This window comes from Vicia villosa, linkage group LG2 (genome assembly GCF_029867415.1).
Source record: "Vicia villosa cultivar HV-30 ecotype Madison, WI linkage group LG2, Vvil1.0, whole genome shotgun sequence".
NCBI lineage: Eukaryota > Viridiplantae > Streptophyta > Magnoliopsida > Fabales > Fabaceae > Vicia > Vicia villosa.
The window spans coordinates 156,276,577-156,348,665 of record NC_081181.1 but is presented as its reverse complement, the minus strand read 5'-3'; the positions used below and the strand labels follow the sequence as shown (position 1 = coordinate 156,348,665).

Genomic DNA, 72,089 nt, shown 5'->3' with positions numbered 1-72,089 from the left:
AAACCGGATAGCGTTTCAAATATCAAGCAAGTTTACAATGAACGACACAATCTTAAAGTCTTGAAAATGGGCCCTCGGTCGGAAATGCAACAACTTTTGAAACTATTAGGCGATAACCAATACGTGTCAAGCTTCCGAACGTTATTGGAAGAAGCTTCGTTTTGATGATTTTGACCCGCCGAAAGAAAATGATTCCAAAATCACCATCTCCGACGAGTTGGAAGTGATAATGGATATGTCTGCTAAAGCGGATGACAGAATGAAAATGCACATAAAAGAACAATTACAAAAAATTGCATTTCCGGAGACCTCCGATTTGAAACCGTCATCTCAATCAGTTAAAACGAAAGGTGCTCCGAAAAAGTCGAAAAATACACAAGAAGACACATCAACAAAACGATCTCCTTCCTACTTTGAACATGTTGATGCATTGTTCCCGGATTCACCGACACCAAAGTCAAAGTGTAGTGGTAACAAAGGAGCCCGTATTTCGAAGCCGCACACCGCCGATCAAAAAATCACCCATGATCTACATTGATGAGATGCCACTTTTTATGCACAAATATATCGATAACATAGTTGATGTTGGAGGCGACGACAATTGTGGATATCGGGCCTTTGCGGGTTTGCTCAGAAAAGGGGAAGAAAATCACACTTTAATTCGACGGGAACTTCTTTCGAAGTTGACTTCGCATCGGGACATCTACGCCCGAATCTATGAAAATCAAGAAAACTTTGAGAAACTTCATGATTCACTTGTTCCATCACTTAGCGGTATCGCCCCGGTTTCGAAGTGGATGTCATTCCCCGATATGGGTCATCTAATAGCAAGTGCATACGATCGAGTGTGTGTCGATTTGACGAGATTTGGACTATGTGAGACATTCTTTCCACTTCATAGTCGAACGCCATTGGACGCGTCGAGCCGCATCATATGTATCGGGTATCTAAGATCGCGCCACTTCGTGCAAGTTTTTTTGAAATCGGGGTGTCCTATACCGGCTACTTCTTGTCAATGAACGGCACATCATTCAAATGAGGCGAAGACTTGGCCGAATCCTTTCGTTTCAAGAATGGCGGATTTTGAAGAAATTATGAGCCAAGAGCGTGAGCAAAATAGAGAGCGGTCGAAGAACATACCGATTTTAGATTTAGGCGCCACCGATTGGTTCAACGAATTTAGTTTTTACCGGGCCGTTTTTTGTTTGTAATGACCGGTGCGTGTCTTTTTTTGTATGTATTATCGTTTACCATGTAAAATCGGACCGATTCAATACATATATAATATAAGTATGTTTTATGTTGTCATTGCCTATTTTATGCCTATTTTGTATGCATTTGGTATTGTTAATCCAAAACAGAATGCAATGCATAAAATTTGAAATTCACCTCTGTTTCTGCATAATTCGGAAATGAACTTCCGAATTATACTTGTTTTCAGACCAATTTCGGAAGTTCATTTCTGAAACTTCCACTGAATGCAGGATAAGGTTTGTTGGGTCATTATTACTCCAATAAGTCTATAAATACAACACACTCTTCTTCATCCTCTTCACACCACAAAACACAAATGACACAAACCTACCCCCACCTAGTATTCGTCTACTTCACCAGTGGCTACCCGATGTCGTTCCAATTCCGCTTCTCGCGCGACACGCCGTTTGCGGACTTGATAATGTCGCTCAACACGCTATTGCAATATCCGGAAAGTCGGAAGGTTGTCAAGCTTGAGTACCGCTCACCATCGCTTAACGACGACAGAGACGTTGAGTTCACACCATTCGAGGTCAAGAACGACGAAGATTTAGCGGTTTTGTGGGCAACTTTCGACCGATTTTCTTCGAAGGGTCCGATCGAGTTGGATGCGAAACTTCAAAGATCGGGGGCCGATGTTATCAAAATGTTAACTCATCCTCACCTACCCGTGTTTAACAATTTGTAACTTTAATCTTATGTAATGTGATCGATGTAATCTTCATCCGTTAAATAAATCAAATCGTTGTTGTTTGTTATTTTTCTTATGTCCCAGACCTTATTTCGGAAGTACATTTCCGAATTCTTCCAAGGGGGTGAATTCGGAGATGCACTTCCGAATTCACCTATTTTCTGGAGAAAAAAAAACATTATTTCGGATGTACATTTCCGAAATCAATGTTTTTCATAAAAAAAACACGTTTTCGGAAGTACATTTCTGAAACCACCTTTTTTCTCATAAAATAAGTGACTTCGGAAATGCATTTCCGAAACAGGGGGTATTTTGGGGATTTCACCAGGGGTGACCAAGGAAGTAAGGTGGTGGGTAAAAAAATTTCCAAAAATAATCAAGGCTATCTTACTAGCCCCATTATTCTATATAATGATGAGTGGCTTTCTATTGAGCAATAATCAACCGTTTCTGAGTGTTATCCAAACTCGTTTAACTTTGGTGAAGGTATTATGCAAGCAGTTAGCAGTCCCAAAGGATGATTGAAAGCCACAAGACTTGACACTAAAATGATATTTTCTTAGACAAAACATGTTCTTTGAACAAGAGAATATACAACCGATAGTTTAAGCTCATACATTGAGATAACATGTCAAAGTACAATATCTATATGAAGAGAAATTGTGTAAACTGATTTTGTTTCAATGTTTGATCTTGCTCATCTTTTTTCTTCAATGTTTGATTTTGCCACTCTTTTTTGCCTCATTGTTTGGTCTTACTTTCTTATTTCTAGTTTGTTCTTTACCTGTCATTGTAGTAAACTTGTAATTATGTATATCAATAATGCAATTTAATAACGCTTGTAATCCGAATTAACTCCATAGTGAGGACATTAAGGCACTTGACATTTTACCAAACACTTGGAGGGCATAATTTAGTTCTTCAAATAATCATGGTAAATAAGATGTAGAAACAATTAATTCTCCAAACAATTAACTAAATGAAAAAAAATTTACCTGTTCATGAATCTAGAGCTGGTATTTTGGATATGCATGCTGAAATTGTTACTATGTGAATCGGTGAACAACAACCTTTCAAAATAAGCACTGTCGAGATTCTTAACCATCGATTTAATTTTTCAAATTGGATCCGCAGTGATTTTATCTATATCTTGTGATTTCTTCTTGACATCATCAACGAATCAGAAAAAAGTCGAAATGGGGAGAAATCGGATTCTGACCGGTTGAGTTCGTGGTGTAGCTATCAAGATGAAATTGAAGATAATCCCATTTGAGTTCTTCTGGTTGTGCCCTTTGCTGCAAGATGCTAAGCCACTTTTTTGAAGAACTGCAAGTTGCTTATAGTGGTTGGCCTATGACGTGCTAAGATAGATGATGCTCAGCTGTTGTTTAGAAAAAAATTTGAGAGTTGCTATTTGTACACCACAAAACTTACACCTAATGTTACACCATTTAAACAACAACATGATTATGTATTTATTTGAGTCAGAAAAAATAAAATATAATTATTAAATATGATACAAAAAGCAAAACCGTATACAAATACGGTGTAAGTGTCAACATGCAGTGTAAGGCTAGCATTTCTCAAAAAATTTAGAAGCAAATTTAGACAATAGAATAATTTTTCGGTAAGTAAAGATTACTGTGTTCTTTAATTAAAAATTTAAATTTGAGTCGTTAATATTTGTAGTTCTCATTTTTCACAAAAGTTATCAGTTCTCACCCGATACGCTATATATATATATATATATATATATATATATATATATATATATATATATATATATATATATATATATATATATATATATATATATATACCACAAAACTAGGGGTGACAAAATGGGTCGTGGCCGGCCCGCGCACCCGCCAAATAATGACGGGTTGGATTGACATTTAAGGTGTGTCATCCGCCATAGTCTGTCCCGCCAAAATCCGACGTTCGCCATAGCCTGCCCCGCCAAAGTCTGCCGCCCGCAAAATCCTTCGCTCCGTCAAAATTTGCTATTTTTTAAGTTAAATCTACTTATTCTATTTTTTGATAGTTTTATTTTATACATTTATTTGTGAATATATATACAATATTTTTAAGTAAAATTTGTTAAAAAATACTTTATAAAAAATTGTTCCAAAAAACTATGTGGAAAATCTAATTAAAATGTTAAAAAATCTATTAAAAAATAAAAAAAATAAGCGGGCAAGCTTGCCGCCCGTCATCTTGGCAGGGCGGACTAGGTTTTTATGCCCATTTCAATTTGCAGGCTTGCTCGCTCCATTTTTTTTTTTTTTGCGGGCATATGGCGGGGAGGGCCGCCCGCTTTGCCACCCCTAACAAAAACATTCATGTAAAAGTAAAAGATAACTTAATATTGTGAGGGCAATGGTGTAGTTTTCATGATGTCAAAACATTGTGAATCAACTACAAATGGAGTGGAATCATAGAAATCAAGCAAATGCAACAAAGGTAAGTATTTTTGGCTACAAGACACTAATAGGTCGACTCACAGACACTATAGGTCGACCTACTGCAAGCATTTTCTGAAAAAATTCTATGTAAGGGTTGAATGCGTCGACGCATTACATGCATAGGTCGACGCATGGAACTTTGATGTAATCTCGGGTATGCGCACGCTGACTCCTCAGGTCGACGCATCAACTTTGGGTGATTCAAGTGCAAGAGCAAAATGCGTCGACGCATTGATGGAATAGGTCGATGCATAACATTTTGAGGAACTCACGGGAATGCGCACGCCGACCCTTCAGGTCGATGCAAGTGTCATACTTTGCTTATTTTCAAGTGCAATACCTTCTACAGGTCGACCTATGCAGGGGTACAGGTCGACCTGTCGCTTCTAAAACTGGTTTTTGCTGTTTTCAAATTAGCCTATGCATTGTGTGTGGTATATATATTCAAATGATCATTCTCAAGCAATTTTAACAAGAAACGTGAAAGATATACTCAAGCTTCTTCTCATCTTCAACCTTTCGCTTATTGATCGAAAATCACACATAATCATCTTTTTCGATCGGAGTAAGGAACGTGTGTTGATAAGGTTCGGCGATAGATATTTGTCTTGTTCGAGATTCGACGGTAGACATTCATCTTGTTCGAGTGAAGATTGTTGAGGGTGTTTCTTGTATAAAACCTTAGGGTTTTTCCTTCCTCATCAAAGATTTTGTTCGAAGGTTTTTGACGATCGATTTGCTTTGGAATTCAATTCAGCCGTGCATAAGGGATTGAGGGATTGAAGATTCGCTCAACAAACTTGCTACAACCGGAGGATTGAGAAAGGAACGATCGGGGTCTTAATCGGTGAAGATCATTGACATTGACTTGATTCAACTTGAATCAAGGGGATGATCAAATTGTATTCAATTTTACTGCATGTGTGTAGTTGGTGATTGACACTTTCTATCCTTGTTAAACATTTTGCAATCAAATAAAACTTTCCTAATTTCATTTGAAATTAGGGGCAGACGTACTCCTACGAGGACGATAGAGGAACTGCCTTAACAAATCTCGTGTTCCTTATCGTTTTTACTTTATCTTGTTTCTATTTGTTTTCGTTTATTTCCATTGTTGAGCAAAATCTAAGGTTTGGTAAATATCGATCACAAAGTGTTCGATAAAATTACTCAATCAAGTTTTTGTTCAAATTTTAGTGAAAACGTTCATTGCGAGTAATATATCATCTAGTGTACAATTGATACAATTGATATATCCATTAAAACGTAATTCATTACTCGACATTTTCATCCGTTCAGTTTAGTGCACGTATCCGGTCCCCGATAACGTAATCGCTCTTAGACGATTAAGTGATTCAGAGAAGTCACGTTTCAAAAGCTAAAATTTTCTTAAGTAAAAAAAGGTGGTCTATTCACCCCCTCTAGACCATTCCTATCGTCTAACAAATATTATTACCAATACTTATCAAATTTTATCTTCATCTCACAACCATTTCTTTTCTTTGATCACATCATCTTAGAAATATATCTTCATCCTCTTTAACTTTTCTTTATCACTTGAAAACACATTTATGCAATCATATCTTATCTCAAATTTTTTTCTCAAAATTTACTAAACTTTTTTTAATGAACCAGCTCGAAGCCAACTTAACCCGATCTATAAAAAACGTAGACCCGACTAACTGTCCAAAAAAATTATGATTGTGATTGGTTTACGGTCAGTTAGTTAGTGTATATCCTTCTTTTTCTTTTTTATATTGAATCATGGCCTATAAAAAAAACAATGAAAAAATTTATTTATCTTAAAATTGATTAATATCTTACTAAAAATTATAATTAAAAATTTGTATTTGATTTTAGGGATAGAAAGAAAGAGAACCTTCCACCCTTTCCCGAAGCCGTCAGTCGGAAGTTACTAGAGCAGAATGAAAATCCGATCAGTATTCGACGGCGGAGCATTGAGAACCGAATTCGAGAAAATCGGAATCGACCCAAAGTTCGTTCCAATCATATGGAAGCATCTCTTTCTCACTCTCAGAAACACTACCACTGAAATCAATTCCGATTGTAATTGGGAATGGGAGAAACTCGTTCCTTCTTTACCTACTCCCGCCTATTCCTTCCTCCGTTCCAATTTCAAAACCCCTCTCTCTTCCACTCTTCACTCCGTTTTCCACTCTTCCGATAACCTCACTTCGAAACTCCTCATCAAGCTTAATGTATGTACGCTTTACTTTTGTGATTTCTGTTTACAGTTTCCGATTCTAGGGTTTCAATTGCGTTTTGTTTTGTTAGAATGGAGAATTTGTGGAGGCTGTGATAATGAGATATGATACTCGTTTGGGTAAATATGGTGGGAAACCGCGTCTTGGTGGTCTCAGAGCTACTCTGTGTATTTCTTCTCAGGTTTGTTTGTTAGTTTTTTTCAGTTATGTTTCTATGTGCACAGATAATATGCAATGATAATGAAATGTCTCTTTTTTTTTCTTTTCAGGTGGGTTGCAAAATGGGTTGCAGATTCTGTGCAACTGGAAGTATGGGATTCAAAAGTAATCTATCCTCTGGAGAAATTGTGGAGCAATTGGTTCATGCCTCTAGTTTTGCACAAATCCGCAATGTTGTTTTCATGGTAATTACTTTTTTAAAGCTTTCAGATGACTGCTTGCACAAATTATTGGAAAATCTGGCAAGCTTATTCATTGCTTCTGTTTTTGTATATGACTGAAAATTGATAGAAAATAACGAAAAAGGAAACTGTTACTGTCTGATTAATTAGCTTCTGCGATTGCTTAAGAATTAAACTATCCTTTATCAACCAAATAACTGAATACATGTTATTGATTTCCTGTCAAATTTCTTTCGGAGTTGCTTGCATCTATGGTATCTAATAAATGTTAACAAGCTGCATCGCGGTTAAAAGTTTGCAGTGAGACCATTATGGTATGGCATAAGATTTCCTTCTTATTCTCCTCCTCGGCTCTATTTGCTGCTTTGAATATCTATTATATTATTTAAAAGTTGTTTTGAATGCTGCATCTACACTATAGTAGAAGTTAATGTCAAGTTTGGAGTGTAATCGACTATTTTTTAACAGGGAATGGGAGAGCCTCTGAACAACTATTCTGCTGTGGTAGAATCTGTTCGTATCATGACTGGGTCGCCATTTCAGTTGTCATTGAAAAGGATTACCATCTCAACGGTAAAATATGCACTATGCACTTGCATTGTTTTTTCCTATATTTTCTTATATAAGTCAACTTCCAAGAATTTGTTTTTATTCCATTAATTGGGTTTCGCACTTCATGTTAGAAACTCTAGGTTGAATTGACTAAGATATACAATATATTTCCTTTGTTTTAGAATATACCAGCCTAACCATATTTTCTTTATTAAACATAGGAATTACTATTGGAGTAAAATATGATACTAAGATATGCAGATTATGCTTATCCGTAGAGTTTATAACATTAAGCCCATTATGATACAAGTCATAAGACATTTTTAAATTTAGAAGTGGTGTTTTATTAGTTATGCTTTTAGCTTTCAACTTTTAGAAAAGCTCCAAAAAGAGCTTAGCTGGAAGCTTACTCATCAGCTTCTCTATTCTCAACCTATCTAAAAGCTTCCTTACGAGCTTATGAGCTAGTATCATCCAAACAAAAAATTAACTTATCTAGAAGACCAAACTAGCTTTTCCCATTAGAACTTATAAAGTTTTCTCCTATAAACTCTTCTAGATAAGTTTATCATAACAAATATTTGCATTGTTTGTTATTATTTTGTGAAGTAATTTCTGTTGGAAAATGATCTTGAATGGAAGAAATTTCCTGCTTATGAAGGTTATATTTGCATCTTTAATAGGTTGGCATCATTCATGCTATCAACAAGCTTCATAATGATTTGCCTGGTTTGAACTTGGCAGTCTCACTACACGCACCAGCCCAAGACATCCGTTGTCATATAATGCCCGCTGCCCGTGCTTTCCCTTTGGAAAAACTTATGAATTCACTGCAAGAGTATCAAAGGAAAAGGTAAGTATTATGTATTTATAATACTTCTGAGTATATAGCAAACTTCTATTTCTTTTTTTTTTAGCATTGTTGACAATTTCGGTGATTTTGAAATTTTCATTATTCTCAGTTTGCAGAAAATATTAATTGAATACATAATGCTTGATGGTGTGAATGATGAAGAGCAGCATGCCCACCTATTAGGAAAACTGTTGGAGACATTTGAAGTGGTAAACACTCAAACTTGGTATCATATTAGAAATTCCTGAAATCTAAATTTGAAGTAAACCTTGAATTTTGTTTGTGGAATTGTGAAGCAGACAAAATTTACTCACACATCTCTATATTTATTTGTCTTAAACATGATTGGCTTTCCCAGTTACAGTGTTATTAACCTTTTGCATATTGTTTTAATTGTTAAACAGGTAGTGAACTTAATACCTTTCAACTCCATTGGTACATTGAGTCAATTCAAACCTACTAGTGAGCAGAAAGTGTTCAACTTTCAGAAAATTTTAAGGGGTACCTATGATATTCGAACAACAGTTCGGAAGCAAATGGGTGAGGACATAAGTGGTGCGTGTGGACAGTTGGTCATTAACGCACCTGATAAGTCTCTTGGAAATGCAGATCCCCTAACGGACATAGAAGATCTTGTAATTTGATATTATGTACTCATATAGGTTCAATTTAACTCTTAGGGTGGATTTTTTTTAAATCGTTTGAAGTTTCCTTGTTTTATGTATTGTTTGAAGTTGAAATCTATAGAAATTAGAAGCAGAAGTCAAGATGCACTTGGTGAAGTGCAAGTGCACAGTGAAATCCTTGATAAAAATGATCCTTGGTCCTCCTAATTTTTATATACTGCTAGCAACTGAACTTGCTAACTTACACAATTGCTGTAATCTTGTCAACTCTTATATTATAACATTTACAATTTTGCTGTTCCAAGTCTGTATAACTGCAAAAGTGGATACTGATTGCAATTTTCCTTAGATTTATATGATTTTGTTACACAGGAAAGTTCTATACTCACTCAATTACATTTATGTTTAGATTTGTCACAACTTCACTTGATATTTGCAATGTGAACCTTTTACAACAGTATCATTTTTCATACATAAGTTTGTTATTGGCAGTTTTAAAACTTGAATTCATGTGTCAACTGTGACTAAAATGATCAATTAAATGTCGCTGAAAACCTGACTGGATGGATTATAGTTGCTGTTTTACTATATGATGTTGAGCAATTCAGAGATAAGCCAAGTATAACAGCCCCAAAAATATTACTAAAATTCAGGATTTCGACTAAAGGTGTTAACTTGGTTAGCATTCAAAGAAACAGAAGAACTACTCATTAGCTCAACGTCATTGGAGTACACAATGTTTACTAAATACAAATTTTAGACAGGAATGTACATAATATACTGAGTTCAAGGGAATAACATCCAATTCTATATTTGGTCACAACTAAGAAAAAAATTTGATTGTATACATAATCTGTTGCATAATGGTCTTTGCTCCATTGAAGCCATAAGGCAATTCTTATTTCAAATCCTGCTCACCTCAGTCAGCAGTGAGCTGGAACTAAATTCAGATAAGCTGCTGAATCTGACTGTTGCTTCATTCAACGGGATCTCTAGCATGATGATGATGGTGATAAACTTGATATATTAATGAAAAAATTCAGCAACTTCAGCTTATGCGCACAAACTAATACGAGATTAGCGGACCACATTTACATTAAGTCATGGACAAGTGGAAGAAACTAATACGAGATTAGCGGACCACATTTACACGATAGACGACAGTATGAGTTGTAACACCCCATTAAAATCTTTATTTAATTTAATTAATTTTTTTATTAAATATTGGAATTAATTGAATTATTTGAGAAATGTGGATGAAATAAGGCTAATGGGCCAGTGTTGCTAGTAGCAGTTGGGGGGTGTATCAGTTGTAAAGCCCTTTTCTAAAATAAACTTATATTTTCATAAAATAGAAAAGAGAAGTATTTTGTGAAAGGAGAGCCAAAAAGGGAGAAGAGAAGATTGAACGTGAAATTGGGAGAAGAGCAAGTGCGAAGAGAAAGAACATCCAAGAATTCGACATCGAGGTAAGGGGGGATTCTTCTCATTAACCTCTATTATGGGTATTATGAATGATTCGATTGAATTCGTATGTTAGGATTCTGAATTGGATTATGTGTCGGTGTTTGGGGTTTTGGGGTTTATAGAACTTTGGTTCAATTTATGTTGTGAATGATGATTGGTGTTGAATAATGATGTTAAAGCATGATTAGAAGTATGTGTAAATGTGTATTTTCGTGTTTGTTGGTGCTGTTTGATGTTGCAATACGTTGTGGTACGTTCTGGTATGGATTGGAATTGTTGCAGGTGCTGAAAAATGGAGTTTTGGGGTTTCTGGTACGAGGTAACGGTTACCTGGGGAGTGGTAACCGATTACCTGAGGTTACGTCACTGAGATGGCCTATTCGTTGTGAAGTAACCGGTTACTTGAGTTGGGGTAACCGGTTACCACTGTTGGAATTTGTGTTCTGTGGTTCTGCTGGGAGGCAGTAACCGGTTACTGGTTTTGAAGTAACCGGTTACCACTGTTACGAATAGACTTGTTGGTTACTCCGTAAGGTAGTAACCGGTTACTTGAATTGGAGTAACCGGTTACCACTGAAGCTTTTTGGAAAAATACTTATTTTAAAAATCTGTAACTTCTAAACCGTTAATCCTTTTTGCACGCCGTTTCGAGGGCCTGGTAGATGAATTATTTCCCTATTTAATGATGTATATTAGGGGATTATAATTTAAAAATCATTTTGTTGGTTTTGTGGATTGTGTTTGGTGAATATCAAATGGTTGTGATATTATTATGCTTGTATGTTGTGACATGAATGATTATGAATTGTTGGTGGATATTAATGATGAGCATGTCGTGGTTGATGCATGCATTTCATAATCATGTTGTGGGCTGTATCCTTTATGGTGGTGGGACAGCGGTAGCTAATTCCCATTGTGCGGAATTAGTGAGAGAAGTAGCCGAATCTTTATGGTGGTGGATCGGTGAGATGGGTTATCCCATGATTGGTACCACATGCATTAGTTGCATTGCATTAGGTTGTTGTGTATAATTGTAACATGAATGGAAGTTGTCCAATGTTGCAATTTGTGTGTATTTTGGTATGAATGACTGTATTTGATAAATGTTGCTATGCGATCTGAATATAATTGATTTGGGTGAATAATGTATGGATGAAGTTGTATTGTTTATATTCCTATAACATTTGTTAATGCGAATGAAACTCACCCTTACTGTTGTTATTTTTCAGATTGAGGAGTAGCTTGTGTACTTGGTGAGGATTAGCTCGTCAAGTAGTTCGTTAGAGTCAGTTGGGTCTGTGTCATGCTCTGGTCGTGTAACACCGGGAACGTTATTTTAGAGTTGGCTGATAAACTTCTGTTTTGTTTATGGTTTATGGTTGAATTATGAGTCTATGACTCCGGTTGTTTGATTATTCAGTCGTTAAGAATATTCCGCTGTGTTAACATGCTACCTGAATAATTTTGGTTTATCGTTCCTTATATGGCATGACATGAATGTTTATTTATTTTATTGGAGTTGTAATGCCCTTCCTCGTGTTTTACTCTGATTTTTGAAAAATTTTCCGCGGGGTTTAGAAGGGTGTTACAATAGTGGTATCAGAGCATAGTCGGTCGTTTGAGTCAGAGTCTTAGAGTCGGTTAATTCTTCGTATACGACTAGTGTAAGGTTGACACTGTCGATACTTCTTGTTCTAATGAATATTGTTTGATATTTAGCATAACAATGGCCGGAAGAGGAGGAAGAAATGACGACGCGATCGCTGAGGCTCTAGGCATGATTGCTGGTGTGTTGGGAGGGAATGCCAATGGAGCTGGTATTGGTGCTGACAGGCAGCTGAACAGTTTTCAGAGGAACAATCCTCCTTTGTTCAAAGGCACGCACGATCCCGAAGGCGCTCAGAGGTGGCTGAAGGAAATTGAAAGGATCTTCCGAGTGATCGATTGTGCTGAGAATCTGAAGGTGGGGTATGGGACTCACATGCTGTCTGAAGAAGCTGATGATTGGTGGATGGCTAGTAGAGATGAACTTGAATCTGCAGGTGTAGCGATTACTTGGGCTGTTTTCAGGCAAGAATTCCTGAGGAGGTACTTTCCTGAGGATATTCGGGGCAAGAAGGAAGTTGAGTTTTTGGAGCTGACACAGGGTAACATGACGGTACCGGAATATGCTTCAAAGTTTGTTGAGCTGGCCAAGTACTATATCCACTATAACAATGATGAAGCGAGCGAATTTTCGAAATGTATTAAGTTCGAGAATGGTCTCCGTGATGAAATTAAGCAGGGAATCAGGTACCAAAGGATTCGTCGGTTTGCTGATTTGGTAGATTGTAGTAGAATCTATGAAGAGGATAACCTGAAGCTGAAGTCATCTCACTCCCGCGAGTCAGTTGACAGGAAAGGGAAGAAGCCTAGGGACCGTGGTAAACCATATGGTAGAGGTAATTATAAAGCTGGAAGTTGGAAGAAGCCTAGTGGGGGAGACTCTAGTGCCCCTGTTAAGTGCTTTAAGTGTGGAGAACCGGGGCATCGTGTTCACGAGTGCAAAAGCGAAGAGAAGAAGTGCTACCGGTGTGGTAAAGCAGGCCACATTGCTGTTGACTGCAAAGGAAGGACCGTGACTTGTTATAACTGTGGTGAAGAGGGCCATATTAGTCCACAGTGTCCTAAGCCGAAGAAGAATCAAACTGGGGGTAAAGTTTTTGCTTTATCAGGTTCAGAGACTACTCCAGAGGATCGATTGATTAAAGGTACGTGTTTTATCCATGGCACTCCTTTAATTGCAATAATAGATACTGGAGCAACTCACTCGTTTATTTCATTGGATTGTGCTAAACGTCTGAACTTGGAAATATCTGATATTCATGGAAGTATGATCATTGACACTCCTGCGTCGGGTTCAGTGACTACTTCGTTTGCCTGTTTGAATTGTCCAATTGATATTTTTGGTAGAGAGTTCGGAATGGACTTAGTATGCATTCCGTTGGAACAACTTGATGTCATCCTGGGTATGAATTGGTTGCAATTTAATCGGGTTCATATCAACTGTTTCACGAAGACAGTTTTTTTTCCTGAAGATGTCAGTGTCGAGGATTTAGCAATGACTGCTAGACAAGTGGATGAAGCCATGAATGACGGGGCTGCCGTGTTTATGTTGATTGCATCCATGGAAGTGAAGAAGAAAGCGGTGAGTAGTGATTTACCAGTAGTATGTGAATTCCCAGAAGTTTTTCCAGAAGATGTAAGAGAGTTACCGCCAGAGAGGGAGGCAAAATTTGCTATTGAGTTAGTTCCTGGAACTAGTCCTGTGTCGATGGCGCCGTATTGTATGTCGGCATCTGAATTAGCAGAATTGAAGAGTCAACTGGAAGAGTTACTGGAAAAAGAATTCATTCGTCCTAGTGTGTCGCCGTGGGGTGCGCCGGTGTTGTTGGTAAAGAAGAAAGAAGGCTCTATGAGACTGTGTGTGGATTATAGACAGCTGAATAAAGTTACTATCAAGAATCGGTATCCATTGCCGAGGATTGATGATTTGATGGATCAACTGGTTGGTGCGAGTGTGTTTAGCAAAATTGACTTGAGGTCGGGATATCATCAGATTCGGGTGAAGACGGACGATATTCAGAAAACGGCATTTAGAACGAGGTATGGTCGTTACGAGTATACAGTGATGCCATTTGGAGTAACTAATGCGCCGGGGGTTTTCATGGAGTATATGAATAGGATCTTCCATCCTTATCTGCATCAGTTTGTGGTGGTATTTATCGATGATATTCTAATATATTCTAAGAGCGAAGAAGAACATGCAGAGCATCTGAGGGTGGTATTAGAACTATTGAAGGAAAAGAAACTTTATGTGAAACTGTCAAAGTGTGAGTTCTGGCTAAGTGAAGTAAGCTTTCTTGGGCATGTAATTTCTAAAGATGGTATTGCCGTTGACCCAACGAAAGTAGAAGCAGTGTCTCAATGGGAAGCTCCGAAGTCAGTTTCCGAAATCCGTAGTTTCCTTGGTCTTGCGGGTTACTATAGAAAGTTCATTGAAGGTTTCTCGAAGTTAGCGTTACCGTTAACTAAGTTGACTAGAAAGGGTCATGCATTCATCTGGGATTCGAAATGTGAAGAAGAATTCCAAGAATTGAAAAGGAGATTGACTAGTGCGCCGATCTTGATTTTGCCGAATCCGGCGGAATCTTTTGTTGTATATTGTGATGCTTCATTGTTGGGATTAGGAGGTGTACTAATGCAGAATCAACAGGCAGTCGCTTATGCGTCGAGGCAACTCAAGGTACATGAGAGAAACTATCCGACTCATGACTTAGAGTTGGCAGCAGTGGTATTTGTGTTGAAATTGTGGAGACACTATCTGTATGGTTCGAGGTTTGAAGTGTTTAGTGACCACAAGAGCCTGAAGTATCTCTTTGATCAAAAAGAGCTGAATATGAGGCAAAGGAGATGGTTAGAGTTCCTCAAGGATTACGATTTTGGGCTAAATTACCATCCGGGTAAAGCAAATGTGGTTGCCGATGCTTTGAGTAGGAAGTCCTTGCATATGTCTATGCTTATGGCGAGAGAATTGGATTTAATTGAACAATTCAGAGATTTCAGTTTAGTATGCGAAGGCACTCCTGTTAGTGTTAAGTTGGGCATGCTGAAGCTGACTAGTGGCATTCTGGAAGAGATCCGAGAGGGTCAGAAAGTTGATGTAGAGTTAGTGGATAAATTGACTCTAATTAACCAAGGCAAGGGAGGTGAATTCAGAATCGACGAGAATGGTATTATAAGGTTTGGTAATCGTGTTTGTGTTCCTAATGTTTCCGAATTGAGGAAGAGTATTCTCGAAGAAGGACATCGTAGTGGATTGAGCATACATCCTGGTGCAACCAAGATGTATCATGATTTGAAGAAGCTGTTTTGGTGGCCTGGAATGAAAAAGGAAATAGCTGAATTTGTCTATGCTTGTTTAACTTGTCAGAAGTCGAAGATTGAGCATCAGAAACCATATGGAGCTATGCAACCGTTATTTATTCCGGAATGGAAGTGGGATAGTATATCTATGGATTTTGTTTCTGGGTTGCCGAGGACGGTGAAGAACTATGAAGCCATTTGGGTCATAGTGGATAGGTTGACAAAGTCTGCTCATTTTATACCAATGAGAATGGATTACCCAATGGAGAAACTGACTCAATTGTACATTGAGAAGATAGTGAGTTTACATGGTATTCCTTCGAGTATCGTGTCAGATAGAGATCCAAGGTTTACATCCAAATTTTGGGAAGGGTTGCAGAAGGCTTTGGGTACTAAGTTGAGACTGAGTTCTGCTTATCATCCGCAGACGGATGGACAGACGGAAAGAACTATTCAATCGCTAGAAGATTTATTGCGTGCTTGTGTGTTGGAAAGAGGTGGTACTTGGGATAGTTATCTACCCTTGATCGAATTTACCTACAATAATAGTTTTCACTCGAGCATTGGTATGGCTCCGTTTGAAGCTTTGTATGGTCGGAGGTGTAGAACGCCTTTATGTTGGTATGAACCTGGCGAAAGTGCGGTGATTGGACCGGAGATTGTTCAAGAAACGACGGAAAAGATTAAGATGATTCAAGAGAAGATGAAGGCTTCTCAAAGTCGTCAGAAGAGTTATCATGACAAGAGGCGGAGAACACTTGAGTTTCAAGAAGGAGATCATGTGTTTATGAGAGTTACTCCTATGACTGGTACCGGACGAGCTCTAAAGTCAAGGAAGTTGACTCCGCGTTTTATCGGTCCGTTTCAGATTTCAGAAAGAGTGGGAGAGGTGGCGTATCGCATTGCGTTGCCACCGACACTTGCGAATCTGCATGATGTATTCCATGTATCGCAGTTGAGGAAATACATTTCTGATCCATCTCATGTGATCCAAGTGGATGACGTACAGGTAAAGGATAATCTGACAGTTGAAGCTTTGCCTATGAGGATTGAGGATCGGAAGGTGAAACAATTGCGTGGCAAGGAGATAGCGTTGGTCAGAGTAGCTTGGGGAGGACCAGCCGGTGGGAATGTTACATGGGAATTGGAGAGCCAGATGAAGGACTCCTACCCGGAACTCTTTGCCTAAGGTATGTTTTCGAGGACGAAAACTTTTCTAGTGGGGGAGGGTTGTAACACCCCATAAAATTCTTTATTTAATTTAATTAATTTTTTTATTAAATATTGGAATTAATTGAATTATTTGAGAAATGTGGATGAAATAAGGCTAATGGGCCAGTGTTGCTAGTAGCAGTTGGGGGGTGTATCAGTTGTAAAGCCCTTTTCTAAAATAAAGTTATATTTTCATAAAATAGAAAAGAGAAGTATTTTGTGAAAGGAGAGCCAAAAAGGGAGAAGAGAAGATTGAACGTGAAATTGGGAGAAGAGCAAGTGCGAAGAGAAAGAACGTCCAAGAATTCGACATCGAGGTAAGGGGGGATTCTTCTCATTAACCTCTATTATGGGTATTATGAATGATTCGATTGAATTCGTATGTTAGGATTCTGAATTGGATTATGTGTCGGTGTTTGGGGTTTTGGGGTTTATAGAACTTTGGTTCAATTTATGTTGTGAATGATGATTGGTGTTGAATAATGATGTTAAAGCATGATTAGAAGTATGTGTAAATGTGTATTTTCGTGTTTGTTGGTGCTGTTTGATGTTGCAATACGTTGTGGTACGTTCTGGTATGGATTGGAATTGTTGCAGGTGCTGAAAAATGGAGTTTTGGGGTTTCTGGTACGAGGTAACCGGTTACCTGGGGAGTGGTAACCGATTACCTGAGGTTACGTCACTGAGATGGCCTATTCGTTGTGAAGTAACCGGTTACTTGAGTTGGGGTAACCGGTTACCACTGTTGGAATTTGTGTTCTGTGGTTCTGCTGAGAGGCAGTAACCGGTTACTGGTTTTGAAGTAACCGGTTACCGCTGTTACGAATAGACTTGTTGGTTACTCCGTAAGGTAGTAACCGGTTACTTGAATTGGAGTAACCGGTTACCACTGAAGCTTTTTGGAAAAATACTTATTTTAAAAATCTGTAACTTCTAAACCGTTAATCCTTTTTGCACGCCGTTTCGAGGGCCTGGTAGATGAATTATTTCCCTATTTAATGATGTATATTAGGGGATTATAATTTAAAAATCATTTTGTTGGTTTTGTGGATTGTGTTTGGTGAATATCAAATGGTTGTGATATTATTATGCTTGTATGTTGTGACATGAATGATTATGAATTGTTGGTGGATATTAATGATGAGCATGTCGTGGTTGATGCATGCATTTCATAATCATGTTGTGGGTTGTATCCTTTATGGTGGTGGGACAGCGGTAGCTAATTCCCATTGTGCGGAATTAGTGAGAGAAGTAGCCGAATCTTTATGGTGGTGGATCGGTGAGATGGGTTATCCCATGATTGGTACCACATGCATTAGTTGCATTGCATTAGGTTGTTATGTATAATTGTAACATGAATGGAAGTTGTCCAATGTTGCAATTTGTGTGTATTTTGGTATGAATGATTGTATTTGATAAATGTTACTATGCGATCTGAATATAATTGATTTGGGTGAATAATGTATGGATGAAGTTGTATTGTTTATATTCCTATAACATTTGTTAATGCGAATGAAACTCACCCTTACTGTTGTTATTTTTCAGATTGAGGAGTAGCTTGTGTACTTGGTGAGGATTAGCTCGTCAAGTAGTTCGTTAGAGTCAGTTGGGTCTGTGTCATGCTCTGGTCGTGTAACACCGGGAACGTTATTTTAGAGTTGGCTGATAAACTTCTGTTTTGTTTATGGTTTATGGTTGAATTATGAGTCTATGACTCCGGTTGTTTGATTATTCAGTCGTTAAGAATATTCCGCTGTGTTAACATGCTACCTGAATAATTTTGGTTTATCGTTCCTTATATGGCATGACATGAATGTTTATTTATTTTATTGGAGTTGTAATGCCCTTCCTCATGTTTTACTCTGATTTTTGAAAAAATTTCCGCGGGGTTTAGAAGGGTGTTACATGAGTCATCTCGTTTTGGAGATTGTTCTTTCTGATAGAAATTTATCCGATCAGAATATGTCTCCATCTCATGAAGACATGAACCCATTTGTAAAGACTAAATGGACAAGTGTCCTTCAAAGATCACGGTAAATAGACAATTGTCCTTCAAAGATCACTAGCATGTTCATGAATAATAATTTTTGTCCTTTGTGCAATAAGATTACAATAATATAATCCATAAAGGATAAATGTGTCGAAATTTTGAAAAAGACATTCATATAAGATTATAAATGTCATGCTTGTAAATAGTGTTGCTTTTGTCTTATATGTATCTCCTTGTTACAAAATGAGAGCTCTTCTAACATATTTTTATTAAGCAATCACAAATAAACTCTCTTGTGTGTTTAAGAACAAACATGTTCTAAAAAAAAATTCTTCCTCCATCAAAACATTAGTTATTGTGTTCATATCATAATTACTCCATAGATAAAAGTATGCTCTACACTTGTCTCTAAACGAAGATCTTGTGTATCAGAAAACATTTGACCATTGATCCACACTACAGTCCTTGCTGTTATGAAATTTCAGTTTTAATTTTGTTAGTCTGTGTTATGCTTATGGTTGGCTATTGATGACGATACAATGTGGTATCAGAGCTTTGTACAAAAAGAAGTGATGCATATGATATAAATATAATAAAGAGAGTGAGTAAGGAGAAAATCACTTAAACATGAATAGAAATATTACAAATTGAAAGACAAATTATGTGAAAGAGTTCTTATAAAACTTTTCTTCAAATAATGATATGAGATAGTGCTACTATAAAGCAGATTGTGAACTGGTCATTGGAAATGGATACCGACCCATTTGACCAAATAATGGGTCGTTTAGGTTTTAAAAAATAGATTTTTTTAATTTAAATTATAAAAATGTTTTTAAAATATCAAAAACATAATTAAATTTATTTTTTATAAATTGAAAATTAATTTTAATATTATGTAACTTAAATATCTAAATAGGAAAAAAAGAATATGCACTGACAGTGTAAAATAGTTTTACACTGTCAACCAATGACGATCATGAATCAGGACAAGTCATACTGAAAATTTAAAAAAACTTGTATGACATGGCAAAACGTTATATTCTAATTGGATGACAGTGTAAAACTTTTTTACACTGTCAGTGCATAACCATTAAACTCATCTAAATATATATTATTGAAGAGTAAAACATGTTGAAATCATAATTTTTAAAAAAGTAAATCTCAAAAATAATTTATAAAAAAACTATTTAAAATAACTTCAAAGTGATTTCTCTTAAAATTTTGATATCCAAAAAAATTATAATAAAAAGATGAAATATCTAATGTAACATTCTAAAAATAACTATTTAAATCAATTTTTTATTTGAAGTTTATTTTAAAGAATATATAAATTATTTTAAACAAAAATATGTAATACTATGAAAGTGACTTTTAAAAAAGTTAAAACAAACAGCCATGTCATATGAATGAGACTATTTTATTCATCATATAAGATTCATATTACAACTATACATGGAGTAAAGACCTTCACCACTACTAGATCAATCCTAGAGGCTTTGAAATTATTGGTGTCACTTGCAAAATAACATACAAATTATACAATAATAACTGGCAGATGTTGAGTTTATGCTGTACATACACAACTGCAAACACAATATTACAATTAACTTAAAGCTTTGATTACTCCTTGACAAAAAAATAATCAATGGGCATATATCGGCCTTCTTTCTGCGACAACTTTTGCTTCTTGGATTTGCTTTGTCTATTGGTTCGTTGCTTTTGATCCTGACTGGAAAAACATAGACTTATTTATCACATTAAATACTTTAAACAGAAATGTGGAATCACACTGTCTAGTTCATATCCCACTATTCAGATGCAATTGTAAAAAGCACAGCAAATGGTAACTAAATAATTTATTTACCTTTGAATCGGAATAGATGTTTGGTGAATTCTAGATTCTTCCTTTTGAAGCTTTTCAGCGAAATGGAAATCAGAATGTTCTAATCTTTCCTCAACAAAACTTGGAGGAAGTTCTATTCCACATAGTGAACATTTATAGTCATTCAACCACGACATTATTGTTTCCTGACAAGAATCAAGTTTATCCTCCTCCTGAAGATTAGACCCATCATTCACATTTTTCCCCTCAAACTGCCCCTGGAATGAAGTTGATCCAAGCAGCTCTGTGCATCCACTGTGGTGAGAACTTGCAGCATCATTATCAGAAGTTTGTACCTGGTGAATATGGCAAAGATGATAAATAGTAGCATGAAAACATCAACACGCTCCTGAATCCGCCAAAACAATTATTCGATTGCGGAAACTGATCTATATCAATATATGTTAGCTGCTTCGAAAAATAGAGAGAAAAGGAGATATACCTTCTCTGCACCATCATTTTTCCGGAAAGTGCAGCTTTGGTGATTTACATCTAATGAATGATTACCATCAAAAGGATCTCGGCTATCAAGCTGGCTTGTGTGCCGAACATCAATGGAAGGATCAGTTTCAGTATCACTGATAAAGTCGTGATCTGTAACATCTGAAAAAGAATTCTTTTTCCTATTGGCTTCTCCTGAAGTAATGAAATTGGTAATAGTCTTCTGAGTAGGATCAGGTGTAGCACCACATTTTTCTCCATTAAACTGTGATACCCTAAGACCTAAGAGGAGAAGAAAAATCTTTATGCACTGACTTAGACTAGGAACTAATGTGAACTTGCTCATAGACTATATCTACAAGCAATAAGCACCACCCTCGTATATAAAAGTTCTCATTTCTCAATATAGCCAAAGTTCTCATTTAATACGTCCCATATATATATAATCGAATGGTTATTAGAGGGGGGTAAACCGAATCTCGTGAGTTCAAAATCTCAATAAAAAAACCAATGTATTTTTTTAAGTGCTTATGAAAAAATACATTGAGCGAATTAAAAGTATATATTCTAATTGTAGAAAACACTACAAAAGTCATTTTATTTAAGTATTCTGTAATTGTGTATGTTCTAAGAATTCGCTCAATGTATTTTTTTGGCCTTGAGCACCATCTCAATAATTGGTCGACAATAAAGTAAGTAAACAGAATCATAGACCTATTAATCTTACAGAAACAGGAAGTTCAGCTTTCAGCAATTTTGATGCATGCTTCAGAATATCCTCATTTGAGTTGATGTAGTTTTGTAAAGTCACAGCTCTATTCCGAACCTATAGATTAAGCATTATTTAGTACTTGCAAGAGAAATATAGTAGGATAGTAAAATGCATGGTGACCATAACACATCCTCAAAGGAGCTTGAACAAATAGAGTCAAGAAATCATAAGTACCTCAAAAGAAGCAGTTTTCAGTTTAAGAGTCAACGTTCGCCCAAGCAGACCCTCTTTTTGCATGTCTGTGGACAGCATTTCAGCAAGCTCCGCTGCACATAAGCTCACATGGCTCATTTTTTTGATGATTCAATATAAATAAACACTTATCTAGTTCAGAAACTTAGCATGTCATAGTCATTAGATAAATCCATGCATGTGTAACAAACTGCAACCTAAATTGAATGAATCTCATGACAACGGAGTTTCAACTTAAGAGGGTCTCCACAAATTCAAACTGACCAGCTACTATTATGATGACAACATTCAAAATTTGAAATCAAAATTCCATGAAAGATAAACAATAATTGACAAGACATATACCTAATTTTTTATACAACAGCACTTCATCCGCAGTGGTAGAAAATGTCCTCTCATTGCTGATACTTTTCCGGAAACTTGCTTGGGGAGAATCCGTCTTTCCCAAACCTAAACCCACCGAGTAAAAAAAATCTGCAACAAATTGATAAAATTCACATGCTAATAAAGGGTTTTACATGATTTATTTAGAATGAAATGTGTTATTATAACTAAAAAATTATCATTAATAAACCGTAAGATGAAGCTAAAATTCGAAACTTGCCAAATAATGGTTGTAGAAAGTAGAAACTAGAAAGTTTACAGAACATAGAATTTTCAAAATAGATATTAGATTTGAAAGATAAAAAATATTCAAAAAACCATGTGAACTTTAATCGAGCTGTCGCGTAAATGTAGGAAACCCTGTAGGACAGTGCACACTAGTTTTGCATGTTAAATTGTCAATAGAAAAAGACAATATAGGAACAGATAGCTAACCTGCTGTTGACTGAGAAAAAAGAGCACACAGGTAGCTACCCTTATCCAGCATCTGCTCACATGTGCTTATTCCAAAAACTTCTTTCAAAATATGTTCGGTGACCTTACCGATGCCTCCAATCTGTCAACACTATCAATTATTTTTAATCAGAAAGGCATCTCTTTCAAAGACATAAAAATAATAAAATTACAGTCATAATTAGGAACAACACCAATAATTGCAAACGAGAATACAATAACAACTGATATGAAATTAGTATACAACTAAATAAAACATACCTTTCTGATAGGAAGAGAGGATATGAAAGTCATAACTGCCAGGCGGTCATTTGGCAAAACATACTGTCCATTTGGCTTGTTTATGTCTGAGCAAACCTATAGGAGAGTAAAATGTCAAGAATATAAATTCACAGAATGAAATTTCCCCAGACCCCAGGTTATAGTCTACTACATCACTACTACTTTTGAGTTTCTGCAGAATAACAAGTGTTTGAAAGAAGTAATATTGATGCATGAGACTCTAGCTCACATATTAAAAGTAGAAACCATGGACAATGCAAAACAATGAAAACATTTATACAGAACCTTAGCAAGTAAACGATTCGGTGCCACTCCAGCACTACACGTGAGCCCAGTCTCTTCATAAACACTGTCTCTGAGTTCTTGAGCAATCTACAAATTCCAATTTTAGAAAAAATAAGAGGTTTAATATATTTGAAGTTTTTCTATTGCAATTTTAATATGACCTCAGCTTACTTCTTCACATTTGACATTCCTTTCTCTGCAAACTTCAGTTATATCGAGGTATGCTTCATGTCATACCCCAAATTTGTCCTACCCTATTCATGTGGCTTATGGTTCATGTGCATACATTACTTAGGTCATAACTCATATTCATGCATCCATATCATTGGTATTATTCAAAAAAAAAGAGCTCTATTGCAAAGAAGTTTGATCAGAGAACAAGGAAGACTGAGGTATAATCATATGGTTCTATGTTCATTGAAGTCCTTCTGGATTGGGGTGTCTCTCTGCTTCAAATCAGGGCATTGATTGAAGAGTGCAAGCTTGCGAATCATTTGGTTCGTTAAATCAGGGTTTCTTTGACCAAAGTCAACCAATTGACTTTCTGGTCAACATTTAATCAGGAATGACTTCTATGTGTGAAAGGGCTTCTCATACTGGCTATGCGGATGTGTTTGTTTGACTGGATTTGATCGGAAGAGATTTAATCGGGAATTTCATCAATAGTCGGAAAAATCGGAACAGTTGACTTTTGGGTCAAAATCGGGAAAATTATTCAAATATTGACTTTTGGTGGAAAATTAATCAAGAAAAGTCGAAGAATGGATAAAATCGGGAGTTCGGCAAAAAGTTGGAAAAAAATAGAAAAAAGACATTTCAACACTTAGAAAAATTTTTGATGTCTTAAATCTTGTTGAGCAGTCCACTTCAGCACTGAATTACACGTGGCAAACGGCATTTTTCGGAGAAATTTCCAACATCAAAGTTCTTCCTCTCATGGAGGAGAACAACTTTGTAGTTGGACACTTTTTTATTTGAAGCTTGTATGAAGAGTTGAAGTGGTGTGGAGTTTCTGAAAACTCATTTAAATCAAGGCACAATCCAGGTCACAAGGCAGGTCATGACCCGGCATTTTAACAAACACCTGGCGTGCCAAATCTCCAGCCATTTTTAGAGCTCTACAGAAGTGCTATGAATGCAAACTTGGTATCAATCTCTTCCTTGCCATCTCCTCTATCCATTGAAACAAGAATTGGGACAATTGGACAAATATTGAGTGAGATACAAGCCTTCAAAGTGGTGCCCCAACCCTGACCAAACTCTGCAGGCAGCCATGACACAGAATTCTGGGCACGCAACGCATTTCAGCAAACACGTGGCGGGCCAAATGTCAAGGCCTCTTTCTCCCTCCACAAGTCTCTATCTTAAACAAGCCCAGTTCTAAACTATTCTTTGCCATGTCCTCTATCCAATGAGACCAGTATCACTGATTTTGGACATGTATTGATCGAGATAGAGAGGCTCAAAGTACCACCCTCGCAGAGTCACAATTTGGCCATACGCACGGGACTGCATGCTGCTGGGCGTGTGCAGTGATGATTGCATGAGTTCAAGGCTATTTTTCTCATACTTCCAAGCCTTATCTTGAGATATTTTCAACACCAATCTTATTCTATCCCATGCCCTCTTTGATATGACACCATTCTTGCATCATTTGACCACCCATGGCTTGAGATATAAGTGTCTAAAGTAAGCACCATAGCATGAAGAAAAAGAGCAATTGCAACATACAACACAAGTTAGAGTCCCACATTGAAAACATGAAAAAAGGTGATGGTGCAAGTCCCACATTGGAGAAATGGAAAAGGTGTGTTGCAAACTACATTTTTCAAGTCCCACATTCAAGAATCCAAATCACAATCCAATCATTGGCAATATAAATAGAAGCACATACATTCACATAAAGAAGAAAAAAAAAAGAGAGGAACAACTTGAGTCTCCCTTGCTTAAGGGTGCCACTTGAAACGTTCAAACTCTCTCTCCCTCTCTCTCTCTCTCTCTCCCCCTTCTCTCTCTCTACTCTCTCTCTCTCCTCCCTCACCAAACTAGGTAATAAAAATAGTTTTTTTTATTCTCTTTGATTGATTAATTGTTTTTTTCTAGATAAAAAAACAACAAAAATAATTTTCCTACCAACTAGTTTTTTTTTTTAAATTTCTTTTAAGTGACTTTTAATTAGCATTTTTGTAGAATTTTAATAAATAGTTTTTCATACACAAAAAACCATAAATAGATAATAGTCTTCTTTATTAATTCAAATTAATTTCTCTATTAAATAAAAAATGAAATTGTTTGTGATTAATTTCCTTTATAGTTTGTGTGATTTTCTAATTGTTTTGTGAATATTTTCCATTGTGAAATGTCTAAAATGCCCTTGGTCCTTGATGTTGGTTTTAATCCATTTAATTGCTTTTTCCTCCCTATTTTTCTTTTAGAATATCCACAACATAGATTTAGAAATTAGAACTAGTTCCCTATTTTCATTTCTTTTTTCTTTTACAACCCTAAAACATCTAAAAATATTCAAAATAAACTCCCATAAAAAATACCAAGAAAACTCATAAAAAATGACTAATAAATACTTTGACTAATAAAAAGGGAATGGAAGCTTGTAACTTCCCTTGCTTAAGGGATGTTCGAGTGCTTGGAGCTCCCTTGCTTAAGGGTTCCATTCAGGCGTAAGTTCCCAACCTCTAAAAAACACAAACCAAAGAGTAACTCGAGTTTCCCTTGCTTAAGGGATTTCCTCGAAACACTCAAACTCTTTCTCTCTCCTCTCGCTTTCTTAAGGGCACCGTTATTTCCGCTCCATTGCATCCTAGGCTGTCCCCTTGTGCAAGAGCGCGAACGTTAACTCCGCCCAACTAAAAAACACAAAAACAAACAAAACTATGGAGCCGAACTACGGCGCTCTGATTCCTGAAAAGGATACGTAGGCATCAAGTCGCGGGGCTTGAACGAGCACACTTGTAAATAATTTCTTCTTTTCCCCGTATTTCTTTTGCATTCATTCGCATATAGACATAGACATAGTACACACCCTTTAGATAGAAACAAACATAGGTGGATACCATCGAGTACGATGGGCGTGAGGGGTGCTAATACCTTCCTCTCGCGTAACCGACTCCCGTACCTTGATTCTCTGGTCGCAAGACCCTGTTCCTTCCTTTGTTAGGTTTTCTGATATTCCTTTCCCTTATGGGATAAATATATTGGTGGCGACTCTGTCCATTTTTCGCGAGCGTGCGACAGCTGGCGACTCTGCTGGGGATGTTGCTAGACCTGTTGCTGGTCCATCCTTAGTGAGTCGATCCTAGCCTGCGTTTGTTTGTTTATTTACTGGGTGTTTACTTGTTTTTATGTCTATATCTTGTATATATGTTTGCATGTTTATTTTCTGCTTGCATATCATGTTTATTTCTGTTTGCACATCATGCATATGGATTATATTCTGTGCTCCTTGGGGTCTTCTGTTCTGTTTTGCAGGTGGGGGGTTTTTTTGAGGTAAAAGGCCCACTACCCAGGCCAAGTGACACATAGGATTAGCGTGGATGCTCATGTTGGCTACCGTAGCGCTTGCTATGGATGAGTTCAATATGGGGTACCACAACTGGGCGAGGTTCTTTCATGGAACACTGTGTCTGGCACGCTTGTTGCCTCAAACACTTTGTACCCCATGGGAACTGTAGACCCTGGTGACCATTAGGGACCACCTGTCCGTGTCTAGAATTCATACCCGTGAGATTGGGGTGGGACAGGAAACCTTGACTCCTACATACCTTTGGCTCTTCGTATTTGAGGTCGGACCTTTATTTGGTCCGTTCTCATGGTGCTTGATATTCTGGTATTCAAAAAGGCGTCGAACCTTTGATCCTGTGACACTTGGCCTGTACAGAAGTTTCACCTCAGTTATTCAGAGGATTGTGTGGTGGTTACTCAGATCATACGGACCTTGATCCCATGCTTGCATTGCATAACATCATTATTTTATCCACTTCATTTGTGAGGAATTCTAAAGTCTATTTCCAAAAAAGAAAAAGAAAAAAGAAAAAAGAAAAAATAAAAGCAAAAAAAGAAAACAAAAGATATGCTATAAAAAATAAAGCTTTGATCTCAAAAAAGATAAAAGAGAAGAATGTGTGAAAAGACTTTAGGATTCCTCGGAAATGAAACATTGCATTCACATCATATTGCATTTCATGGTTCCATATCAGAAGCTTATTGGGGTCCCTTTCAATCCAGATTTTTGCTTCATCATCAAAGTTGACTTCCCTACATCTGTAGCATACAAGGATTAATCAGGAGAATCATGGACCGTCTTGAACAGAATCAGGTTGAACTTCGTAAGGACTTGGATACTATGGGGGAGAGGATGACCCAACTCTTGGAGACTCTCAATGTTGTTGTTCAAGGGCAAGAAGAGCTCAGACAAAGTGTTGTAAAGTTGATCAATGATACTTCGACCACTGTTGCTAATGGGGGATCGAAACCTGTTCCCGTGGAAGTTCCCAACAAGGAGGACTCACATCATGAGAACGATTCTGAATTGGAAGCTTTCAAATTCCCGGTCGAGGAAAATGAGAACAAATTCCATCTCCTGGAAGAAAGATTGAAGGCTTTAGAAGGTCGAAGCTCCTCTGGTTTAAATGCTATTGATTTGTGCTTAGTTCCTGATATCAAGATTCCTGCTAAATTCAAAGTCCCCAGTTTTGAAGAATACAAGGGTACCACTTGTCCGATGAGTCACATCAAGGCATTTTGCAACAAGATGGCACCGTATGCAGAAAATGATAAGCTTCTAATGCACTTCTTTCAGGATAGCCTCAGTGGGGCATCCCTTGAGTGGTATACACGACTTGAACGAATCCATGTCCGCACATGGGATGAATTAGCAGAGGCCTTTCTCAAGCATTACAAGTACAACAGTGACATGGCTCCTACTAGACTACAACTCCAAAGTTTAACTCAGAAGGTTGATGAGTCTTTTAAAGAGTATGCACAAAGATGGAGAGAATTAGCTTCCAGAGTCCAACCTCCTCTTTTGGAACGAGAGCTTGTAGACATGTTCATGAACACCCTGAAAGATCCTTATCTGAACATGATGATTGGATGTGCTTCCTCCGAATTCTCAAGTTTGGTTGTCGTAGGAGAACGAATTGAAAATGCTTTAAAGATGGGTAAAATCCAAGATATGGTCAATGTTCCTGAATTCACTGAAGAAGAGAAAAGTGAAATAAATGCAATTTCAGAGAATGGAGAAGAGGAACTCCCTGCTTATCCTCAGGTTCATGTTCTTAACTATCACCAGAATTACCAACAACAAGGTCCACGAAGGCCGAGGAGACCACCAAGAAAGATTGACCCGATTCCTATGACTTATAGTCAACTGCTCTCCCATTTACTCAATGAATCCTTGGTCGAATTAAGGGAGTCTAAGCCCCCTCCAACACCGATTCCTCAAGGATATGACTTAAATGCAAAGTGTGAGTACCATTCTGGGACATCCGGACATTCAACTGAGGATTGTAATATTTTGAAACACAAAGTCCAAGATCTCATTGACTCCAAAGCGATATCATTCACTCCAAATGGTCTTCACATAAATTGAAAGGTTCATGGGGCTCCCGCACGAGGGATAAGCAAGACGTACTCTTATCTTGAGCATTGCATCATTCGCATTGCTCGAATCCCTTAAAGCATTACCAATTCTGGAGTGACTTCGTCAGATTCTTTTTCCATGTGGTAATCAAGAGTGTTCTACATGATGCTTCTCATTCTCAAGGTGCTTCCCCGTTTTTCGGAATTTCAATTGGTTAAGATTCGAGTATTGGGTCCTCTTCACCACAAGTAGCTATCTTGAGTTTGATGACCATATAAGATTCTTTCCATTTATGATGGCGATTACTACTCTAGCAACAATGCTTGGGGCTCCCGCACGAGGGATAAGCAAGACGTACTCTTATCTTGAGCATTGCATCGCTCGCATTGCTCGAATCCCTAAAGTAAGACAAAAATTTACAACTCTTGGGTGACTTCGTTGGAGTTTTCTTTTGAAGTAATCTGAAGTATTTGGAAAGAACTGCAAAAAGTATTCAAGATCAACAAGTCCAAACGGAGTCAAGCCTCCTCAACAATGGCAATCATCAATCATTTCTGCATTTTCATTTGTAGTTTTCCTTGTTTTGTTAAATGTTTCTTCCATGTAAAACTTGTTTGTTTTTTAATGAAAATAAAAATGCATTGCATATGCTAGTTTCGAATCAATCCATTCGTGTTCACTCATATCTTTCTGTCTATCGATATCAAACTCTGGATTAAGCAAAAATATCAAAAGGAGAATGATGAAAAAATAAAAACGCAAAATCTAAAATTGTGTGCTTTTGAATAAAACCCCGCTGAGGATGTACAGGCATTGTTTCAAATCCCCAAACACCGGAGATATAAGGGAGATAGACCCTCTTTAACCCCTTTGAGCTTTGAAGTAGGAGTTTCTTTTCTATACAAAAAAAAAAAACCCTCACATTTAACCCAGGGGCAGGGTAGCGTTCAACTAACCTGATCGAGCAATCAAAATTCATCAGGAGTATGCATCCAAGGATACAACAATGGTTATCTTTCAAAAAGATTGAGGAAAGTCAATACTACAATGGTAATCCCTCATCAATCAAAGAATGAGGCAGTCACAATCACTCCCACAAGTCAGAGATTCAGGATCACACGACTTATTCAAAAAAGAAAGGATTGAAAAAAAAAAAAGAGCCCGCTAAGTCAACAACTTGAAAACAAGTGACTTAGGCAAAATTAGGGCATCCCGCTGGAATCCAAAATAAAATTCAAAAAGAATTTGTCCAGGCAAAAGTTAGGGAAATAAAAAAGAAAGGCAAAGCAAAAGCAAAAAACGAGGATTACAACATAAAGATCCTCATCAAAGGAACAAAGTCGTGTGATCAGACACCAAAAAGAAAGTGAGTGACTGCCATGTCCAAGAAGGCTTCATTGGTTCCTCAATCATTTCAAACTCCTCTTGAAGGATGGACGCTCATATCAGGTTAAATTGAACTTAGGACTGGAGAACATCACGAAGAATGGGTGGGTTAGGTTAGACTTTGAGCCTTAAATCCTTTCTTTCTAAAACCGTGAACCAGGCCACGTTACAACCCTTAAAAGACCTAATTGAAGCAGGGTTTATTTCAAAAGCAAGTTGTGTAAAACTGACTCCTAGATGTTGCTTACCATTTATGTTGATATCGATATGACAAATAATTCAAACACTGAATGTCACAACTTTGTTTCAAAAACTTTGATCTCGAAGCTAGCATAAGCATTGCATTAGGATTATCATCTTCAAAACAAATATCTTTTACTTGTGAATAAACACTTGACATCAAGGAAGATCAAACAATGAACAACTGCAGAAAAGTTGATCGATTCCATGAGCCATTCACTTCAAAGGCTGATTACTCCAAGGGGCAAGTTGTGTGAAGACTCTGTCAACTGAGGCATCCGTTCAAGTTTCCATCGATCTAGAGCAGTTACGTCGAGATTTGACAAATCTCTCCAAGGATCCTTTGGGGCAAATTCCTCCATAGTCCACGAAGCTTGGGGCACAATCTTCTGAGTTTTATTGCTCCCTCCTCAATCATAGGAGTTTATTTCTCCTGGAACTTCGGTCCCTCCCCAAGCACATGAGTTTATTTCTCATGGGAGTTGTTCCGCTTCCCCAATCTGGGCTTCTTATATGAATTTCTCATTCTCAACATGGTAAATCGAGGGAATCTCCTCAAACTCATGATTCCCCAAGCAGTATAGGATGTAAGGAAAGTCGAGCAAAGTCACCTCCTCCCCAGCAGAGCTATGTTCTAACCCTCCACAGAGTTGCCAATAATCTGTGGCACTATGAGGTTTCCAACGCCCATCCGCAACGGCGTTTCAAGACAACGAGCAACGGACCCCAATAATCATGCTTCTCTATCACACCGACGCCTTTATTTGGCACTTTTGCATATAGAATCCATTGCATATAGCATTGCATCCTCAAAGCGTAGCATATCCATTAAAATGGAGCATTACGCCATAGAAAAATTCAAACACGCATACAAAGCATAAGCCAGATAATACAAATCAACACTCAATCAAGACGATGATACATCCCCACAGAAAAAGTTGTCCTTACAAACTCGGATTGATATCTGCTACTACATCACAAATCTCCTCAAACCATGGTGCCAATACCTGGTATTCTCAATCCCCAAAAGAAATCTTATCTTCTCTCTCCTGTCTTTCTTCGTCAGAATCGTTGTCTCCGAGGTTATTTCCCGTGTGCTGCGTGAAGATTAGAGTGTGAGTGAGGGTGGGCATTCAACCCACCTCATTTTTCAATCATTTGAATAACCATACTTGGTGTGTGGCAATTCGAACGATTGCCGCTCTTGATGAGTTACACCCCGCCTTTGGCCTGAGGGATTAATGTAATTCTTATGCTTCGCCAGCATCAACATCTTCGTGATTATGTCTTTTGATCGAGTCTAGTCGTGACTAGTCTCCGTGATCTCTTTCCTCGTACGGGAAAACTTTTAGATCCAACCCCCGTGTTATGTATTCTTTGCCTTCCGTCCTGGCAAACCATTTCAAAACTAATTTCCAACCTCAGTGTTGATATTAATTCTTTCTTCCTTCGACCTCAGTGGCGATACCTTTCCTTTTTCAACCTCAGTGTTGACGCTTATCCTTTCCTTGTCCAACCTCTGTGTTGATGCCTATCACTCCTTCACCGACCTCTGTGTCGATGCCAATCGTTATTCACAACCTCAGTGTCGATGTTTATCTTTCCTCGTCCCAACCTCGGTGTTGATGTCCTCGACCTCAGTGTCGACGCCTTTCCTTTCACAACCTCAGTGTTGATGTCCCCCAACCTCAGTGTTGATATGCTCCAACCTCAGCGTTGACGTCCTCCAACCCCAATGTTGATGTTTATCCTTTCTTTCAATTCTTATGGATCGTAGGTCCGTTGACCTTATCCTCATCTTTTTCATTCCTTGTGGATCGTAGGTCCGGTGACCTTATCCTCATCTTTTTCATTTCTTGTGGATCGTAGGTCCGTTGACCTTATCCTCATCTTTTTCATTTCTTGTGGATCGTAGGTCCGTTGACCTTATCCTCATCTTTTCCATTTCTTGTGGATCGTAGGTCCGTTGACCTTATCCTCATCTTTTTCATTTCTTGTGGGTCGTAGGTCCGTTGACCTTACCCTAGTTTCGAGTCACGGATCGTAGGTCCTACCTTTCCATCAAACCCATACTTTCCAATCATAGTTTCATACAATAATCATTTCCATTGAGAACCTTGTATTGGCACCTTGGCTACGTTACAAGCTATCACCATTCAAATCCAGTTATTCACTGTAAATATTTCCACCAGAAAAACAATAAATTTCCCTTTCCCCAGCAGATATCAAAACAAAAACAAAGAATAAAACCATACCATCTTTTCAGGACAAATTTCAGGTCTTGGTATTTAATCTTCTTCTATCTCGAGCATTCGAAAGGCTAGCGCCAATCTCACCCTCGAGTATAAGACGATTAAATAGGGGCAGCTGTCATACCCCAAATTTGTCCTACCCTATTCATGTGGCTTATGGTTCATGTGCATACATTACTTAGGTCATAACTCATATTCATGCATCCATATCATTGGTATTATTCAAAAAAAAAGAGCTCTATTGCAAAGAAGTTTGATCAGAGAACAAGGAAGACTGAGGTATAATCATATGGTTCTATGTTCATTGAAGTCCTTCTGGATTGGGGTGTCTCTCTGCTTCAAATCAGGGCATTGATTGAAGAGTGCAAGCTTGCGAATCATTTGGTTCGTTAAATCAGGGTTTCTTTGACCAAAGTCAACCAATTGACTTTCTGGTCAACATTTAATCAGGAATGACTTCTATGTGTGAAAGGGCTTCTCATACTGGCTATGCGGATGTGTTTGTTTGACTGGATTTGATCGGAAGAGATTTAATCGGGAATTTCATCAATAGTCGGAAAAATCGGAACAGTTGACTTTTGGGTCAAAATCGGGAAAATTATTCAAATATTGACTTTTGGTGGAAAATTAATCAAGAAAAGTCGAAGAATGGATAAAATCGGGAGTTCGGCAAAAAGTTGGAAAAAAATAGAAAAAAGACATTTCAACACTTAGAAAAATTTTTGATGTCTTAAATCTTGTTGAGCAGTCCACTTCAGCACTGAATTACACGTGGCAAACGGCATTTTTCGGAGAAATTTCCAACATCAAAGTTCTTCCTCTCATGGAGGAGAACAACTTTGTAGTTGGACACTTTTTTATTTGAAGCTTGTATGAAGAGTTGAAGTGGTGTGGAGTTTCTGAAAACTCATTTAAATCAAGGCACAATCCAGGTCACAAGGCAGGTCATGACCCGGCATTTTAACAAACACCTGGCGTGCCAAATCTCCAGCCATTTTTAGAGCTCTACAGAAGTGCTATGAATGCAAACTTGGTATCAATCTCTTCCTTGCCATCTCCTCTATCCATTGAAACAAGAATTGGGACAATTGGACAAATATTGAGTGAGATACAAGCCTTCAAAGTGGTGCCCCAACCCTGACCAAACTCTGCAGGCAGCCATGACACAGAATTCTGGGCACGCAACGCATTTCAGCAAACACGTGGCGGGCCAAATGTCAAGGCCTCTTTCTCCCTCCACAAGTCTCTATCTTAAACAAGCCCAGTTCTAAACTATTCTTTGCCATGTCCTCTATCCAATGAGACCAGTATCACTGATTTTGGACATGTATTGATCGAGATAGAGAGGCTCAAAGTACCACCCTCGCAGAGTCACAATTTGGCCATACGCACGGGACTGCATGCTGCTGGGCGTGTGCAGTGATGATTGCATGAGTTCAAGGCTATTTTTCTCATACTTCCAAGCCTTATCTTGAGATATTTTCAACACCAATCTTATTCTATCCCATGCCCTCTTTGATATGACACCATTCTTGCATCATTTGACCACCCATGGCTTGAGATATAAGTGTCTAAAGTAAGCACCATAGCATGAAGAAAAAGAGCAATTGCAACATACAACACAAGTTAGAGTCCCACATTGAAAACATGAAAAAAGGTGATGGTGCAAGTCCCACATTGGAGAAATGGAAAAGGTGTGTTGCAAACTACATTTTTCAAGTCCCACATTCAAGAATCCAAATCACAATCCAATCATTGGCAATATAAATAGAAGCACATACATTCACATAAAGAAGAAAAAAAAAAGAGAGGAACAACTTGAGTCTCCCTTGCTTAAGGGTGCCACTTGAAACGTTCAAACTCTCTCTCCCTCTCTCTCTCTCTCTCTCCCCCTTCTCTCTCTCTACTCTCTCTCTCTCCTCCCTCACCAAACTAGGTAATAAAAATAGTTTTTTTTATTCTCTTTGATTGATTAATTGTTTTTTTCTAGATAAAAAAACAACAAAAATAATTTTCCTACCAACTAGTTTTTTTTTTAAATTTCTTTTAAGTGACTTTTAATTAGCATTTTTGTAGAATTTTAATAAATAGTTTTTCATACACAAAAAACCATAAATAGATAATAGTCTTCTTTATTAATTCAAATTAATTTCTCTATTAAATAAAAAATGAAATTGTTTGTGATTAATTTCCTTTATAGTTTGTGTGATTTTCTAATTGTTTTGTGAATATTTTCCATTGTGAAATGTCTAAAATGCCCTTGGTCCTTGATGTTGGTTTTAATCCATTTAATTGCTTTTTCCTCCCTATTTTTCTTTTAGAATATCCACAACATAGATTTAGAAATTAGAACTAGTTCCCTATTTTCATTTCTTTTTTCTTTTACAACCCTAAAACATCTAAAAATATTCAAAATAAACTCCCATAAAAAATACCAAGAAAACTCATAAAAAATGACTAATAAATACTTTGACTAATAAAAAGGGAATGGAAGCTTGTAACTTCCCTTGCTTAAGGGATGTTCGAGTGCTTGGAGCTCCCTTGCTTAAGGGTTCCATTCAGGCGTAAGTTCCCAACCTCTAAAAAACACAAACCAAAGAGTAACTCGAGTTTCCCTTGCTTAAGGGATTTCCTCGAAACACTCAAACTCTTTCTCTCTCCTCTCGCTTTCTTAAGGGCACCGTTATTTCCGCTCCATTGCATCCTAGGCTGTCCCCTTGTGCAAGAGCGCGAACGTTAACTCCGCCCAACTAAAAAACACAAAAACAAACAAAACTATGGAGCCGAACTACGGCGCTCTGATTCCTGAAAAGGATACGTAGGCATCAAGTCGCGGGGCTTGAACGAGCACACTTGTAAATAATTTCTTCTTTTCCCCGTATTTCTTTTGCATTCATTCGCATATAGACATAGACATAGTACACACCCTTTAGATAGAAACAAACATAGGTGGATACCATCGAGTACGATGGGCGTGAGGGGTGCTAATACCTTCCTCTCGCGTAACCGACTCCCGTACCTTGATTCTCTGGTCGCAAGACCCTGTTCCTTCCTTTGTTAGGTTTTCTGATATTCCTTTCCCTTATGGGATAAATATATTGGTGGCGACTCTGTCCATTTTTCGCGAGCGTGCGACACTTCATCCAGGCTACCAGCAATAAAATTGGGATCGTACCTCTGAAAAACTAACAAGAAAGTGCATTTTAAGCTACCATTAGTAATTAAAGGAAAAGATACGGTATAAAAAGCAATCACACAAAAAAGAAAACCTTTTCTGGTCAAATCACTGTAATGTGTATACTTTTTGAAATCTGTTGGGACAAGGATTAACTCAGGACATAGCTTCCGTGCAATGAACCCAGGCATGGCAGAACGAACCCCAAATTTCCTGGCCTGTATAAAAGACGAAAAGAGGATCACAAATTCCATGTAACAAGAGAGTTCAAGCAGATTAATTCTTCAATCTTCCATCAAATCAGTTCAAGCTTATAATTTATTGACAAAATAAACCTCATAATTGGCGGTGGATAACATAGACATGCCACCGACAGCCATTGGTTTTCCCTTTAATGTAGGGTTACTTAAAGTCTCAACTGCTGCATAGAAAGCATCCATATCTACATGTAACCAGATCCTTGAAAGATCACGCGAAGCTTCTAGCTCAAGAATCCTTCTTTCAGCAACCTGGCATTGGAAAAAAAGCTAATATCACTTCAACTGACACAAACAACTATCATAATGGAACTAATAGTGACATGCCTTCTGGTAATGAGATAAATCAGACTGAGAAAGCTTTGCAAATTGAAGTCGCATGTTGTCGACTTTCTGTTTGATAAAAGCTTCCTTCCGTTCCTCATTCTGGAAATACTTGGATCCTTTGCTCATTTCATACACTACCCTTTTTACTTTCTCCTTGTCAACCCCCTCCATTCCTGAATAATACACCATTATTATTATTTCATCAATTATAAGACAAGTTACAGCGATTATCGATAAACTAAACTAACGAATTTCATCTTCTACTATACAATTCTTACGAAACAAAGAGAATAGCATAGATTTCTTGAGAATGAAAAATAAGGGAAATAGGAATGTGAGGTTATGGTGGAAACTAACCTGCTTTGGCGGTGGTGTATACAGTGTTGTAAGACTGCCATGGATGAGGAGATACAGCATCGCTATTGCCTTCGCTTCCCTCCATCGCCTTCTTCTCCGATTCGCGATGCTTTCTCTGTTTGACTTGCCGCGCAACCCCGTTTCACGCCAAACTTGATGGGCCTTTCATATTGGGCTCTTCCTCTCTCCCATTAAGCCCAACAAGTTCCTCAACCCAATTTCTAGAGGATTTGATTTCAGAATCTCTTATCCCACCCATTGGGGTTCTTAGGTACCATGTGCGTGTCTAAAATTACCTCTTGTTTTTTAAGGTGTATTTTCGGACGCACTTTTTTTTTTACTCAACGTTGATTTGTTTTGTAGGTGCTTACACGAAAACATTCCTGTAATGTTGCTCCAGAACCATTTGATGTGAAACTCGCATCAGACTCTTCTCTCTCATTCTCAAAACTTTTCATTTTCAAACTCTCTCAACCTCAAAAATCATTCTTCCACCAAACTTGTTTTTTTCCCTCGAGTTCGGAGTCAGATAGGTTAGGTGTTACGAAACAAGTAAACATTATGGTAGTTTCGTAGATACACCTCTGAAACAACCCCAGTTCTTATGAATGTTAGGTGCTTTCGTAGTTGTATCTACGGAAGCTTTCCACATGTACATCTACGAAGTTAAAATTTGTTTTTTTTCTTTTGTTTTTATAACTTAATTGTATCTGATTCAAATTTATTTCTTATACCTTGCAGACATTATGGCTGCTGGGACATACCAACTCATACATGGGAGGGTTCCACATCATGCATTGGTGCGACGTGCACGGAGTCAGATACTGCCAGAGGGAGCCGACGCCTCTATTCCAAGTGTTCCACCAGAGGCCACAGTTGAGGCTACGCCACAGCCTACTCTGCATCCTAGGGCACATGTTCCATCCACTTCCACTTCTTCATCCCAGAGGCATCAGGATGATGGTCAGCGTACTTCATAGGCGTCGTCCTCCCGCAGACCTCTTCGGGATATGTTTGTGCCACCTGTAGAGGGTATTGCTTCTTTAGTGCCACCTCTAGAGGGTGTTGACCCACTGTGTGCGGATGCTGATGCGCCTGAGGGTTACTCCGGGGGTCCTTCCGATCAGTCCCTCCGATCATATCGCCAGACATGTCTGGAATGAAGAGGTAACATTGCTTAGATTAATTCTTTATTTTTTTCATTGCAAATTTATCATTTATAACATTGATTGTTATTAACATTGTTTTCATTGGAAATTTTCAGGAGAGGTTGACCCATAAGTTCTATAACCACGACCGGAAGATATTATCTCTGCAGCAGTCAGAGAAGGCGTGGTTCCAGGATGTCCTCATAGCCTCTACTCTAAGGGACCTTTGTGAGATCTGGTACATTGTGATCCATAACGTGATGCTCATGGCATTTGCAGAGAGATGGCATCCTAAGACGTCCTCCTTCCATCTAACTTATGGTGAGATCACTGTTACATTGGACGACGTCTCTTGTCTACTGCATATACCTATCAGGGGTACCATCCTCCGTCATGGTAGGATTACGAAGGAGGAAGCGAGAGAGCTTCTGGTTGAGGAGCTTGGGTTGATCCACTAGATGCCTTTGAGGAGGTGGATAAGACCCGCGGCGCTCACATGAGGTTTTCCTTCCTGATGCGAGGATTTACCAAGGCGCTAGCTGAGGCACGACGGGCTGATGGTGATTCAGCGGAGGTGGAGATACATAGACAGCGTGTGCTGATGTGTTTCTTTCTATTTTTGATCGGCATTTAGTTGTTTGTGGACACGAGCTCCACGTATACGGATGTCGCTTACCTCGGGTACTTTTTGGATCCTGCACGGAACCATGAGTACAACTGGGGGACGACAATGCTGGCGTACACCTATTCGAGACTAGGAGAGGGATGCATGTGGAAGACCAAGACTGTCGCATGCAGTTATTCACTATTAGTGGCAGAGGAGCCGACAGAGGTGGTGGAGGACGCAGAGGAGGCGCGAGAAGCTGAGGAGAAGATACAGATGTTGTCTGGCACACACAATAGTGACCGTGATGATTATTTTGATGTTTGTATTTTGATTACATTGATGTACTATTTTTTTATTGTGTATATGACATATGACTATTTAGACGATGAATATGATGTATTATTTTGATGTACTATAAAATATTGCGTAGACATATCACTATTTTGATGTACTATATTTTGATGTATTCTTTTGTTGCACAAAAAAATTGTAGTTTTGGAGTGAAAGGTTAAAATATAGCAGAAGGTTCCGTAGGTACATCTACGAAACATTCTGTTTTTAGGACGTTTCGTAGCTACATCTACGGAAGTTTCCCTAATCTGAATTAAGTTGAATTTTTCCCAACGTTTACCATTTTAAACTACTTCCGTAGATGTAGCTCCGAAAAAAATTCTAAACAAAAAAAAAGTGTTTCCTGATAAGTATCTTCGGAAGCAGGGGCGTTAACGTAATTTTGCCAGGTGCAAAGAGTATCAAAGGGTGGATTGAGATATTCTCTTTAATTTAACCTGCCTCCCAAAAATTAAACCTGTCACCCCCAATATTTTATGACAAAAATGCCCATGAATAAATTTGGGGGTGGCAAGAAAGAAATTTTTTATAGTTCTTTTTTAAATTATCGATATGAATTTTTTTTAATAAAATAAAATAAAAATAATTTCACAGCACCAAAGATTTTAAAATTTCCACTAAATTTTAAAAAAGTGTTGTAATTATCAGAAATTTCTGGTAGTGTAAAAAAATGTTTTTTTAATATGAACTACAATATTTTTTAAATTTCCAGTAAACATGAAAATAAATTTCAAAAAAAATTGTAAGAGCATAAAAGTAATAGCAATCATTGTTTGGGGTGTCAGATTCAATTTTTGGGGTGAGAAGTTAAATCTTCCAATTTCTCTTATCACCCACAAAATTTCTCACCCCAACTGCTATATAATATGTTTTTCTATTATTGTTATACATGTTTTGTGCCTACTTTTTGGCCTCTTTTCAAAGATATTATTAATTTTTGGTTGTAGAGAAGTCATGAACAAGGTTAAAACTAAGAGCATAATAGCATCTTGAGAATATTTCATAAATGTATATCCCGACTAAATGTAAATAAAATAGGGGTGACTTATTTACTAAAACGCTAGGTGAGTGTAATTTAGGTGTGTCAGAAGATGCATCTCATGACTCACCCTTTTTTCATTCAGAGATTTATCTCTGGACTAAATTTTGATAAAAATAAGGGTGACTACCAATTTCTGCTTTGAGTGTGTAAAAAGGGTGTGTCGGAAGATGCAACTCTGAATTGTAGGGGCAGTTGTGACTTTTCACCATGGTGGAGAAACATTCCTAAAGATGGAAAAAGTATTAGACAATGCGCTACGATCTAGAGGGGTGAATAGATCGCAAATGAAATTTTCTTATTTAAAAATCAGTTTTAAAAATTTGTTTAACTATGGCTACAAAAAACAATTCTGGATCGATAATCGTCCATCTCGAACCGTTATAAAAAAGATCGGATATGTGTTAAACCTTATAGCACTTATTCGATTTATGAGAAAATAAATCAATATATTTTCCACAACAACGTTTGAATAAAATCACACACTGATAATATATTTCCAATGAAATGTCAAACAAAAATTTGACCTAAACAATTTTTTGAACGCTTGTTATGCAATCAATTATATTCAGATTTTTACTTGATTTTTTTGAAATAGAAAATCAATTGCAATCCTATAGATTACAATCTACTCAACAAAAAAAGTTTGTGCATTATTAATCGAAGAGATTATCTCAATGTATTGATTGCACAAGCAATGATTTCATAATTTGCAATGAAAGAGAGAGAGAGAGAGAGAGAGAGAGACAGACAGACAAACACAAGGATTTGTTTAAGCAGTTCTCCAATCGGCTTCGTTATGGGTATGTTGTCCCCAATTCCTACTGGAATTGAGATAAAGAAAATTAACCTTTGCAAATGTTGTTTACAAGAGAAAAAGTTGCAATCCTATCCACCAAACCCTGTGTTTGATGTTGATCCTAACCTCTTTTATTTTATTGATCTTGAGCTTGATCAAGTAACTCAATACTTCCAATTTGATCCTCCAATTACCGCTACTCCTTCAACATCACCCTTTTCTTCGAAGCTTTCACTAAGCTGAATCCAAATTGTAAACTATTGTGACCCAAGATTACCAAAATGATCCTCCGGTTACCGTTACTCCTTTGACAGAAACGTCATTCTTTAATGCTTTCACTCGACTGAATCCAATCTGTGAAATCTTGTGAAAAACTCCAATTGAATTTATCTTGAAACCCTCAAAGAATTTCCAATCCAATTAATTACAACAAACCTAATTGGACCTTATCAAACTATCTCTTGATCACACGGCAAAAATGATTATGAGTGGTTGTTATATGTATGCAATGAGAGAGGATAAAAATGATGAAAATCTCTTTGTATAATTTTGGTTTCAATCCCTTCGAGAATGTCATTTTTATGTGAGAACATGAGAATGAATCTGAACCATTAGATTTTAAAATAAATGGTGGAGATTATGAGTCATTTTTTTATCTCTCTTTTCCATTATTAAAATAAATGATGGAGGAGAGAGAAAAAAGAATAACATATAATCTTCACCATTTATTTTTCATTAGTGGGATTCGACTCCTAACATCGATGTGTCGACTCCTAACATAGCTTTTCATAAAATTCATAATTTTGACTCAACCAAAATCTTTTGACTTGTTCTATAAGTATCCTAAGATGAAAATGCAACCTAAACATAAAAAGATAAGATCCAATGTACAAATACTACATATTACCTAATTTTGACATCATTTGAAACATCTAAGAAAGAATATTGCACTCATAAAAAATAATTCCCAAATTTTACCTCATAGCCCAACAATTATTTATCTATCCCTACAATGTATATGAGTTTACTATTATGCTATTGTATCAATAATTTAAATTGAAATTTTTTATTTTTTTTCTCTCACTTCCTTATCAAATAATCATATGTCTTAAAAGGAAGTTATATGATCCACACATTTCCTCAAACATTAGGAAAATAAGTTATTTAGTTTATGTAAATATTTGTGCACTATCAGATGTCTTGATGTTAACTCATGATGGTTGAGTTACTCATGAGTTATTTAGTTTATGTAAATATTTGTGCACTATCATGACATTGGGTAGTGAAAAATATTAGTTACTCATCCTCTCAACATTTTTCACTACCCAATGTCATGATGTTAAGTCATATGATCCACATTTATTATTACCTGATGTTTTAAGGTTAAGTCACTCGGTCCAAAAAAATTATTTATCAGATGTCATAATGTTAAGTCATATGCTCCACATTTCTCACCACCAAATATCTTAAGGTTGAGTCATCTGGTCCATATGTTTTTTTTTATGTCTTGATATCAAGTCATCTGGTCCAAATTTTTTCACTGGATATCTTGATGTTGAGTATTCCAATCTATAATATTTTTTTAAAAAAAAGTTCTATAATTATGTTATTTGACCAATGGTGGGTAGAAGAGGAAGTTACAGTAGGTTAATTGAGCATGGACGTATCAAAAGAGAATATTTTCGAACTCCACATGCGATGGATACACACCAAGATGGGCAAGGTTCAACTGAGCAGTAATATCACTTTTCAAGGCGAAGGTACGATATGTCTCTTCTGGTACGGTATGAGCATCATGTTGCTCGTCGATTATAACACAAAATGTAAAGTTTTTTTATTACGTTAAATAATATTTAATATTATTATTTATATTTTATAATGTATACTTTAAATTGTTTTCAAGAGCAAGGACCAAAGAAGGAATTAAAGGTTGTAGCACATTTGAGTAAACTACTATAATGAGTTATAGCATATCTCCCACATGTGATTCGGGGTTGGTTGGATGGCTTTGATTTATCTTCATTCCAAAAATCCAGTTTGAATATGGTTGATTCCAACCTTATATTAGCATTTGTAAAAAGGTGGAACTCAGTGAAATTATCATTTTATATGCCATTTGGTGAAATGACGACTACTCTAAACGATGTTTCATGTCTATTTCACCTCCTTATTATGGGTGATTTTTACGATCCTCCACTTGGTATCAACTAATAAGGCTTTGTTTCTCTTGTTGTTGAGTTATCGGACGTGACTATAAAGGAGGTCAAACTATAGGAACGTACTTGTAGGGATTCATTAGACTGGTTACATACTCCATTTGAGATGCATCGGGGTTATAGCCAATTTGATCATGCTGTTAGAGCTTATATGTTGTGGTTGGTTAGATGCTCTATTTTGTTTCACATTCTTACATGACATCGAATGCAAAGAAAGAGTCATTTATGTCTGCTCATCAGGAGATATTAGAAGAGGGGCAGAGCTTATATGTTGTGGTTGGTTAGATGCTCTATTTAGTTTCACATTCTTACATGACATCGAATGCAAAGAAAGAGTCATCTATGTCTGCTCATCAGGAGATATTAGAAGAGGGGCAGGCTAGGGAGGACCATGGCGTTGATGTGTTGTTGATTTGTCACCGTATTGTGGTAATTGAGCAAGCGAGCATAGAGAGATGAGAGTTTCAGGAATGGATTCCTGGGAGGGTCGTTGTAGAATTCATGATATCTGAGACACGATATGCCTTGCAATATAGGAGGCAGAGGAGGAACTAGGGTCAGATATAACCTAGTAGTTGACTTTTTCTTTGTATTTTGATTTGTATTTTATGAATAATGTATATTTTTTATTTTGACTTAACATATGGTATTTTGATTAAATTACATAAGTATTGTTTGATTATATTATATATAATATTTTGATTGTATTTTGTGATCAATATTGAATTATATAAGGTTTGTTCAAATATGTCAAAATTTATAACAAATATATTATCTAAGAGGGAAATTTACTCTCCTAAGGGTTACTATGAAACTTAGCTTCTGTAATAACCACTCGGTTGTTGTGAAACAAAAACAAGCTTCTGTAATAACCACTCGGTTGTGAAACAAAAACACTTTCATAAGTTCAAAACATGTTCAAGGTTTAGTCTAAAACTTAACCTACAAACCCATCCTTTCAAATATAGAGGTTAATTTCCGTACTATTTTTGGGACAAAATGGAGATGACTCATTCACTAAGTGTTTTTGTGTGTATAAGAGTGTTTTTGTGTGTATAAGAGGCGGAGGTTAATTTTTATATTATTTCAAGAACATTTTTCCGATTTTTTAAGGGTGGCTCTTCATCAATAAGGATGACAAGAGCAACCAAAAAAATTAATTGTCGAGTGTTCACTATTGGCTACAGTGATCCACCAAGAGCTAACGATTTCTTTTTTTGAGAAAAAACCAAATAGTTAAATTATAAAATTAATAAAGTTTTGGTAGATCACCAACAATATTGGTTCGTGTGTGGTATTCTATAATTTATGAAAAATTGCACGTGCCTCTCTCAAAGTAATTAACGTAACGATGAGGGTTACAAATTTACAGTATGTGCATATAAGAACATGATCGTATGGCACATTCTCATTTTCTCCCATGGACAAATTCAGGAAATCTATCTCTCCCTCTCCCTTTTAATTTTACATCATCACCCTGGCTGATTAGTGCAGACGACCGACGACGATCGCCCTTAAAAGAACATCTGAAAATACAAGCATCAAACCCATTAAATGGAACAGCACACCAGTCACCACAATAAGGAGCAGCTCTTCAGAGAACTTCTATATCAGCAACCAGAGTAGTTTACATGTCCCTTAGCATCTGAGCGGCAAAAATCAAAAGCTCCACCATTTCAAGCCCGGCAGAAGAAACAGTGTCTATCTTCTCGTCATTGCATTCCTGATGGACCGTGTCTACGCCCTCACTATGTCTAATGTAACCAACTTCTGTCTCAACTGACAAACTAATTGGTAAGGAGCAGCCAAGAGCAGTCCTTAAAAGTTTTGCCTCGTTGAGTACACCATTTAGGGCTTCTGAAACACCAGAAACTGTACCTTCGGAAGTCACAGACTCCTTGACCTAAGAGCCATATCAAGCAGCCAACCGTGTAAAAAAAACGACTTAAGTTTACAGATTTCAAAATCAAAAACATGATAAGATTCCATTTAATTTCAATGCTAGATGCTGATTTTGAACTGTTATTACTCCAAAAACATGCAATCCCATCATCAGGAGGCCTCCCCTCCAACTCTTTCAAATACAAAATTTCATAGTTTTGGAACAAAAAAGTATGATACCTTCCAAAGAGAGAGGCGAAGCCTATGAATTGACGACGTTAAACGCTCCATGCTATCCATGCTTTCTTTAAGTGTTGCATTTTCAATCTTCATTCTGATAAACAATAAGAAAACTATAAGTAAACAAAAGGATGCAAAGAAACATTGTTTGTCATATCTTCAAAAATGTCAAATAGATCTGACATAGCTTAAACAATCCTGTCAAAGTCATATACATTGATTAATATTATAAAATCAAAAGAACAGGCTCCAAAAATTAAGACATGCCTTGCAAAATCCACACTGTTGGATCTGATGAACTTCCCTTCATTATTTGAATTACTGACAACTTCTTTTCCTCTAGCATCCAGTGGGTCAATCCATCGTCTCAAATATGATTTCTTCAGCAAGTTTTTTAGAGTTCCATCACTTTCACGGATAACAAGCTTTCTTTCTCCACCGTCAACTCCTTGTTTACTCTCACGATCTAATTTTCTGCACGTGCATTAAAATGAAATGTTTTATTAATCAAAATGGCTTCTGAAAGCAATGAAAGTTAACTTGAGTCAGCAAGAGAAAAAAACACAACAGAAAAATGAAATGAAACTAACTATTGATTAATAATTTAAGTATAAAAACGTAAGATTACAGGAAGAGAAAAAGTGTCTTCTCACTTGCTGCATAAGTGTACGATATATATTACTTGGTTTACCAAGCAGTACAAGAAATTATACTTTCAGATTGGATTTTATCAAACCTTGTGTAGATTATAAAAGACATACGAACAAAGTACCCGAAGGAAAGTGGCGGTGTTGGCAAGAGAATCAATGCCAACTAGACATAATCACATAATTAAAACTTTATGCAACAATAAATAAACTTGAGCTTTGCACTTTCAGGATTCTACTGATACTTTTATATGATTTTAACCACAACACTAGAACACAGTTTTCCCCTACCTCGAGCGGTTTGATTACCTTTCATCTAATATACTCTCCTTACCACTGAATCCACAATTCTTCTCTCTACATATCCAAACTGCCTAAACCAAATTTCCACTATATTTTCTACTATAGGTGCTACCTCAACTCTCACTCTCTCTAATGTTATCATTTCTAATTCCATCTCGTCTAGCCTTACCACACATCTAACACAACATCCACATCACTGCTTCACTTGTTAAGAAATGTGATTAGGCCTAACTCACCCTACAAAACCGGCTTGTAGGGTGAGGATTGCCCCCACTTATTTGGACATGTTCAGGCCATATATTGTCCGATGTGGGACTCTTAACACACCCCCTCATGCCCAGGATTAGACAATTGGAGCGTGGAAATAAATGGTGGGTGACCCAATAGCGGAAACCATAGAAGGTGACCCACCGGATCTTAAACGAGGCTCTGATACCATGTTAAGAAATGTGATTAGGCCTAACTCACCCTACAAAACCGGCTTGTAAGGTGAGGATTGCCCCCACTTATAAGGACATGTTCAGGCCATATATTGTCTGATGTGGGACTCTTAACACTACAAAGCCACATAACCTAGTAAAAGTAAAAATATCCAGTGATACAAAAATATTGAATATATAACCATCTTTAGAAAAGTAATCATACTCCAGAAGTAATTGATGTTCCTGCTTTAATTGTGCCAAATCCATTAGAGCTTTCACCTTTTCATTAGTAACCTGAAGTAAAACACAACAACTCTCAAATTAAAATACTATTTCCGAGCATTGGATATTATCAAAATCCACGAGTGGTTTAAAATAAGTTACTCCTAATCCACAAATCAGAGGCACATAAATACTGCTTTGGTTATTTTGAAGAGGACTCTTAGCATAGCTTCATTTTTTGAAAGATATGAATATAAAAATTGCAAAATGAAAATAAGAAGAGCAGAATAACTAAAAACCTAGATGCTGCAAACATAAAACTTCTTCTTTGACCAATATAGTCTATATAATATAGTATAGTATACATAACACAGCCATAACAATAATCAATTTTCTAAATTCTAACCACCACAGAGCTATTGGCATCTAAATATTCCAAGTGTCTGAAGCAAAGACATGACGGACAATTGTACCTGTGACAAGTTCCTTTTAAGTTCTTCAGTCTTTATTTGAAGGGCTGAATTCACATTTCTCTCCAATAGATGTCTTTCGTCTTGCTGTGATAGCAGCAATAATGTATCAACCTGAAATAAAAAGCATGGTAGGCATCAGAAAGCTAGATTTACATATCTCAGAAAAAAGGACTTATATATATGCAAACAGTCCCAGCAAATATAAAAAAGTTTTAGTTTTAGTCGGTAAAAAAAATTAGTCCTTGCAAATATACCAATTTTTGCTTTTGATCTCTATTGTTTTATTTTAACCCTTGCAAATTTTATTTATGTTGAAAATAGTTCTTTGTAATAGGTAGAATATTTGATTGTAATCCTTCAATTTAAAGACTAAAATGAATATTACAAGGACCAATTTCAATATGAATATATTTTTTAGGGACTAAAGCAAAACATCATAGACCAAAAGCAAAAAGAGGTATATTTGCAAGAACTAAAAACAAATCCTGTATATTTGCAAGGATAATAAAAAATACAGTATATTTGCAGGACCTAAAAAAAGTATATTTAAACCCCAAATATATTTTGATCAGCAAAAAACAAAAGAGGAAAAGAAAAAACTAAATACATGTACACATTAAAATAATGTGACTAATGGTGTAACTACCTTTTGTTGCAACGCCAATGCTAAAGCATCAGATGAATCACCTTGTTCATCAGTTTTTACTGCCAGTGAGCCAAGACCATTACTCTGTACAGAAAAACTTAATGAATTCCAAGCATTGCATCTAATCAACAAATATCAGTGAAATAGAGCAGACTCTAATCTTAGACCAAGTTAGGATATTTAATTGCACTATCACAACATTTTCTATTAAGAAGAGCAATGCCATTGTTATACCAACAGGAATAACTTATCTAAAAAAGAAAAAAGTTATCTTAAACTTCTCAAATGTATTGATCAATAGTGTGAATACTGCAGGTATTTTTTTTATTAGATTCAAGGAATACTTGTTGTAATCTTCAGCATCAGGCTGGCCTAATTTCGCCTGGAAGTAATCAGGTGGATATGATAGTAATCAAGCTGGGCGAAATTCACTTATATATAGGTGATTGGATTGGGCCCTGGTCAAAGTAACAGGCTTAATTTCAGTCAGAAAAAGATTAGGATGGCTCAAGAAAATCTCATTTCCGTGTGATGTTCATTTGTTATTTTTTCCTATACTGATCTTCATTTCAGTTTCTGTGTATTTATTCATAACTCCATGATACTTTCAATTCTCAATTGTGTAAAGTGTAAACCTTCAACATAAGTAAATGTAATTTTGAATAATATTAAAGTAAATCATATTCTTCAAGTTCACTATGCACTATTAATTATAGCTCCACAAGCCACCAATCACTAAGTGCCCTATTGCTATTAACAACATGAGATGTTCCTTTGAGAAATGGATGCAGTATTAGTGAGCAGTTTCAAACCTTGGGCTGTGAAACAGTTTCATCTTGCGGGCTTATGTCTGCATCCCCACATTCATTCTCTTCTACTTCTGTGTCTCTTTGAGGGACCAAATTTGGCTCAATATTCTGATTGAACTTCCTGATCCTTTCATCAATCTCATTGACTATGGATTTAATAGTGGATTCCCCATCTTTAAGTAAATTCATAATAAGATCCTTATAGTTAAAATGATGATGCTTTAAGTCTGCTATGCCATTCTCAATCACTTTGTTCATATAAATCTGAAAATGAGACATCAGAATTCAGAATTCGCAAATGGATTAAAATGACTTTTTTTTAACATTATATGAACACTCACTTGCTTCTTTTCCATTACATTGACTTTCTTCTTTAGATGGTTTTCAATTTCCAATCCCTAAAGCATCAAAAATGGAATAAGAATAACAAATGATTAAAAAATAAGGTTAACAAGGCAAAGGCAACTATGAAGATGAGTCAACATTCAACAATAGAGGTAAACTAAAACGTACCACCCTAAGTTTACTTTGAAGATAGTCCACAGAATTGTTTACTTTGTCCAGCTGCTCTTCTAATGCACTCTGTCTGAGGAATTGTTAATCAAAATATGTACAAGCAACAGAACAAAGAATCTCAACACAATAATTTCCCAAGTACATACGACAGTGATCTACCATTGCAACAGTTAAGAGCATGCCTAATCAAACTTGGTTGTAAAGAATTTTAGCAAGCATGTTACCGGACACTAAACTGGGTAACCAGAATAAGGAATGCCTTGTCTAACGATCACAAAAAACATAATATCAGGATTCTAAAACCTTACAATGTATTTAGAAGTGGAAGCATCATTGAAACTCCATAATTCCTCAGAGTCATCTAAAAGACATGTACATTTAACTTCCCAACTTGTATCATCACATTCTTTCTCGGAATATTGCCTGATCTGAAAGAACTTATTAATTACCTGTAAATTCACAATAAGAAGTATAAAGAGAAAGGACAGAATAAAAACAGAGGCCATTACACGCTATCAAATAATGAGAACAAAAATCATTAACACGCCTAAATGCAAATGCTTTTAGCTTGATTGTAAAGTGTTTCTGAGTGCATTTGCAAATTTTAGACTTTTTGATTTTGCAAACTTTTTTGGCTAATAGCAAGCTTGAAGTGAAGTAATCAATATTTGAAAACTTTCTGTTCGAAAACAAGTTTTTTCATAATTAAGAGTGTGAAATTTTCAACTGTATGCAAAAACTGCATGACGATAAGTAACCCAAGAGCACCTCTTGGCATGTCCTTCCTTGATTAACCCAGAGTACACTGATAAGATCCTACAAGGCTACACCAATTAGAGATATGGCCATATTAGTTCTTATAAAGCTTGGGCAATCCTTACCCATTAAGCTAGGCTTCAGGGTTGAGTTAAGTCTAGTCCAAATTCTAAGATGGTACCAAATACTGTTAAACGGCGGCCATGGAGAATCTTTTGACAACCACCATAAACATTTAGTGAAGGGATGCCAACCATAGGCTGTAATGGCATGTTTATATATGGTATTTTTGGCGTTCCGCAAAAGATGTGTCATTGACTATTGAGTCATTTGTTTTTGTCCACATTCTTATAAAGCTTGCGCAATCCTTACCCATTAAACTAGGCTTTAGGGTTGAGTTAAGTCTAGTCCAAATTCTAAGATGGTATCAAATGTTGATAAATGGCGGCCATGGAGGATTTTTTGACAACCGCCATAGACAATTTGTGAAGGGATGCCAGCCATAGGCCACAATGGCATGTTTACATGTGGTATTTTTGGCGTTCTGCAAAAGATCTGCTATTGACTATTGAGTAATTTGTTTTTGTCCACGCACCATATGTCTGGTCTTGGACATGGTGTGTTTAGATCCCACATTCACATTGGCTAGAGGTATGGCAAAGTTTAATCCTTGTAAGATTTAGCCAATCCCCATCCCTTTAACTAGTTTTCAAGGTTGAGTTAGATCTAAAAACCAAAATTCTAAGCCCAGAACGATATTTATGATACACCTTCAGGTGTGAAGTATACTTTTGAACCAAACTCGGACACAATTCGAATCGAAAATTGATCATCAACTAATTATCAAAGGCCTCTAAATTTTTATACCAAATGTCTTTTATAAACACGGTGACGCCAAGCAACCCGATAACTATTCCTATCCAAACCTGGACTAAGATAATTGGAAATTAGAATAAAATCCCTTGGTACTAAAAAAGGCAACCTAATGCTAAGGAGCTCCCATCATTGCAGGATCCAAGGAAGGATCAAACTCACTGTGTATCTATTTAGACAGCCTTACCTTGCATTGCAAGAGGCTGAATCCACATCTTGAACAATTGTCTCCAATGACATGGCAAGAACTCCAACCGTTACGCCAAGGCTCTCCTTCCATAAAATCCCTAAATAGCAAAGTACAATAAAATAATCCCAAATTGAAAACCCTAAATGAATTGTAAAACTAATTATTAGCTAATCTGCATCACAATAATTTTTCACTTTTAATCCAACTTGTCAAGGAGTGCCTTGAAGCAATGGTTTGAGTTATTGTGTGACTAGGCCAGAGGTTCAAGTCTTAGAATGAGCCTATTGAAATCGTTTTGCAAACTCAAGGTAAGGCTGCCTATAATAGACCTGCATCACATTGCTGAACCCTTCAAGTTTAAAACAACTAAGAAACTAATTACTTTCTAAAAATGTTCAGTTTTCGGCTTTTAAAATTTGTGTTCACTTTAAGTTATTAAGAAGGAAATGGAAGACTCATGTAGTAAAAAAAATTGATAAAGAGAAGATGGAAGACAAGCTAGAAAGAATGCACTTTTAGAAACAATGAATACGGTGTTTTGGCATTTACAAAATTTCTGAAAAAGAATGGTAAGGGAAATATCTTATCAATATTCTCTCATGTTTCTTAGTTAAAGTGACGATGAAAACAGGAAGCATGGAAAGTAAACGGGCCCTAAATTTTTATTTTTATTTTGCGAAATCAAGCTTCTGGTTGTTAAGCTTGAATTTATAAGGAAATTATTTTTTCAAACAGTCAGATGCATCAAACATATATATGAAGTACCACTTAATTGGAAATAAATACACCTTCGAAGAGTAGCACAAATATGCCTCCAGTTGCACCTTCTAAAATATGGCATGGTTTATACGAATAAAGATTTCAACAGACCTAAAATGTTATACTCTTGTTTTCAAAAAGCATTACTGACCAGTAAAGTATAAGTCATGTCATGTATACTCAAATCCATGAATAGTTGTAACAACAAACACTCTGTTCCCTAATGTATAATGAAGAGCTTGATAAGAAATGTGTAGAGCAGTGCGGATTTTAGATTATTACTTTTATGTATCCTAACTCTAAGAAACTGCATGATAAGCTCTGAATTGAACAACAAAGGATATGAGGGAGAAAGTGATAAAGAGAGTAGGGGATGGAGGAGAAAGTGAGAAACACTACCTTCTTAAATTTTTCATTTTGCTCTGTATACATTGCTTGATCACTCTGCAGAGCATCATGAAACTCCTTTTGCTTAAGACAGACCGAGGTGAGTTCTTCTATCCTATGTTAGAGTCAGAGACAGATTGCAAGTGAAATCAAAAGACTTTCTAGGAAAAACATGTCCCATGAGTAATGAGAAAAAATGCAACAATGTTCTAAGCATTACTAAAATATGCATATAAGGGACAACCTTGTTTAATAAGTTACCATGCAAAAGAGTAAGAAATTCTTTAATAGAAAGTCAGCATGGTCCTTCGTATAAAGAAGCGGAGCACAAACACAGCTGTTAATGTTTCGGAAATCAATTCTTACAGAAACAAATGTAAAACAGACTATGAAAACACTGCAAAGTATTGTCAATTGGTTGTGTAAGATTAATTAAGCATTTCCAATGGGATATCATTTCCTGAGAAAAGGTCTAACACGTTGTCAATTGGCAATAGACAGTTGCTTTAATTATTGAGCGGATCTTCATATTTTGGTCTCTTTGCACCAAATATAAAAAAGGAAACAATTGTATCCTGGCATCAGCATCTAATTAGATGAAATAAAAACAAGATTTGTTTCTGGTACCTCCCAAGTCATCTACTGTTATCTTTCATATTTCTTCACTATTTTGTTTATATATATGCACTAATGTGGTGGAAGGATTGGGAATACCTTTTGAGGAAACCATCTATTTGTTGTGACATTGCCTCCTCCTTTTCCTTGGCCTTTTCAGCCTGTTAGTTCATGAAAAACACTTAGACTTCAGAATATCAACCACTATTAAACTAAAAAGTACATAGTATAGTGAAGAAAATATTATTTTAATGAAAAGCAACAAGTATAGTCACCTCAATTATTGCATTATCCCTTTCAGCAAATGCAGCACCTACACAGCCCTGGAAAAATTTAACTTGCTTCTCGGCTTCCATATTCTTGACAGATGAGTTTAAAGCAAGTCATTTATTTGTGTACAATAATGTGAGAGCACATATCAAGACTATAAACCACAGAAGGTACGACACAACAAAATGTCAATTCTTTCAACAAACTCTAGAAATTGCAATAAATCTATTTATGAACTAGATTATGAATTTTTCCCATAATGTTCTTGTCATAACCATTGCAAAATTTTCAAGCTTGACCAAAGGTTGAACTATTTCAGACAAATAAATATCATAAGTGTTACTTCTTAGTAATTTTGCATTCAACAACTTTCCGCAAGTTGCTAAAGCTGGATAAAGAATTCACAATGCAATGTCCACAATAGTGTATAGCAAAATAGAGTACAGTAGCACAGAGTGAAAGAAAGAGGAGGACATACCTTCAACACCTCGGCATTGTGTAGATCTGCCAGTTGACTCTGCATACAATACAGTAAGAAAATAAACAGAAAGAAGGAATTCTTAAAACAAAAGACATAAAAAGCTTAATTGCTCACTTTAATTCTGTAAGCCTCGGAAAGCTCCTCTTGTAGATTTAGACTGTCTCTTGTGCATGTAGCCAACTTATTTTTCAAGCTCTCAATCTCCTGCTCCATGCCAGCTGTCCTAATTGGGCATGAATTTCAACGCAATCAATACATTCTGTTGGGATTGATATAGAGCAAATACTTACTCATTTTACATAGATTTCCTAATAGCCAAAGGAAAACCAATAGATACCTTTGAAAATGCATTCGGGTAGCGACAGCAAGATAGCCAGGCCCAGCTTGCTGCATGCATAGCTGTTCAATATCTTTGCGCAATTCATCACGTTCTACAAATCATATACTCTGAAAGTTTAATATTCATAATAAATGACTTTAAAGCAAATGAAAGATTATAATATAAACTCGGGCAAGTGGTACTTAGAACTAGAAGCTCGGATAACAACTTACTTTAGTCCCATTTATAAAATGAATTTCCAGGCAATCATATCTAATCTGCTTGATATGAAACCAATGACGGGGTAGAGAACTTAACAACAACAACAACAACCAAGTCTTATCTCACTAAATGGGGTTGGCTACATGAATCAACTTTTGCCATAATGTTCTATCAAGATCCATGCTTCTATCCAAATCATTAATCTTGAGATCTTTTTTAATGACTTCTCTTATAATTTTTCTAGGCCTTCTTCTTTAGATGTTTGAATTCTCTCCATCTCATCTACTCTCTTTACCACATAATCTACAGGTCTTCTCTCTACATGCCGAAACCACTTAAGTCTATTTTCCACCATCTTCTCTACTTTAGGTGTTACCCCAACACTCTCTCTAATATTTTCATATCTAATTCTATCCTTTCTAGTCTTACCACACATCCAACGCAACATCTCATTGTAATTAATGGAGGAAATGGGGGCAAAAACTAAAACTGAATGTCCCTAATTTTTTTGTTGTATTGGGATGAAAATAAACCCAACCTATGATTTATTATTGACACTCTCGATCTCAATAAACAAGTATAGTATATTATAACATTTGAACTAGCATTTCAACTTAAATTTGTCAAAGAAAATTGTAAATGAACAGCATACAATTATCAATGAACTCACCATTGGGATTCTCACAAAACAAACCAAACATAGTAGCATGCAGAGAGTTCATTTAATAATGGAAGGTTTAAAGAAATGTACATACCATGTTCAAGTTGTCGAATTCGAGCCAACAATGATTCATCATTCATACCCTCAGCCATTCTAGAAATTCAATATATCAAAAACAACAACAAAAAAGTCAAACCAATAATTATGAAGGGGGTTTAAAGCTTAATTATCCAACAGAAAATGGAAAAGCGAAAAGGAGACCCCAAAAAGGAAAACGAAAATTGGATGTAATTGGCTGTACCTGAAGGTTTGGTTGGTGGAATTGGAAGAAGATGAAGATACCGTTTCTCGTTGAAGAGAAAAGGGTTTGCGTAACAGATGGAAAAAATCCAAGCGACTACGCCACGATTCGACAAGCTGATGCACTATTACGCATTTTCGCGCAACTTCTTTTTATTTTTATTTTTTGCAATTTTCTAATAAATATACGGCTGGAAAGTCTTACTTGCACCCACCGTATTCTCGTATTGAAAAAAAAAGGTAAATTCTTAGGTACCCAATTGTTTGGATGGGTACTCATACCTTTTGATGACATGAATTCCAAATGGCAACTTATTAAAATCAGAATTTATTATTTTTTTATAAAAATAACATTGAACAATTTTTTTAATTTTAGTATTAATATTAAATATCATGCGTCAGTTTTCATGCAGTTACATGTCGAAGAATTGGACTTAGAGTCTTGTACCTGCCATGGCAACGAAAGTGAGAATTAATTGAGTTTTTTTTTTTAAGAATTGGTTTTTAATGGAGAAACTGAACAATAGAGAGGGCGTAATGAAATTGAATTGAAAAATTAAAGAGATAGTAATGGTGATTTGAAAACATATTAAAATAGATATTAAGTTTAAAGAAGAATCAAGTTGTTCTTCATTATACAGAAATGATTGAATCACAGTAGGAGGAAGAGAGCACAAAATATAATCTTTTTGAAGATGCACATTTGTTCTATTTGAGTTTGAAAGTTTATAAATTAAAATGGTTACTTTTAAAATAAAAATCAATTTAAATAAATTTTAAAATGACATGTCAATTATGATGTCAAATATGATATACGTGGCCCAATTAAAAATATACATCTCACTTGGGTACCTATACCCAATAATTTTTAAGGGGTACCGAAGTGTTCACCAAAAAAAAATTGTCCTTTTACTATTTATCTAAAAATATTTAGTTTTTTTAAAAAAATTCATTTATGATAAGCAGTAAATTTAAAATTTTCGGTATTATCATTGAAATTTGCATTATATAAAACCGTGCTTTTATCAGAAATCATTTGTATTTTAAAAATTTTAGGTGTGATTTATCGAAAATTTTAAAATTTTCGATAGTTATAGAAAACTAAAGAAATTTATTAGAAACTTTGAAATTTTCGAATAGCAACAAAATCTTTTGGAAATTTTGAAATGAAATTTTTTATATGTTTGCAGATAAAATTCTTTATTTGTGTGGTTCAGAGTCGACAGCTTCTTCGACGAATTTCTGTATAGATTTTACGGAGTTCTTCACCACAGATATTGTATCTTTCATATTCAACTAATGCAGTTTTGAATTGTTTTCCCGTATTTATGAAAGTAATAGTTTAATATTTATGTGTTGTAATTGACTGATATTTAATTCCCGATCTCAAGTTTTAGCATGGGCGCAGGCTACTGGTAAACGACATGGTATTATTGTTGTCACTATTCGTTCTGATTCTACTAATGGAATGTCGTGGAGGAATGATAAATTGATTATGGGTTGTGAGATGGGAAGAAATTACAAAAGAAGGAATGCATCTGAAAGCACTAATTTCTCAAAAGGCTTTTAAAGTATGGAAGTTAAATGTCCGGTTAGGATGAGATTTGTTCCAAGTGGTAGCCAACCGTCCACCAAATCTTCAAGACATCTTTACTTATCACAATTCTCTGCTTTGAGACATTCATACATCGATGACATTATTTATATTGATGAAGATGGAAATTGTGGTTTTTGTGCTATTTCAACTTTACTTAGATGGGGCGAAGAGTCATGGCCTTTGATACGAACGTAGTTAGATGCTCAAGTTCATCAACACTCCCAATTGTTTTCTAAGTTGTTCTATGACACGGTCTCTACAGTTAGGAATGTGTTACGAGAAGACCACTTAGATGTGCATGGTATGGAAAAATTGATGACGATTCTTGATATAGGTTACCTTATTGCTTCTTGATACAGTGTTTTATTTGTCTCGCTTTCATGAGACTTAACATCACATTTTCCCTCTTGCCTTTCCACCTATGGATACGAGTAGACATAAAATCATTGTTGTTGATTTTGTCAACAACAATCATTGGGTTCAGGTAAAGTTGAAACCTGATTGCCCATTGCCTCCTGTCACTGAAAAATGGAGACAAATTTTTACTGATGATGCAAAAGCATGGGAATCAGCATATGCGGGTTGCTTTAGTCACTGGGAAGACGAAGTTAGAAAGTCATCCTAGTTTATTTTGTATTCTTGTATGTGTGACAGTTATTATATATATATATATATATATATATATATATATATATAAAGTCGGGAAGCATTTTTATCGATTCAGTTATTCGAGAAAAATTAAGAAAAAAAGTGGGAAAAATTACTAATAATATACTGGAAATTTCAAAAAAATTGGTAAATACTGGAAATTTCAAAATTTTCGGTATATTAGCACGAAAATTTGAAATTTCTGGTATCGAAAATTTGAGAATTTCGGTAGCAAACAACCTGTTACGGTAAAATAGAGTAGTTTTTTTAAATTTTCGGTAATTTCTAATATTTTAGTAAAGGTATTAACGTCAAAACACTATATAAGGGGAGGGGTGTTAAGTACAACTCAGGTGGTGGCAAGTTAAATACTTCAAGCCAAGGTGTCTAACAAACTAAATGGTGAATTTGTTTTTTATTTATGCAAGGATATTATAATAAGATTCCACAACAAAATTAAAATAAAAATAGTTTCATCCATATTGCAAAAATAAAAATAAAAATTGAATTTTTTTACTTTATTTTATACTTTCATGTTAGTCGACGAGTTAAGTAAGGCGGGTCAACTGTATGGTGTGGTTTAAATAAAACTTAAGTTTCGTCCATAAAAAATAACGAATTAAACAAGAAGGGTTGGTAAATCGAATTTGTTTAGTCATCATTATTCTTAGGTAAAGGTGTGATATCTAAGATTATCAAATCATGTATTCCACAATAGCCTCACAATCATGCATGATACAAACGTCTTGACAAATCAAAGGCTTATGAGAGATAATTGGAAGTTTTGGACTAGTTTGCAGATACCCTAACTAACACAAGATCATACACAATCTACATCTAATCTAACTTGGATATAGGCATATCTCATCCCGGGGACGTATCACTAGTAGAAAAAAAACTTGTTTAGTCGTTTAAAAACGACTTCTTAAGATGGTTCCGAGCCTGACCTAAGAGTTATCGACATAAGAATTTTTTACTTCTTAAGTCAGGTTTAGACCTGACTTAAAAAAATCTTATTAAGTCTGTTAAATATTGTCTGACTTAAGAAGTTTCTTTCTTAAATCGGATATATTTAACCAACCTAACAAGTTGTATTTTTTTTCACATTTTATAATAATTAAGAGTGCACGTAGGAATAGAAGAACACATCTCCTTATAGTAGTCCATGTGGATGTTCGCGAGTTGGATTGAGTCGAAATTGATCAAATTCAACACTCAATCTAATCAATAGTCTTTGATTTAGGTTGACTGTTCAACTCGTATTTCTAAGACTAAATTTGAATCAAACCAACCCGTTCATCAATGGATTGGGTTGGGTTTGGGGGTCATCCACTAAATATAAATTTTAAATTCTAAAAAAAATATCAACTAATTAACACATTTAATATACGTAATCATTAAAAATCATAAAATTTTAGTATTTAATTTGAATAAGATGTATCGTTTAATACCTAAAAACTCGTTTAAAATTTGTATGAAGTCCATAAGCAAATACAAATCATATAAAATATAATTTAAAGAGTAAGATTTAGCTATCTTTGAATAAAGAAATTTAGTCTCTGAAATTTGATTTAGACTTAGGTTTTTAAAATTAATTAAAAAAACTATAGCACATTGTAAAGAATATGCTAAATAATTTATAAGAAAATCAAATAAAATAGCACGACATGTCATTAGGTTGGGTTTGCGAATTTAAAATTGCAAACATGTTATCAGATCCAAATACTAATGAGTTTGAATGGGTTGGTTCAAATTGAACCCATACATGAATGAGTTGGATTAAAATAAGGGTTGAGTTGGTTTGGGTGAATGGGTTCGCGAATTGGCTCGTACCCATTAACAACCATAGTAGTCAATCTAGTTGCTCTTTGCACGATTATGGAATATGATATCCTTGAGTCAAAGAGAAGTTGTTAGCATGCAACTCGATCTTTTTGTATGCATGGTCATATCATGTCTACCAATACTGTGAAAATGTAGAATAAACCATGTTAGCATAAACACATATTAATCAGTAAAAAAACTAAATATAATATTTTTAATGATTAATTAAACAATTACGTGAATATGTTACCCAATTTTGTGTTATATATCTTGGCATTTGTTTCTTTTTGAACTTTGTTGTACCATTAAGCTACCTAATTAAGTACGATAGAGCAGTGGTGCTTATGCAAAGTCATCAACTATATCAAGATCGCTAGAACAATGCAAGAACACCACATGAGTGTAAGTGATGTTTTTGTTTCGAGCTCTCCAAATAAGATATACAATATCATAACGTACTTCTTATGTGGGTGTCTTCCAACATTGTCATCATCGTTGTCTCGTGCACCTACAACTGCGACTGCAAAATGTCTCTAAAATATATCTATTAAGAATTTGAAACGTACATGATTCCTTTGATCTTTTCAACTTCCCTCATAGTATTATTTGGATCAGATCCAATTAACTTAACCATTTATGTACAATGCTTCATTGTTGGTTAATATGGTGCGATTAATAAAACGGTCATAGATAGGAAAATGTAGCACGCGTGACACGTCCAATTCATTGTCATCTCCTCAATCAGTATATTAAAGTTGCTCATTTTATCGTGCCACCTCTCAAAAAAATTGATGGCATACCACGATCAACCACTGTGTAACTTATGGTGGCAAGCTCAATCATTCCATAATCACTTATGGCATCGGTGAACCATACTACGTCTAAAGTGGTCAAAATAATTATATTTATGTTATTACTGACGCAGTTAAAGTGGTAGTCCATGGAAATGAAAAAGAAAGAATATATATAAAGCAAGAAATGAAAACAAATCGCAAAAAAATATATTAAATTGGCATATGTATATTACATCTCTCTAAAATATGTATCACCACGTGATTCCCATATGAGTTAGTACATACCATACAAATGAGCCTCTAGAATATGAGTTAGTCTGCACCTAATGCTCATGCACATTGGGCTTCTTGGATTGTGACTCGGATGGTTTGACTATATCTAACATGTTATTATAGTAACGCTTCTACCTAGTAGAGACGCGCTCTAAGACTTTGTTCTTCCTAGCATAGTCTTTGAGAACATTCTTATCAATCATTAAAAATCAGTCGTATATTTTTGCTTTATGTGTGTTAAGCATATGGGTGGATCTAGATTTCAAAATCTATACACACCCCATAGACCGAGTTTTATACATTATCTCTATCTTCATTTCCGAACAAGGGGTGGATCCAAATTTCAAAATTCAGACACACCCATTTCAAAATTTATACACACCCATTAACACCCATAGACACGCCCCGCACACAATAAACCATACAAATAAGTCAAATATAATTGATATCAAATTTTCATAAACTCATTTGAAAACCATACACCAATCATTCAACCCCAAATAGAACATTAGTCCCAAAGTATATACATTCATAAAATGCAGCTAACCATATTTCAAATTACTACACACTCTAGAATATGAGTTAGTTCATACCATATTTCAAATTCAAATACGCCCAAACCAACATTTATTATGTATATCTAACACTTTTGTTCCTCATTTGTCTCCTATGTTGTACTGCATATCACGCCTTTACTAAGATTGTCTGTAGATTGATCATCTCGGGAGTGTCTTCCCAAAACTAAACTCTAACTATAGTCTTTCTCCCAATAGCAATAATACAGTGACATATCAGTTATACATTCACAGTATGGTCTTCCCTCGCTTGTTCCTCTTATAGTAACTCTTGATGAGCTGTACTAGGAGGATCTCTTTTTGGCTCTAGTGTCATGTAAGGATGGGATAATTTATAAAACCACTTAGTGTAACTGTATAACATACTCCATGGACAAAGATCTAACACATTGTGTACAACTTATAGCACCAAATACTCATTGTAGCATGCAAATATTGCATCAACATCTCTGCAAAGGACAATGGCAAGAGCAACAGTTGTGGGGCCCCTAGGTATGTCCTACAAATATCTGAATTATCGCAGTATTCACTCAAGTAAATGCGGATACATAACTTGAGGCCTAAAATCCACCCCTCCAGAGTATAATGATATCACTTATAACAATTGTGTATGACGGTGGATCATGTGTATGTACTTCGGCATAAACAAGAACACCATGTGTTTCATCATGAGTCAGAGATACATGACCTCGAGAAGACGGTCCCTCTCAAGAGTACGCAGCGGTTCTCCAACTGCGGGTCGCCTAAGTCTAGCTTTCTCCCTGCACACTAAAGCATTTTAGCACACGTATATGGTTCTTCTTTCTGTTTTTCCCTAATTGGCCCCTGCATATCTATAATATTACGCTGATGATTGGTGAGGATGACGGACGCCCGACGGTGCTAGTCTTTTTTGTTATCTCGAACTATGCATTCGTATAAGTATTCATATGTCCCTGAACATTTTGTAGAGTGTCGAATCATCATAATTTCCATTATCGCCTCGAGTTTCCACTATGGCAGAGGTCATGACTTTTGAGAATGTTACACTGAGGATCTCATTGATCTTTTCGTAATTTCAGAGTCTTTGACATCATTTCGTTATCTCCTCATTTTTTTCTATTACGTCGATCAAAGGAAGTTTATAAACGAAAACTCCTTTTTACATGGTGATTTTCCTTCGACCTTATCAACACAAGAATTAGAAGTGATGTCTGGTCAGAAGGTTTGAAGGAATTTTCAACGTGACAGCAAGCATTATCTTCTCCATCTTAGCATTCTACAATAGCAAACTGCTTTCGGATCATACACGATATGATCATAGAAATTCGTAAGAATCGGAAGTTGATTCTCATATACGGCGCCACTGTTCCAGATCAGAACTAAAATTATATGTAAATTCAGGTGATGGATTCTTGATGCAGGGTTACAAAACTCCACAGTGGTTGAACATAGGGGTGAACTTTGAAGGTTAACACTTCAAGGTCTAAGTCTGTGGTCGGGACTTTATGAGTCTATCGGGATACTAACTGCAAGTGCACAGTCTAATCGTTTAGTTTTAAAAGATATGCTTAGTTTTAAAAGATATCGAACCCACAAGGACTGAGAATTAATATAGCACGATCTATGCTACTAAGTTTAGCTAAAGCTATGATTTCTTTGGTTTTAGGGGAAACGGGAATTTAAACAGAGTTTGAATTAAATAATCAGATATTTAGATGCCGGTATGTAATAGTTGGACTTTAGGGATTCGATAAGTCATTGGCATTATGTTAAGTATAAAAACACTTTTCAGCATAAATTATTTGAATTAAAAACCTTTATCTCACACTCTCGTGTTTATTGATTTGGATTATAATATCAGATCTAAAGTTTGCTCTCGTTGTATCAATTAAACACTGAAAGTACTTTTTGAAAAACAAATAGAATCTAATTAACTCTAAAGCGCTCTCGCTGTATTTAGAGTTAATGTTTGGTTACCGCTATCTGGTTAAAGCCTCAAACCCTCATTGTGTTGATTTAACCTTAGTATGCAATTTAATCTTGTAACAAAACAATTCAATATTAATTTAGGAAACCAGAACCAGAAGACCATTTAATTAATTTTTATGCCAAGTTATTATTGAACCCTTCGGTTCTATGACTTTACATATCGGTATCGGGATTTTAGCCAAACATGCTTTCAAATATGAACATGCAATAACAACATAGAGACATAAATTTAAGCATGGTAATTGAACATAAAGACGATAAAAGCATATAAATTAAAACCTGGAATTGAATTAATTAAAGCTGGAATAAGAAGTTCTTCAAGTGCCAAATAATCCTTCAGTGAAGCATACAAATTCTTTTTCTGATTACAAATTGAATACCAAAAATAAAATCCTAAATCTGTGGTTGCAATAGATTCCCAATGAAGGAAACTATTGCTTTTGAAAGTAATTTAATTGCTTAGAACTAAGAACGGAAAACAGAAGGAACTTGTAGAGAAAAGAAATTGCAGAGAAAACTAAAACTTTGAATTATGACGAGAGAAAGGAAAGCTTCAATGTTGGCAACTGCTTGCTTTATATATGCATTTGCCACGACCTACTCTCCCTAAAATGTAGGAAGCATCCGTTCATCATTTGAGAATTGGTCTTCAGGAAATATAGGATGTCAACGTGGACTTCTCTTTCTGACGTGGGAAAACCACGTCTTAATTAATAAACTCAACGCATGTGTCGGTCGTAACATGTGTGTGCCGAGGGGCACACTTGGCCTTCTGTACCGGTCGGGGTGGTAGGATGTGTCGGGCGGCACAATCTTCTGTCTTGTAATATTTCTGCTACTTCTGCTACTTTAGCATAAGTGTGATCTTCAAGCCATTTTTCTTCCTATTTCTTCCTCTTATCTCATACAGGCCTAGATAAGTGTAATTACCTGAAACACACTGAAAATACCAACGTGAAGCAACATAATGGATGAAAATGGTAAATTAATTCATGTAAATTAAGCCTAATATACGATATATTTTTGTGTTATCAGTCAGTGCACAAGTAAAAAAATAGTAGAGTAAAATATGAAAAGTATGTGTATCTTGAGTCTTACGCATGTGAATGTATGTATATTTGGGTCAAGTAGTTATTGAACCTTGCTTTGAAATAACAAATGGGTTTTCTTTATTTGACATTTGACTAGAAAAAAAAGAAGAATATAACTTATGAATATCATGATTAAAATTTAAATATCATAAATATTAATGAGATATTAAAAAATCTCCGCTAAACATTCAAATTTCAACATCTCTTATAATATATAGTGCATCCAAATTTTTTAATATCTCTTATAATATATAGTGCATCCAAATTTTTTAATCTAAATATAATATTTTCACTTGCAGTTAACGTGATTCTCCAAATTTCAGAAATTTTTTAATCTAGACATATTTTTTCTCTTGCAGTTAATGTGATTTTCCGAATTTCAATCTTCAGACGGTGCGAAAGGAGGAATTCTTCAAATTTCAGTGTTCCGAATTTCAATCTTCAGACGGTGCGAAAGGAGGAATTCTTCAAATTTCAGTGTTCCGAATTTCAATCGCGAAAGGAGGAATTCTTCAAATTTCAGTGTTCCGAATTTCAATCTTCAGACGGTGCAAAAGAAGGAATTCTTCAAATTTCAGTGTTCAGACGACGCGAAAGAATATTTAGGGTGCAATATTTAACGTCCCCCTTGTCCTATCAAGTTTCATTTACCTTGACAATCAAATTAAACCTTGACAATCAAACGATCCTAAAAGTTCAACATAATGTTGTTGGTTTTTGTATAGGCGTTATTTGTTGGCAATTAAAATCATAACATGTTGAATAAAAAAAAAAATCATAACATGAGCAGTAGGCAATGTGTACGCAGATTGCAAATTTGTCGTATGTATTGAAAATAATTATTAAGATTGCAAATTTGTGGTATGTTTAGAAAATAATTATTAAAATTTAATTTTCATAACAAATTTCCAGGGACTAGAGGGTCCAGAGTTTAATATGTGCCACTAACATTTATCAAATTAATTACGAACATTTGAGTATTTAAGAAAACACCTGTCAATTTTGTCAACAAAAAAAAAAACACCTGTCAATGAAATGTATGAAGTGCAACAATTGTCGTCCTTTTTAAGAGTAGAAGCATTTAGAGCATACATTGTAACTGTGTTGCAAGAAGCAAGCACAAACTCCTACCATTTCAAGACAAACAGTTCAATTTTTTAACTACAAACCAGGCTCGCAACAGCTTTGTTGCGAATTGCAATTGAATCCATTCACAAGGGAGTGTGGTAGAGAGCAGTGGACTGCAGAACTAGGAATTTAACTTGTTAACTATACAAAACCTATGAATTTGGCAAAGTTTTCTTTGGGAAGCAATAGTTAAGATTTTTTATTTATAAAAAGAAACAGTCAACACATCACAGAAAAGAAACTAGAGACAATTTTCATTGAGCTCAATGCTAAACAAACTTCAATCAAATTTGTGCTGAGTAAAGTTTTTTAGAAGCAGGCATCCAATAGGCAGCAACAGCAGAGAGCAGCACAACTGCACCAATATACAAACGCAGACAAGTTAATATTAGCGATGAAAAAATATATCAAATAAAGCAGCAAAACAAAACAACTGCCCAATCTCATCAATAAGAGACAAGGTTTGAAAAAGAGAGAGTATTGTAAAAAAAAAAAAAAACATCCTTCAATCTCTTCTGCCAACTTTTTTCTTTCCCTTTCACATTCATTTCGTGATCATGACTTTGGAAGTGAGCCCTGGCACAAGACTGTATTTTCTTTATCCCTTTATCATAAGCTTGAATGAACTTATCTTTTTATGCCAAAGCAATATCCACTTTGATCTTAGTCTTGGTGTACATTTTTTCCTTCCATCTCATGTAAATGTAAGCAGCATTAGACATTTACCTAAATAGTGTTGGTCAAATTAGATATAGGTTTATCATTCCTTGGAGCTTCTCTATCCTCAAGCTCAGATATGGTTTTGACATCACCCTTCTTTTGCAGACATGTCCAATTATACTTTTCATTTGGTAATCACTTTCCCGGGCAAGCCATACATAAAGACCCGACTTCCACTCATTATTAGCCAAGCAATTACTTTCCCTACCATATTTTGATGCATATTATTCTATACATTATGAAAGCCTTCCTACAGAGAAAGTTCCCAAGTAACCTCTGAAATCTCATATGGTTCGTCTCGAACCGGTTTGAATCTCCCTAAAATCTCACATTGAAAACAAACAAAGCTTCCCTGAAAGGTTATTATTTGCTTTGGGTTTGAAACCTCCAAAATCTCATATAAGGGTTTCAGTTTCCAATTGGGTTAAAAAAAACCTCTGATTATCTAGATTACTTAAGATATGGAATTAAAATGAAAAAATGAAAAAATCTAGAAGATGATTTATCATTTGAACGAGAATATACAATACATCAACATTTTTGGGGGAAAATTAGGTTAACTAAATCTGTGAAGAAGTGTAGTCTTTCTGCATGGCATGCAGGGGAGATTACTAAACACGCATCATGCGCACTATAGCATACAATGGCGAGCGAGTTAACTCATAAATCGACCGGATCTGAGTCAACGATTCAAATCAAAGGAATGCATGAGTGAAAAACAGAAAGAGAAACGTACCAGCCTTGTAAGCAACCAGATGAATTATTGTTGTGTTGATGAGGAGGTGGTTGAGCGTATTGAGGAGCGTATTGTGGAGGATATCCCTGGGCTGGGTACGGTGGCGGAGGATAACCCTGCGGTGGATAACCGGGTGGCGGGTATCCTTGCGGCGGATATCCCTGCGGTGGATATCCTTGTTGTGGATATCCTCCTTCCTTTCCGTAACCCTCCGGCGGATAACCTGAAAATGAGAGATTAAGAAATGAGTTATAAAGAAAATGAAAGAATCGCAGGCATGCATGCATGCAGAAAGAGAGATGGAACCTTGTGGCGGTGGAACTCCGACCGGTGGTTGTTGCTGATTGTAATAACTCATTGGTGCTGTGTGAGGGTGATGTGTTGCTTTCTTTGTTAAGGAAATGAATAGTAGGAGTAGTATTTATTTGTTGAAGAGAAAATAATGGAGTGTGTAAGAACAAAACAAACTGAATCCTCATCATCACACGTCATTACTGTCTATTAGTTTAAATTACAACTGAAACCCACAACCCATATGTCGTTGTTGTGCGCTGTTTTGCATCCACTAGTACGCCTAATTTTATTTTGTTACAACTTACAACCCACTACGTCTACATGTACTTTTATTTATTTAAAACTAACTACGTACGATATATGATGTAGTACTATATAATTTACACTCAAAATAATCTTGTTTCAGATATGGAAGCAATTATATTCGATTTAAAATTTTGACTTAAATATGTTACTTGTCTAAGTAAATTTGTGAATTTTTTTGTTTTTGCTCACGTATTTTTTTATTTTAAAATAGTCTATTCTGATAATTTTATAATATTAATCTATGACATAAAGTTTCCGTTACAAATTTGTAACGTGTATGTGACGACGGTTTAATAATGTGGCATCAAAAATATAATTATTCAAACATCTCTAAAATATATAGTATAAATTATGATTTAGTAAAACATCTCCAAAGATATACTTATTCAAACATAATACATGAGAAAAAATAATGCGTTTATCAACATTGTTAAGTTAATTGCTAAGAAATTGTACATTCATGTCGACACTTCCATCATCAAGATAGGCTTCGATCTCAACGCATGTCTTTCAAATTTCCTTTTTAAGACTTTTCTCCAATATGGGAATTTGATTGCTGTTCACATACTGTTTGACGAAATGAAACCAGATGTGAAAATCATGGTGGAGAAATGCAATGTTTTTTTTTATCATTCTGCAACTAATCATTAATCTCATGTTCTTTTGTGATTAAAATCTCTCCAATATTTCTAGTTTTCATTCAACTTTCTTCCTTATTTGTTCATTTTTTAAAGCATTAAATTTTATGCTTTCAATAATGAATTTGTATAAAAAGAAATTTTGAATAAAGAATTTAAAATATTGAAGAGTTTTAACCATTAAAGAGCGTGAGATGAATAATGAGTTGCAGAATGCTTAAAAAACATTAATTAGTGTAAGTTGTTCTTTAAATATAACACAATTAATTGTTTATGCAATAATTTTTTTAACCAGTTTTGAGAAGTTATATGACCAATTAGGGTTTAGAGAAATAAGCAATACACATTAAATTTAATAAACTCAATAGCGTTTTACCCATCAGTTGAATGTTAAAATGAGGTGAAATATGTTATACTCGTCGTTAGAATGTTAAAATTGAAGGAAAAATGTGTTCTCTCTCTCTCTCTCTCTCTCTCTCTCCCCCTTTCCACGCTTAATTACTCAATTTTCACCAACCTTGTGGTTCCAAGTTATAACATTTGGCATCAAAAGTCTGGTTCGATCCACCAAACACCTAGTGTGAAACATGAATTTTGTCTCCAATGAAAGACTTCCAACAAACTCACCCATTCTTGACGCGAAGAAAAACGAGAGGTGGTGCAAGGAAATAAAGATGTTGTTTGGCTACCAAGATGTTCTTAATGTGATTAAGAACAGTGTGAATCCTCTTGTTGAAGGTGCAACATATGCACAACGAACATCGCCTAAAGGAAGAAAAGAAGTAACGTTTCAAGGCATTATTTTTAATCCATCAATGCGTTGATACAAATAATTTCGAGAAAGTTCGTGATTACAAATCATCAAAGAAAGAGTGAGAAATCTTGGGGAAGGCATGCACAAGGGTTGACAAGGAGAAGGATGTGGGGTTACAAACTCACAAACGTCAACTTATGTTGATTTAAATGGAGGATAAAGAGACTATCAATGATTGCATTGTGAGAGTTACTCATTTGGTGATCCAAATAAAAACATGTGGAGAAACGATCACGAAGAAGTATGTTGTCGTAAAAATCTTGTGTTCTTTGACGCAAAGATTTGATAACATAGTCATAGAGATAGAGGAATTGAATGATCTTACGACGATGAGCAAAAATGAGCTAATAATCTCTCTCGAGGAACATGAGCTGAAAATGGAGGAAAGGAATGTTGATAAGGAAAAGGCGGAGATCGCTTTGCAAGCTCGTTTCAATGAGAGAGACAAGAAGGTGTAAGGAAAGTGGCCTATGAGCAAAAGTAGAGGGAACTTTCAGAATTTTGGTGGAAGAGAGTCCCAAAATTTCAAGAATTCAACATTCGAAAAGGGTGAAAATAGTTATAGTAAGGTTGCTGGATCAAACAACTCTAGGAGAGGCAATCTAAGAGGTAGGGGTGGAAGAATAATGGTTGAAAAGAGTAGCATGCATGCTTTAATTGTAAAAAGCTTGGCAATTTGTAAGAGAGTGAAATTCCAACAAGAAAGAACCATAAGAAGGTGAAGCTAGAGTTGCAAGGCAAGAGTTTGATGATGAGAACACACTCTTAGTCATGATCACAGAGGGAGAATAGAACAACAACAAGGTGCAATACAAAAACAACTGCAGTTTGAAAATGTTGCAAAACCATTTCGTAATCTATTACGTAAATGTTGTAATCAGTTATATGCTGAAGAAAATACAATGGTGACACTGAAAGAAGCAGTGTAATGCAACGATCAATGATATTTGAACTTTGGATGTTCAACGCATATGATGATAAGGAAAAATTGGTATGTTACAATCAATTGTGCCATGAAGAACAAAGTGAAGTTCACAAATAATACCACTCTAGCGAAGGAAGGGATCAATGATGTATCGATCGAGAGAAGGATGATAGGCATTCCTTGATAAATGATGTGCTGTATATTCCCATAATTAAGTGTAACCTTCTAAGTATTGGTCAGTTACTTGAGAAGGGTTAAAAGATTCATATGGAGAATGATGCGCTACGTGTTATGCATGCAAATAGGGTTTTGGTCCTAAAGGATCCTAGGGCTCCCAATAGAACTTTCAAGGTTGAGTTGAAGGTTATGGAGCATAAATTTATTTCTATAGTGGCTAGTCGAGAAGATTGGATATGACATTATAGGCTTGGGCATCTCAATTTCTGAGATCTCAATGCTTTATAAAAGAACGAAAAGGTGACAGGGTTGCCATTGATCAACTTACCTGCTAAAACTTGTGAAGAATGAGTGTAAGCTAACCAACATAAGGGAAAATTCAGTAATGTTGCTGGTTGTAGAACCAAGCATTACCTTGAGGTGATGTATTCATATGTGTATGGACCGATGTCAGTTAATTTGATTGGTAGCAATATATATTTTTTCACATTCATTGTTGATCATAGTAAAAAGTTATAGATATACCTAATTAAGAGAAAGGATGAGGTATTTGAATTTTTTAAGAAGTTCAAGTCCATGATTGAGAGGCAAAGCAATCACAAAGCTCAAAGTTTTCAAGATAGTTGATGAAGGTGAATATGTCTCAAATGAATTTTTGAGGTTTTATGATCAATATAGCATAGTATATGAGGTAGTACCACATATACACTGCATCAAAATGTTGTTGCAAAAAAGGAGGAGTCAATCAATTATGAACATGGTGAGAAACATGTTCAAGGGGAAGAACTTGCCAAAGGAGTTATGAGGAAAAGTGGTGTCCACGACTGCATATTTGTAGAATAGGTGGCCAACAAAGAAGCTCGATAAGATAACACCGGAAGAAGCTAGTTCTGAATGAAATCGAACATGAGTCACTTGAGAGTGTTTGGATCGCTGGCGTATTGACATGTGTCAAATAAACTTAGATAGAAGCTAGATGATAAGGGATAATTAATGATACTTGTAGGGTATCACTCTACATGTGGTTATAAGCTATATGATGCACTAGCCTGTAATCGATTTCTAAAACGATATAACCATTTATAACAATGAGAAAATAGCTGATGCAGTGTTTGATAGTGCAGAAGCAGCCCCTGTTGAAGCCCGAATGGAAGAAAATATGAGGAGATCAACCAAGACTCCAATATTGTGAGCAGTTCAAAGATAATGAGATTAATGATGATGTTGACTTCGTCCATTTTGCATTTATGTCCGAATTCGAACCTATTCAAATGGAGGAGGCCTTGTATGATCCAAAATAGATTTGTATTATGAAATGGGAACTAGAATCGACTGAGAATAATAAAACTTGGGAGTTAGTTGATCTATTGGAAGGAAAGAAGCTCATGGGTGTAAGATGGGTGTACAAATTGAAGGCAAATCCCAAGGGTGAAATAATCAAGCCTAAGGCTCGATTAGTTGCAAAGGGATTTTTGCAAAGAGAAGGCATAAACTTTGAAGAGGTATTTGTATTAGTGGCTAGAATTAAAACCATTAGACTAGTTGTTGTTATTGCAAATAATAACAATTGATTCATTTACAAAATGGATGTCAAATATGCATTTTTGAACGAACCACCTGAAGAGGAGGTATATGTAGAACAACCCTTTGGTTTTGTTGTAAAAAACCAAGAGTCAAAGTTCTAAAAATTGAATAAAGTGTTTCATGGTTTGAAATAAGTTCCAAGAGCTTGGAACAAAAGGATAAATGGTTTCTTATAGTAGACTGACTTCAAGAAGTGTGTATCAGAACATGGCGTGTATGTGAAGAAGGATACAAATAAAAGGGTGATAATCCTTTGTCTATGCATAGACGATTTATTGATTATGAACAATGATGAAGAGCGCATTTATAAACTCAAGAGTGGACTTATGAAGGAGTTTGAGATGAACTACCTTAGCCTTGTGACATACTTCCTTGGCTTTGAGTTCTACAAGTCCAATAAGAGACTGTTCACTCACCAAAGAAGGTATGCACTTGAGATTTTGAAGAAGTTTGAAATGCATCATTGTAATGTTGCCATTACTCCGATTAAATTGGGGCTGCAACTGTCGATGAATAAGGATGCTCAAGATGTCAATTAAACTCAATACAGGAGGTTGATTGGATCCATGTGTTATTTGTGTAATATGTGATCGAATTTGGCGTTTAGTGTCGGTATTATTAGTAGATTCATGGAAAGGCCAAATGTATCTCACTTGGAAACCGTCTTTAGGATTCTAAGATACGTCAAAGGATCAATTTGTTGTGGAATTCTCTTTCCTGCACTGAACAAGGGGAAAAAGTGCTATTTACTCGAATTTATCGATTCCAATTGATGCAGAGATAAAGTTGATAGAAATTCATCTAGATACATCTTTATGTTATGTGAAATATCAATCTCATGGTGTTTGAAGAAGGAACCGGTAGTAGAGCTCTCTTCTTGTGAGGCCGGGTACATTGTCGCTTCGTTGTGTGCATGC

The 72,089-nt window shown here is 36.0% G+C and overlaps 4 protein-coding genes across 6 annotated transcripts; 2 read left to right on the top strand and 2 right to left on the bottom strand.

Moving 5' to 3' along the window:
• The first annotated feature begins 6,247 nt into the window (after positions 1-6,247).
• On the top strand, positions 6,248-9,371 carry LOC131647162 (uncharacterized). Its single transcript, XM_058917076.1, has 7 exons — positions 6,248-6,629; positions 6,706-6,816; positions 6,905-7,039; positions 7,505-7,609; positions 8,272-8,441; positions 8,551-8,650; positions 8,846-9,371. Exons 1-7 carry the CDS (start codon positions 6,336-6,338, stop codon positions 9,083-9,085), a joined length of 1,155 nt encoding a protein of 384 aa, XP_058773059.1. The 5' UTR covers positions 6,248-6,335; the 3' UTR covers positions 9,086-9,371.
• Positions 9,372-20,039: 10,668 nt separating this feature from the next.
• Positions 20,040-37,086, bottom strand: LOC131647161 (DNA polymerase kappa). Of its 2 annotated transcripts, XM_058917075.1 has the most exons (15): positions 36,926-37,086; positions 36,569-36,741; positions 36,320-36,493; positions 36,079-36,202; positions 35,953-35,994; positions 23,504-23,562; positions 23,333-23,419; positions 23,027-23,122; positions 22,748-22,868; positions 22,274-22,402; positions 21,911-22,002; positions 21,679-21,790; positions 20,966-21,246; positions 20,506-20,819; positions 20,040-20,370 (listed from the first exon to the last, which is right to left on the bottom strand). In XM_058917075.1, the coding sequence occupies exons 1-15, from the start codon at positions 37,008-37,010 to the stop codon at positions 20,262-20,264; spliced, it is 1,998 nt and encodes a 665-aa protein (XP_058773058.1). In that variant the 5' UTR covers positions 37,011-37,086; the 3' UTR covers positions 20,040-20,261. The 2 variants fall into 2 exon arrangements, with proteins under 2 accessions (XP_058773058.1, XP_058773057.1); XM_058917074.1 differs by having other exon boundaries at positions 35,953-36,202.
• A 928-nt stretch (positions 37,087-38,014) lies between these two features.
• Positions 38,015-38,531, top strand: LOC131650416 (protein MAIN-LIKE 1-like). Its single transcript, XM_058920127.1, has 2 exons — positions 38,015-38,092; positions 38,190-38,531. The coding sequence occupies exons 1-2, from the start codon at positions 38,015-38,017 to the stop codon at positions 38,529-38,531; spliced, it is 420 nt and encodes a 139-aa protein (XP_058776110.1).
• Positions 38,532-44,369: 5,838 nt separating this feature from the next.
• Positions 44,370-55,250, bottom strand: LOC131652633 (uncharacterized). 2 transcript variants are annotated; one of them, XM_058922552.1, is made up of 18 exons: positions 55,079-55,250; positions 54,872-54,930; positions 53,913-54,006; positions 53,690-53,793; positions 53,573-53,611; positions 53,100-53,183; positions 52,924-52,985; positions 52,222-52,324; positions 49,553-49,693; positions 49,242-49,310; positions 49,070-49,126; positions 48,732-48,992; positions 47,920-48,003; positions 47,274-47,384; positions 46,802-46,872; positions 45,474-45,680; positions 45,207-45,300; positions 44,370-44,988 (listed from the first exon to the last, which is right to left on the bottom strand). In XM_058922552.1, exons 2-18 carry the CDS (start codon positions 54,911-54,913, stop codon positions 44,713-44,715), a joined length of 1,899 nt encoding a protein of 632 aa, XP_058778535.1. In that variant the 5' UTR covers positions 54,914-54,930; positions 55,079-55,250; the 3' UTR covers positions 44,370-44,712. The 2 variants fall into 2 exon arrangements, with proteins under 2 accessions (XP_058778535.1, XP_058778534.1); XM_058922551.1 differs by having other exon boundaries at positions 53,690-53,798; positions 55,079-55,248.
• Positions 55,251-72,089: the final 16,839 nt, after the last annotated feature.

What these genes read in the sequence shown, in the direction of transcription:
- LOC131647162 (XM_058917076.1), top strand. Translation starts at nt 6,336, where the DNA reads ATGAAAATCCGATCAGTATTCGACGGCGGAGCATTGAGAACCGAATTC. An exon ending in AACTCCTCATCAAGCTTAAT is followed by an intron (nt 6,630 to 6,705) that starts GTATGTACGCTT and finishes TTGTTTTGTTAG; the next exon opens with AATGGAGAATTTGTGGAGGC. An exon ending in TCCGCAATGTTGTTTTCATG is followed by an intron (nt 7,040 to 7,504) that starts GTAATTACTTTT and finishes ATTTTTTAACAG; the next exon opens with GGAATGGGAGAGCCTCTGAA.
- LOC131647161 (XM_058917074.1), bottom strand. Translation starts at nt 37,010, where the DNA reads ATGGAGGGAAGCGAAGGCAATAGCGATGCTGTATCTCCTCATCCATGG. An exon ending in ATACACCACCGCCAAAGCAG is followed by an intron (nt 36,742 to 36,925) that starts GTTAGTTTCCAC and finishes TGTATTATTCAG; the next exon opens with GAATGGAGGGGGTTGACAAG. An exon ending in ACATCTATTCCGATTCAAAG is followed by an intron (nt 20,371 to 20,505) that starts GTAAATAAATTA and finishes ATGTTTTTCCAG; the next exon opens with TCAGGATCAAAAGCAACGAA.
- LOC131650416 (XM_058920127.1), top strand. Translation starts at nt 38,015, where the DNA reads ATGCGCCTGAGGGTTACTCCGGGGGTCCTTCCGATCAGTCCCTCCGAT. An exon ending in GACATGTCTGGAATGAAGAG is followed by an intron (nt 38,093 to 38,189) that starts GTAACATTGCTT and finishes GGAAATTTTCAG; the next exon opens with GAGAGGTTGACCCATAAGTT.
- LOC131652633 (XM_058922551.1), bottom strand. Translation starts at nt 54,929, where the DNA reads ATGGCTGAGGGTATGAATGATGAATCATTGTTGGCTCGAATTCGACAA. An exon ending in AATTCGACAACTTGAACATG is followed by an intron (nt 54,007 to 54,871) that starts GTATGTACATTT and finishes TATGATTTGTAG; the next exon opens with AACGTGATGAATTGCGCAAA. An exon ending in GGGATAATGCAATAATTGAG is followed by an intron (nt 52,986 to 53,099) that starts GTGACTATACTT and finishes ATGAACTAACAG; the next exon opens with GCTGAAAAGGCCAAGGAAAA.